The sequence below is a fragment of the Schistocerca piceifrons genome, chromosome 7 (genome assembly GCF_021461385.2).
Source record: "Schistocerca piceifrons isolate TAMUIC-IGC-003096 chromosome 7, iqSchPice1.1, whole genome shotgun sequence".
Classification (NCBI taxonomy): Eukaryota; Metazoa; Arthropoda; class Insecta; order Orthoptera; family Acrididae; genus Schistocerca; species Schistocerca piceifrons.
Window position 1 is genome coordinate 249,383,858 of NC_060144.1, and position 72,089 is coordinate 249,455,946.

Consider the following 72,089-nt stretch of genomic DNA (forward strand, 5'->3'; position numbering starts at 1 on the left):
CTGCAGTGTATTCACTACAGAGCTGGTGGCCAGATCTCGTGCACTTCAATGTATCTGTTCATGCCATAGGGAGTCGTTTCTTCTGTGTACTGACTCCTTGAGCAGCCTGCAAGGTATTGACCAGTGCTACCCTCATCATCCTTTGGTAGTGACCATCCTGGAGTCCATCTATGCCCTGGAACGGTCCAGTCGTTCAGTGGTGATTGTCTGGACCCTGGGACACGTCGGAATCCCAGGCAACAAACTTGCTGATAGGCTGGCCAAATAGGCTACACAGAAACCGCTTCTGGAGATAGGCATCTCTTAATCTGACCTGCATTCATAATTATGCTGCCAGGATTTTCGACTTTGGGAAACGGAATGGCATAACTACTGTACGCACAACAAACTGTGTGTCATTAGGGAGACTACGAATGTGTGGAAGTCCTCCATGCGGGCCTCTCGCAGGGATTGTGGGGTTCTCTGTCCGCTCCGCATTGGCTACGCTTGGTCGACCCACGGCTACCTCCTGCGCCGTGAAGACCCACCTCAGCGTCCGTGCGGCTCCCGGTTGACAGTGGCCCATATTCTGATGCACTCTCCCACTCTGACTGCCCTGCGACGAAATCTTCGGTTACTGGACTCGTTGCCGCTAATTTTGTCTTACAGCGCCTCATCGGCTGATTCAATTTTACGTTTTATTCGTGAAGGTGGGTTTTATCATTTGATCTAAGTTTTGGCGTATGTCCTTTGTCCTTCAGTGTCCTTCACCCTAGTGCTTTTAAGGTGCAGATTATAATGTGTTGCAGAGTGGCTGGCTAGTCCTTTTTATTCTCATGGTCAGCCAGCCATGGTAATCTGCTTTCTTGTTTTGATCACTTCTCCCTGTTTCTTGAGTCTGTGTTTTTTTGTCCTCTGTTGTTCTTTGTAGCGTTTGTTACCTTTCTGGCGTTCTTGTCATTTTACCTTCCTTTCGGTCTTGTGCTCTACGTCTCGTTTGTTTCATTCTTTCCCTTGTATGATTATTTGAATAGGAACAAGGGACCGAGGACCAAGCAGATTTGGCCCCTTCCCCCCCACCCCCCGTTTTATACCAACCAACTTATGCATAAGATTGCTTTAGCTGGAAATGTTGACTATAAATTACCGTTACATCTTGTGCGGCCATGTCACAAAGCTGCAAAGCTATCTTCAACGCTGTCAGTGTCTGGGCGCATCGCCTTTGAAAAGGCAGCTACAAAACAGTACTGCAACAAATTAAGACGGGTTTACAGCTAATTCCCAAGCATCAGGAAATGGTGGAAACTGCGTGACATTACACCTACTCGAGATACGGTGCATCTGTTAGCATGTCACATCGAGTTGCATCTAGTAACATACCAGTATGTGACTGTGGACAGGGAAGTTCGGCTGATAATGTCGTTTTCAGACAACCCCTTTTTCAGGTAGAGAGAGACTGCAGACAATTAGACTGCAGTCTGCAAACAACAGTAAGGGACCAAAACTTGTGGACCACAGATAATATGACTGCACACCGAACATGTAAAAGGCAACTGCTTAACATTCAGCCTATAAGATAAAGTGATCGCTCTGAATGTCAGAATAACGTCAACAGATAACAAGAAGGGTTTCATAGGCATATACAAATTTAAGGTATACGTAAAGTCCGGAAACACTTTAAATTATTTATTACACCAGAACAAAACATTGTACAGATATCATACAAATGCCATTTTGAAGAGAAACCCTGAAAGTTTTTTTTCCTTGTATACCGCCTCAGCGTGGTTTGGTAATTTGCCGATAGTCAGCGCTAGTTGCAAACATGGCGAGTTCCTGTCCAATATTCCAGGGGAAAATAGTATGCGTCAAAACAAGACGTTCAGCTCGTCCAGGACCTTGGGACACAAGACCATCCTGCCAGAACGCAGCTCTGCCAATGGTACTTGCAGCATCCACAATTTGCCTCCAAGATTGCCGCCAATGACGCAGGGATTACCCAAGATGGCACCGTCAATTTCCGTAATCAGCAGGTGTGGGCCTATGAGAATACTCATGCGGTTCAAGAAACGATTCATCAGGATTGATTGTATGTATAGGTGTTCGTCGGGCCGCGCGGGATTAGCCGAGCGGTGTCAGGCGCTGCGGTCATGGACTATGCGGCTGGTCCCGGCGGAGGTTCCAGTCCTCCCTCGGGCATGGGTGTGTGTGTTTGTCGTTAGAATAATTTAGGTTAAGTAGTGTGTAAGCTTAGGGACTGATGACCTTAGCAGTTAAGTCCCATAAGATTTCACACACATTTGAACATCTTTGTGTTCGTCGGGATAGATTACTAGGACCACAGAGATTAAATGGGGCTCATTATCACTGTTTTCTGATGAACGTACTGGCGGTGGACGATGTGACTTGTCAGGACAACTTACCGATGTGGCTCATGCATGATGGCGCACCAGCATATTTTCTCTGCACTGTGTGTTGGCACCTGGCGAGGACATTTGAAAACCTGTGGATTGAACGGGGAGGTCCCAATCTTGGCCTACTCGTTCCCCAGACCTAAATACACAAGACTTCTGGTTATGTGCACACATGAAGTAATTGGTCTGTGCCTCTGCAATAAATAATGTGCAGACACAACATCGTGTCTTCCGTGTATCTCAGCACATTCGGAAGCGACCAGAGCGCTTTCGAACAGTGTGTGAGTCTTTGAAACGAAGGGCAGAGGCGTACATTGAGATGAATGGGCATTATGTTGAGAACCTCTTCCGAACATGTGGTCATATGTCAAAATGTGTGCTTCGTAGAACCCATCGTTACAAGACACTTTTTCTTGTTTTGATGCGTTTGGTCGCGCTGGAATATTGGATAGTTTGGAAGTATTAAAAAAAAAAAAAAAAAGAGAGAAACTAAGAATGCTATGACCACCCACACGGGTGTGCGTGCACTCGAGGACTGCCGAGGCACTCAGATGTGCATATGCGCCATGTAGAGTAGGTTAGCAACAATAGGTTTAGAAACACGTGCAGTTAGTCGGCAAATCTAGTGTTAATACGAGGATACCAGTAAAATATCTACTAATATAAGGTGGAAGTTATTCACTGGGTACACGAATTAATCTATTTTATGTTTTTTTTATTTAACTGATTATTATTTACAGTATTCTCTTTACTTTCTACATTGATATACGAATGGCTGCTGCTAACACAACTTATTGCTGTGTACATAATATTAACGTTGTACACTGAGGTGGCAAAATTCATGGGATACTTGTAACAGAGGATCCTATTCATTCAACGCAAACACACTCCCACCATTATGGAGCCACCACTAGCTTCCACAGTGTCTTGTTGAAAACTGGGTCCATGGCTCTGCAGGGTCTGCGCCACACTCAAACCCGACCATCAGCCATCAGCAATCGAAATCGGGACTCTTCTGACCAGGGCAGGTTTTCCAGTCGTATATTGTCCAACCGACACGATCATGAGCCCAGACGATGCGCTGCAGGCCATGTCGTGCTGCTAGCAAAGGTAGTCGCGTCAGTCGTCTGCTGACATAGTCCAGAAACGCCAAATTTCGTCGAGTTTGTCCTAACGTTTAAGTTTGTCTTACGTCTCACATTGATTTCTGCGGTTAATTTCACGCAGTGTTTGAATGTCCCAAGAGTCTAGCTCCAACTACCATTCTGCGTTCAAAGACTGTAAATTCCCGTCAAACACCCATAATCACGGACATCTTTTCACATGAATGACCGCGTACAAATGACAGCTTCGTCAATGCAGTGTCCTTTTACACCTTGTGTACCCCATACTACCATGTGTATATCGCTATCTCAGTGTATGTCACCATTATTACTCTACAGGTACATCCGGTTTAGAGTTTCCAGACAACAGATCTAAAATTCGTGGCAATAATTTGAATTGAATTGAATTACGCAGGACACACTTGGATACTTCGTCAAAAATGACGCAAGCCCACTTGTTAGTAATTTGGAGGACTTTTACACTTGAAAGCGTAAATTTCGGAGTATTTTTACACTTGAAAGCGTAAATTTCGGAGTATAAGTGCGAATTAATGAATTCAGTGCTTCATTGTTGTTCTGCGAACGGGCTCCGAGGCATTTCTCCATCAGATTATCGTCATTCCTGTATTTCTTCACATCAGCAATAATTTCAGTTACTTCACTCTTCAGTGGTGGCCTATGATCAAAGGTATCCATTGTCCCGTTCATCTTAGTTTGATTCCAGAACAGTAGTAGTGCTGTGGATTGACATTCGTTGATGAATTGTTGCCATAACCACTGTTTTCGTCTAACTTTTGTCGAAAGCAAACGATTGAGACATCTGGTGGGCAACTATAACACTTATATCGATATTTTCTTTGACAGATGATTCAGATGGCTCTAAGTACTATGGGACTTAACATCTGAGGTCATCAGTCTCCTAGACTACTTAAACCTAACTAACCTAAGAACATCACACACATCCATGCCCGAGGCAGGATTCGAACCTGTGACCGTAGCAGCCACGTGGTTCCCGACTGAAGCACGTAGAACCGCTCGGCCACAGCGGCCGGCTCTTTGACAGAGGGAGAGATATCGACAGGAGTCGCAAACGATCCAAACGCCGAGAGCGGCTAGGGTGAACGTATGCGTGTTTTCAGGTGTAAAGAATAATTTCCCGACAGAATCTTTTTGATCAGATATTATTAAGACTATATGATGTGAAAAAACGCAAAAACCTGAACGCTTAAGCTGTATGGTAACTCGGCAATTTATATCCGATTCTCCGAAAAAAATGGTTCAAATGGTTCTGAGCACTATGGGACTTAACATCTGTGGTCATCAGTCCCCTAGAACTTAGAACTACTAAAACCTAACTAACCTAAGGACATCACACACATCCATGCCCGAGGCAGGATTCGAACCTGCGACCGTAGCAGTCGCGCGGTTCCCGACTGAGCGCCTGAACCGCTAGACCACCGCGGCCGGCCCCGATTCTCCGAATGCATGTTCGGAGCATTTGAAGTGGACACGTCTACGTACTAGCAGCCTGACAACGGCAGGAAAATTATTTTCTCTGACGAATGTGCGTTTCTGTTAGTGTTGCTTAGACCGGGAATTTCGCCTAGTGCGAGCGCTCTCAAGACACGGGCGTTAAGCTGGCAGAGTAGTTGCTAATAGTTGCGTGTTACCAGTCTCTGGTCCGTATTACCTTGTTTCTATGACAGCTGGTGTTACGAATATGGATTCAGCTGCGAAGAGACTACATTCTAGTGCAACTAGCGTGCAACAAGGATGCTAATGGTAAGGGTAGTGTCTTTTTGTGTAAATTAGAGAACGTGCTAAATGTTTGGTATGTGGACGTCCTGTTATCGCAAAAAAAGAAAAATCTAAGCGATACTAAAATTCAACCATTATGAAATGTGTAACAGTTTTCGAAGGAAAGTCCGACGTCTGCCACAATCGCTACTGAAGTAATGCGATGGTGAAATTTGAAAATTTGTGCAGGACCGGGGCTCGAAAGTGAATTCCCTGCTTAAAACGAGCGGTTTCCCTAAGCACTGTTTTGCCTTAACAGCTTTTTTTCTTTTCATTGTATTTTTTTAAATGTTACCTGAAGGACGTAGAGCGGTAAGATTCAGGCTGGTGGAGACATGGTGGGCAGGGGTCGATACCTCAGGCCTTTCCACGATGCATGCCCCTTCCCGTCTCCGAATTGTCCCCTCCGTTTCTTTTTCCTTTCTTCAGCTCTAAAATATTTGAAATGTAATTTTAATACAAATTGTTTCTGTTGTATAGAAGACATTGTAAACAGTGCAAATAACATAAAATGACATCATAATTAAATGAAATTGAAGCATACTTACTTCTTGCGTCCGTCTTCCAAGAGACGTTTGAACTTAAACCACCCAAGAACAAAAACGAAAATGGGAATTGCTATAATTATATTGCTTAGATAACGACGACACAACGGTCGAAGGAAATCAAAATAACCATCTAAATAAAAGCCTACATGCCATCTCAATTGCGCTCTCCACCTACGGACAGTGTTCATTCCTATCAAGTCGATAACGGTTTCGCCTCACCACCTCAGCCATCCAAACACGAATCTCTTCCGACCCAAATTCTTAACCTGTCACACTCTAGTAGAGTCCACTATGCGCTCTCCTACTGCGACAGCAATAAGAAGATTAATTTCTATTTTGCTGTCATTTCTTTCCTTCTGTTAGGTGTTACACTACCACTTCCACGTAACTAGTTTAAGTAGGATGATAAATAATTGTCGAGATAGTTGGCGTCTATTGTGACATCTTGGCGCATACACTGCACAGGAACGAACCGCAGTCTTCCTGTATTCTCTATGCATCATGAGTATGTCAGTTTTTCTGCGTTGGTAAATTCCATCGTCTACTCAGCATCTACTCCTTGGACTACGTCCTTCACGTCTGGAACAGACTGCTGCCCACGTGCTAGCATTTCAGCAAAGATTTCCGAGCGGGCTGCGGTTATACGCCACATATGGTGTAGTTGGTATGTCTGTCTAAACAGCGCCTTTCAGCTTTCCCCACAGAAAAAAAGTCTACAGGCCCCAAATCCGGAGAACGGGCCGGTCAAGGTACAGGTCCTCTCAGTCCAATTTAACGATTTGGCTACAATTCGTGAAGGCATACTGTAGAACTTCGTGCACTATACTTTGGACCACTTTCATGTTGGCATCACAGATACCTTCTAGCCTGCAGAGGAATGTCTTTTAGCAACCGTGGAAGATGGTCTGTTAGGGGGCTGCGATACCTGTGCACGTTCAGCGTTCCGTCTACGAAAAACGGATCTATGAGCTGATGTTTCACGATCACACACCACACTTTTACACTCCATGGACGCTGACGTTCCACTGGACGCGGCCAATGGAGATTGTCAACAGACGAACAGTGTGTGTTTGGGCGGTGTTCCTGGCCGTGATTGGTAAATGTGTCTTGGTAACTTAACAAGATACAGATACATCAGGAGTATCCAGCGTTCATCCCATGTACAGAAGTTAACCGATTCTCATAATCGTTTCCATGCAGCTCTTGATAGAGAGAGGTGTAATAGGGATGGAACCTATCTCCATGGAGAATGCATAAGGCACTTGCCTATCTCATGCCACTTCCTCGTGCTATTGCAAGGGATGATTGACGTCTATTGGAATATCTTACCGCCTACACCGTACATGAAGGAACTGTATTCTTTCTACACTCTACATACATCATGAGCATGTCGGCTTTTTCTACAGTGATAAATCCTGACGTTCACTCAGGATCTGCTTCTTGAACGGTCACAAACTGACTAGCATGCCGTAATGCACTGAAAGAACACACAAGCTCACTGTAAGCAAACATAAAAACTTCGTATCTAGCAACTAAGTAGGTTGAATGACACAGACAAGTGTTGTTTCTGGAATTTTTAAAAATACGATACCTCATAAATGTCTCACACTAGAATCCTGCAACAAACACCACTGAATTATAATTTACCCTACTTTTAGTTTTTTAATGTCAGTGGGAATTGTATCATTTCCGGAAATATACGTTTTTACAAAAAATACACTTTCCAAGTGTTATTGCAGCCTGTTTATTGGGTAACACTACGAGCCCCTGACTACCACTCCATTCTGTGAAAACCGCACATCAATAGCGCTTCACATCTCTGCAATATCTGCGGTGTTGTAGATGATTCGCCCTGTATATATCTCTGTTGTCTGTTCTCTCGGACATGTTGGTCAGAACAGACATCACACAAATATACAGCACTTGTATATCAGTGTTCAGGGAGACGATTGTTTGCAACTAACTGCAAAGTTAAAGAATGCTTTGGCAATTAGGTAAGCTCTTTTATTTATGATATCAACTATTAATGTTACTGAAATTATATTACAGTTTAAAACAGCCAATAATTCTATTCCAAGCAACTCGAAGTCACAAACGACGGTGCAGTGAGCGCGAGCTTTAAAATTACAGACTTAATTACCCGAGGACTTTGATCATTCTCCATTGGGCCATTGTTGAAAGAATGCCTCGACATTACCAGTGAATCCGAATGTTCTCTACGTGAACCACAGTTCAATGCAGTTTGTCTGTGTCGTTATGCATTTGCACCCTTGCAGCAGGCGAGCGGTCTATCCGACGGGGGGACCTCGTCACACGACACTACCCGTTAATAGAATGCCTTAGTGCAGATGCTGAACGACAGGTAACATTAAGAAGGCAACAATTCGTTGCATATTCTCTGAATATTTTCAGAATGCAACGAAATTCACAGCTAATATCGAAATTGACAGCTAATATTAATGACGAGGTACTTAGTCATTCTTTTAGTCTCTCAGTAATTTAGATTCAGCATTCGTGAAAAGATTCGAGGTTTGAGGTCAGCTGAGCGATTTTTATATCTTCATGTCATAAAGCTCGGTTGACTTCAGAACTGTGTCAACAGAAGTGCAGTCTGAATTAATAGATGTGCAATATGACCATTTTATTAAGGACAAACTTAGAATGGTGCATAACATTGTTCAGTTTTGTTTATACTATCCACGGTATATATTTCCTCAACTCCATGCGAAAGCGGCAGCTATAACGGGCATGCTTGGTTCTGCATTCTGTTGTGAACAAATTTTCTCAGCCTTAAAGTTTTGAAAATTCGAACATCAATCACAAATGACGGATAGTCATCCGAGGACCGTTCTTCGACTCCACACTACGAGTAGTACCTGTCCAGACATTCCCTCACTTACAGCAAAACCTGGGAAATATACATCATAATATACATAAATGAAAAATAACAGTGCCTGCATTCTTGTATGTAATGTAAATGTATATACACTCCTGGAAATTGAAATAAGAACACCGTGAATTCATTGTCCCAGGAAGGGCAAACTTTATTGACACATTCCTGGGGTCAGATACATCACATGATCACACTGACAGAACCACAGGCACATAGACACAGGCAACAGAGCATGCACAATGTCGGCACTAGTACAGTGTATATCCACCTTTCGCAGCAATGCAGGCTGCTATTCTCCCATGGAGACGATCGTAGAGATGCTGGATGTAGTCCTGTGGAACGGCTTGCCATGCCATTTCCACCTGGCGCCTCAGTTGGACCAGCGTTCGTGCTGGACGTGCAGACCGCGTGAGACGACGCTTCATCCAGTCCCAAACATGCTCAATGGGGGACAGATCCGGAGATCTTGCTGGCCAGGGTAGCTGACTTACACCTTCTAGAGCACGTTGGGTGGCACGGGATACATGCGGACGTGCATTGTCCTGTTGGAACAGCAAGTTCCCTTGCCGGTCTAGGAATGGTAGAACGATGGGTTCGATGACGGTTTGGATGTACCGTGCACTATTCAGTGTCCCCTCGACGATCACCAGTGGTGTACGGCCAATGTAGGAGATCGCTCCCCACACCATGATGCCGGGTGTTGGCCCTGTGTGCCTCGGTCGTATGCAGTCCTGATTGTGGCGCTCACCTGCACGGCGCCAAACACGCATACGACCATCATTGGCACCAAGGCAGAAGCGACTCTCATCGCTGAAGACGACACGTCTCCATTCGTCCCTCCATTCACGCCTGTCGCGACACCACTGGAGGCGGGCTGCACGATGTTGGGGCGTGAGCGGAAGACGGCCTAACGGTGTGCGGGACCGTAGCCCAGCTTCATGGAGACGGTTGCGAATGGTCCTCGCCGATACCCCAGGAGCAACAGTGTCCCTAATTTGCTGGGAAGTGGCGGTGCGGTCCCCTACGGCACTGCGTAGGATCCTACGGTCTTGGCGTGCATCCGTGCGTCGCTGCGGTCCGGTCCCAGGTCGACGGGCACGTGCACCTTCCGCCGACCACTGGCGACAACATCGATGTACTGTGGAGACCTCACGCCCCACGTGTTGAGCAATTCGGCGGTACGTCCACCCGGCCTCCCGCATGCCCACTATACGCCCTCGCTCAAAGTCCTTCAACTGCACATACGGTTCACGTCCACGCTGTCGCGGCATGCTACCAGTGTTAAAGACTGCGATGGAGCTCCGTATGCCACGGCAAACTGGCTGACACTGACGGCGGCGGTGCACAAATGCTGCGCAGCTAGCGCCATTCGACGGCCAACACCGCGGTTCCTGGTGTGTCCGCTGTGCCGTGCGTGTGATCATTGCTTGTACAGCCCTCTCGCAGTGTCCGGAGCAAGTATGGTGGGTCTGACACACCGGTGTCAATGTGTTCTGTTTTCCATTTCCAGGAGTGTAGTATAAATACACTGTAAGTAATGAAAGAGTAACTGCAGCCACGATTTCCAGTAACGTTCAAGTACGATTTACTACTCGAGGTGCCTGCCTGGTTAAGTTGGGTACGCTTTGTCTTTTCGTCTCCCCTACACTGTGACGTTTGCTTGCTGGTAAGCTGGCTAAAATGGCTCTGAGCACTATGGTCATCAGTCCCCTAGAACTTAGAACTACTTAAACCTAACTAACCTAAGGACAGCACACAACACCCAGTCATCACAAGGCAGAGAAAATCCCTGACCCCGCCGGGAATCGAACCCGGGACCCCGTGCTCGGGAAGCGAGAACGCTGGTAAGCTGCCCCCACTTATTTCACGCGTGCCCGGCGGCGCTGGGATAGGGTAAACGGGTCTCCACTTGACCACCTCTGGTTGATATTGTGTAGGGATAACCGAGTTTTGAAAACCGGAACCTGTAACCATCTATCAAACACCCATGAGAAGATATCCTACAGATGAGGTCGTGTCTCTGTGTGTGTTTGTGGGGGGCGGGGGGGTGGGGGTGCTGATACATTTTACATTTTAAGGTTGACCTAGAAACCGTCTAACGATTGGTTTGATTTTAGGGACACAGGCACCAGTAAGGAATTCTAATGTTACGTTTGATGATGGAGGCAAACTCAATAAAAATCAAGATACTTTCATAAGCGTTATTAGTCTCGAATAACCATACAAAATCGTAATAGAAGATGTTTGAAGTGCCCTATTGAAATACAATGTGCGATTTCTACAAGCACTCAATAGGGGAGACCAAGAGAGAAGTATTCCGATTAAAAATATAATCTAAACAGTGTTGATTTGATGTACGACTCGACTACCGTTAAATGGGTGAATAGAAATAATGGGGTGACGAGGAACGAATCTCCCAAAAATGTTCTGTGCTGACAAATGAAGTATCACTGAATGTTCTTTTATCTAGGTTGTTAGTGAACCAATGTAAGTGGAAAATCGTAAATTTCCAAGTCGGCCGTACTGTCAGTTCATGTTTTGCTCGCTCTATGTGATACTGAATTTGTTTGCCTCTTAACTTAACTGGTACGAACAAATCAATATTGTTTTATTTTCTTCTTCTTCTTCTTCTTCTTCGTTTCACCCAACTTTGGGATACGTTGAATCAATCACTTCTGTGTGTTCTGTGCCTTTCTTTTCGCCCAGTACTGTTTCATTCTTTCTGATCTTGCTTTTCTTTCCTCATCAGAGATGACAATCGTTCTTTTCTTTCTATTTTGGAGCTGGAATCCCTCTTTTCTGTCTTTGCTTATCATTTTTGCGGTCCTGTCTGTGAGCATTTTTTCTGTGATGTGTAGTTCTCTTAAGTCTTTCTCTGTTTGGATAAACCAATTTGGTTTGGATTTTTTATTCCTGAAGTAGTCAAACATTCTTTTTGTAAGTCTATTTGGGTTCATTCTGAGAATGTGCCCATAAAACTCAATTCTTCTTTTCCTCATTGTATCCGAAAGTTTTTCTGTGGTTTTGTAGAGTGTTTCATTTTTGGTATGAATTAGTTTGTCGTTATGAAATTTGGGGCCTAAAATTTTTCTCAATATTTTTCTTTCTTTGATCTCTAGCCTTTCAATTGGGCCATGGTTAGTGATAGATAATGTCTCAGCTGCATATAGTGCTTCTGGTTTAATGACAGTGTTGTAATGTTTTATTTTTGAATTCCATGAGAGGGACTTTTTATTATACACTCCTGGAAATTGAAATAAGAACACCATGAATTCATTGCCCCAGGAAGGGGAAACTTTATTGACACATTCCTGGGGTCAGATACATCACATGATCACACTGACAGAACCACAGGCACATAGACACAGGCAACAGAGCATGCACAATGTCGGCACTAGTACAGTGTATATCCACCTTTCGCAGCAATGCAGGCTGCTATTCTCCCATGGAGACGATCGTAGAGATGCTGGATGTAGTCCTGTGGAACGGCTTGCCATGCCATTTCCACCTGGCGCCTTAGTTGGACCAGCGTTCGTGCTGGACGTGCAGACCGCGTGAGACGACGCTTCATCCAGTCCCAAACATGCTCAATGGGGGACAGATCCGGAGATCTTGCTGGCCAGGGTAGTTGACTTACACCTTCTAGAGCACGTTGGGTGGCACGGGATACATGCGGACGTGCATTGTCCTGTTGGAACAGCAAGTTCCCTTGCCGGTCTAGGAATGGTAGAACGATGGGTTCGATGATGGTTTGGATGTACCGTGCACTATTCAGTGTCCCCTCGACGATCACCAGTGGTGTACGGCCAGTGTAGGAGATCGCTCCCCACACCATGATGCCGGGTGTTGGCCCTGTGTGCCTCGGTCGTATGCAGTCCTGATTGTGGCGCTCACCTGCACGGCGCCAAACACGCATACGACCATCATTGGCACCAAGGCAGAAGCGACTCTCATCGCTGAAGACGACACGTCTCCATTCGTCCCTCCATTCACGCCTGTCGCGACACCACTGGAGGCGGGCTGCACGATGTTGGGGCGTGAGCGGAAGACGGCCTAACGGTGTGCGGGACCGTAGCCCAGCTTCATGGAGACGGTTGCGAATGGTCCTCGCCGATACCCCAGGAGCAACAGTGTCCCTAATTTGCTGGGAAGTGGCGGTGCGGTCCCCTACGGCACTGCGTAGGATCCTACGGTCTTGGCGTGCATCCGTGCGTCGCTGCGGTCCGGTCCCAGGTCGACGGGCACGTGCACCTTCCGCCGACCACTGGCGACAACATCGATGTACTGTGGAGACCTCACGCCCCACGTGTTGAGCAATTCGGCGGTACGTCCACCCGGCCTCCCGCATGCCCACTATACGCCCTCGCTCAAAGTCCGTCAACTGCACATACGGTTCACGTCCACGCTGTCGCGGCATGCTACCAGTGTTCACGACTGCGATGGAGCTCCGTATGCCACGGCAAACTGGCTGACACTGACGGCGGCGGTGCACAAATGCTGCGCAGCTAGCGCCATTTGACGGCCAACACCGCGGTTCCTGGTGTGTCCGCTGTGCCGTGCGTGTGATCATTGCTTGTACAGCCCTCTCGCAGTGTCTGGAGCAAGTATGGTGGGTCTGACACACCGGTGTCAAAGTGTTCTTTTTTCCATTTCCAGGAGTGTAAGTATTTTTAGTAAGCTGAAAGGCTAGTTCAACTTTGTTTCTTCTTAATTCTATTGCTTTTTTCTCAAGGGCGTTCCAGCTAATCCATTCACCAAGATATTTAAATTCTTTAACAATTTCGATCTTTTGGTCTCTTACTTTAAGATATTTCATTGGCTTTTTTATATTTGTGATTATTTTGGTTTTTTCAAAAGAAATTTTAAGGCCTATTTTCTCTGCTTGTTTCTGTAATTCGAGGATCTGTTCTTTGGCTTCTTCCCATGTTTCAGCTAGTAGGGCCATATCATCTGCAAATGCTAGGCAATTAACCTTGATGCCTTTGTTTTTTGTTCCTAGTCGGATTCCACTATTGATTTTCTTGTTCCATTCTCTTACTATTTTTTCTAGGGCACAGTTAAATAACAATGGAGAGAGTCCATCACCTTGTCGTACTCCAGTTTTTATCTCAAATAGGTCTGAGAGTTCTCCCATAAATTTAATTTTGGAGTATGTGTTGGTGATGGTTTCTCTAATTAGGTTTGTAGTTTTATTGTCTAGGTTCAATTCTTTTAATATGGAGATTAGAGATTCCCTGTCTATGGAGTCGTACGCCTTTTGAAAGTCAATGAATGTGATGACATACGCTTTTGCTCTCGATTTTTGGTAGGCCATAAGATTTTTGAGGTTTAGAATTTGTTCTGGGCAGGATCTTCCCTTTCTGAAGCCTGCCTGGTATTCTCCAAGTTGACAATCTAGCTGGGGTTCTGCTCTGTTCAAAAGGACTTTAGACAGTATTTTGTATGTTATATCAAGGAGCGAAATCCCTCTGTAATTGTTGGGGTCTGTTCTGGATCCCCTCTTATGAATTGGGTGAATGAGGGCCATCTTCCATTCATCCGGAATTCTTTCTGTTTTCCATCTTTCTTCAAATATGTTTTGGAGAGATTCTATAGCATTTCTATTGACATTTTTCCACAGTTCAGCTGTAATTTGGTTCTCTCCCGAAGCCTTATAGTTTTTGAGATTCAAAATGATTGATTGTAGTTCCTCGGCGGTGGGTGGTTCTGAGTTAGGACTTGTTGAAGTTGAGTTGCTGAAATCCATTTTTTCAATTGGTTCTTTACAGTTGAGAAGGTTTCTGAAATATTCCCTCAAAATTTTGCAATTATCTCTGTTGTTGTGTGCAATATTACCATTTTTATCTTGTAATTGGAGTGTCGGTGGGCTGTACTTGGTTATTTTTTGTTTAAAAGTTCTGTAAAAGCTCCTAGTCTTGTTTTTGTTGACGTCTTCGTTGATCTGCAAAAGGAGTTGATCTTCTTGTGCTTTTTTAATTCTTTTGAGGTTTTTACTCACTAGTTTTCTTACACTCAGGAAATTTTGCCTATTATATTCATTTTTCTGAGATTGCATCTGTTGCCATGCTTTCTTTCTTTGCTCAATAAGTTTGTCACATTCCTCTGTCCACCATGCGTGTTTTTTGATTTTGGTTATAGGTGCTATTTGTTCAGCTTTGGTTAGTAGGCTTTCCTTCATTTGATCCCAATTTTGGTTCCTTATATCTTGAGTCGCGAGGGGAAACTCCTTTGAATTCATTATCTTTTCTGGATCGTATCTTCTCCTTTTGGGTTTACTGTTTCTATCTTTCCTTTTGGGCATAATTTTGAGTTTTATTTTAGAAAGATAGTGATCAGAATCCAAGTTTGCTCCTCTGAGTACTTTGACATTTTGTATTTCTGTATGGTGTTTCCATTTTATCGCCACATGATCAAGTTGAAATTCACCCAAGTGTGGATTTGGTGAGGTCCATGTCTTCTGTTTTCTGGGTAGTCTCTTAAAGGCTGTGGATTTCAGGATCAAGCCATGCGCTTGGCAGAGTTCTACTAATCTGACTCCATTTTGGTTAGTTCTATTGTGCGCTGGGTAGTTTCCAACAATATTTTTGTATTTCTTCTCTTTTCCTACTTGAGCATTGAAGTCCCCCGTAAGTATGATGTTGTGTTTGTCCGGGATCTTTTGCACCGCGTCATCTAGTTGTTCCCAAAAACGTTCCACCTTTTCCTTATTTTTCCTATTATCTTCATTTATGGGGGCATGTGCATTCACAATTGTGTATACTGTATTAGCAGATTTAAAAATGAGTGTGGAGAGTCTTTCCGATTGTGATTGAAAGCTGATAATGGAGTCTAAAATACTTTTATCTATTATAAAGCCCGTTACGAGGTGGGGTGTGTTTTTCATTATTCTTTTGCCTACCTTTCCTTTGTATATTCTGAAACCGCCGGAATCAAAATTGTTTTCATCTATGTATCGAGTTTCTTGTAGTGATGTTATGAGTATTCTATGATGTTTGAGGGTCATTGAAAGTAGCTATGTAACTTGTTTTTTTACATTTCAATTTGCTTGATGTCTTATCATGTCCCGATTCATCTCTGTGCAATGCTGCAGACTCCCCAGAATCCGATAGTCTGCTTGCGCACCTTGGTGCGGTGGATTGTCCACCTGGGGTAATTTGTTTCACATTACACTCTTCCATGATTGATAGTATTATGTAAGGGGTGACTCTTTGAGCCACAAATTTACAACCACGGTTGTTAGCCCTGGAGGTTTTTCCCAGCCGCCCCTAACCTGGGGAACAGACGCTGACCAAAGACCGCCCAATGTGAGACAGTCGCCTTTGGATTTCTGGTCCTGTGTTGGTCCACGGGTGGTATTTTATTTCCCACCTACCCTACATATCTGTAGAGCTTTCCCCTATCCGCCACCTGGGGACGCGCCCGGTAGGGGAACAGGTTCCCCCTCGGGTTGTTTTATTTTAACACAATCTTTTTTCATTAAATAAAAAACTTGGGAAGATTCTAACCTCCACTTAGACTGGACTGAACACAGCCTGCATTAAAGTGTGTAATGGAAGCAGGGAGCTGGATACTCATGGAGCCGATTGACTGCATACACAATACTTGGTCGAATTTATTGATCGCATTACAAAACAGCGACCCCAGCTATAAGCAGCATAACCAGTACAATGTAATGACTTGAAGTTAATATAAGAATGACTAACAGGATAAAGCTACTAAAACTTGAATTGCTGCAGCAAAATCTAATCAAAAATAACTTCAAACCATTAACTTCCATGAAACAGTTTCTGATAATGGAAGACTTGACGGGATGTTATTAAAAGAAGGATAGTTTAAAAAATAGAAAATCCAAAATTATTTGTTTTATAAAACCATAAAATAATCTGATTCACATTCTTCATTAGTCATTCAGCATTTGTACATGTAATAGACTTCATCAGTACATTTACTTGTTAATATGAGAAAATAAATACTTCAATTATTTACATTGTTGTGTTCGATATTTTTAAAAATGCTTCTGAAGAATAAACTGGGTTTGCTTCTGGTGCCGGTGTTGTTGCTGCTTTTAGTGTGTATCCTGCTGTCACAGATTTTGGTGGTGGTCCTGACACTGCTTTGCAGCATCTTGTTTTATCCCCCTTATCGAGCAAACCACAATCATGGAACCCACTTGTCCATCGATTCAGGTTAAAATCCAGTAGATGAACACCTTTTACAGCATTATTTACAGAATTGCAGAAATCTGTAATAAATACTACATAATGTTTCCCTTTGGCTGCAGCAAACCCATCCGCTGTCACTATCCTGTCCAGTAATTCAGCAGCACTGAGCGTGTATACGGCGTGTTTTCCTTTTACGCAAGCAACATTACATTAGTAGTTCATCGGCACACATAATGTTTCCCTTAGGCTGCAGCAAACCCATCCGCTGTCACTATCCATCCAGTAATTCAGCAGCATTGAGCGTGTATACGGCGTGTTTTCCTTTTACGCAAGCAACATTACATTAGTAGGTCATCGGCACAGGCCGTGTCTTCATATACGTACAACTTAGACACTGGTATCATTAACTTAAAACAGGCATATGTTACATACTGGAAACAGCAACATTTCATCAGCCTAGCAAGCAATATGGAAGCATCCGCAATGAGGTCGGTAGCGTCAAACTGCTAAAAAATCTATTAGAGAAGCACCAGTCTCTGGCGCCTTATAGCGATGGCATTATTATTCCTTTTAAATACTATTGCCAAATTGCAAAGGAATTACCACTATTAAACTCTACACCTTTCCCTTAACCGCAACTAGTACTCGGTATTTCACAAGAATCGCGCGGAGTTATGGTTCAAATGGCTCTGAGCACTATGGGACTTAACATCTATGGTCATCAGTCCCCTAGAACATAGAGCTAGTTAAACCTAACTAACCTAAGGACATCACACAACACCCAGTCATCACGAGGCAGAGAAAATCTCTGACCCCGCCGGGAATCGAACCCGGGAACCCGGGTGCGGGAAGCGAGAGCGCTACCGAACGACCACGAACTGCGGACACGCGGGGTTAGCCGAGCGGTCTAAGGCGCTGCAGTCATGGACTGTGCGGCGACTCCGGTGGAGGCTCGAGTCCTCCCTCGGGCATGGGTGTATGTGATGTCCTTAGGATAATTTAGGTTAAGTAGTGTGTAAGCTTAGGGACTGATGACCTTAGCAGTTAAATCCTGTAAGATTTCACCCACATACATTTTACAAGAGGTGTACCGTGACAACAGCGATGATCAGTTCCAAGAGCCTTCTTCAGTAAACTCTCAACAGAAGCACAGTACAATCATACCTTAATTCAAACGTCGGCTTCGTCGTTCTTACATCGCGACCTGTGCAATTATCACGTTTTTCGATCAAGCACTGATACTTCTGCAATAACAATGCTTAAGCAGGGCACCAAGCACACTACTTGCTGCCGGTCAATTCTTTCGGCCCACCAACCACGCCTCAGCCGCCACGTTCACGACTTGCCCACTCCAGTCAACAACCTCTTCACTAGCGGCTGACCACCTCGTCAGAGACTCTCTGGCGTTTCTCGTCCCGAAGAGAGGCCATTGCCCTTTGATGGGACTATCTACAAGTTCCCACATGGCACAGGTGTCAGCGACACTTCAATCACTACAGAAATATAAAAAAGGTACTTCCTATCGAACTTAAAAATAAGGTCATAGAGACACTAATATGCCCCATATTTGACGACGCTGAGGCCATTCTCGAATGATCTCATACGAAAGCTTAAAAGGGCTGTAACTGGCGATGAATGGTTGTCTGCGAAACATCTGTGACGTACACTTTTTCGTCGATATCACGCCATCTACACATGCCTCTAATCTACATGGTTACTTTGCAATTTACACTTAAGTGCCTGGCAGAGGGTTCATCGAACCATTTTTATACTGCTTCTCTACCATTCCACTTTCGAATGGCGCGTGGGAAAAAGGAACACCTATATCTTTCCGTTCGAGCTCTGATTTCTCTTATTTTATTATGATGAACATTTATCCCTACGTAGTGGGTGTCAACAAAATATTTTCGCATTCGGAAGAGAAAGTTGGTGATTGAAATTTTGTAAATAGATCTCGCCGCAAAGAAAACCGCCTTTGTTTCAGTGACTGCCACCCCAACTCGCTTATCTCACCCCTGTTGCGTGATAACACGAAACGAGCTTCCCTTCTTTGTACTTTTTCGATGTCCTCCGTCAATCCTACCTGGTAAGAATCCCAAAGCGCGCAGCAATATTCCAGCAGAGGACGGGCAAGTGTAATGTAGGCTGTCTGTTTAGTGGGTTTGTCGCATCTTCTAAGGGTTCTGCCAACAAAGTGCAGTCTTTGTTTCGCCTCCCCCATAATATTATATATGTAGTCTTTCCAATTTAAGTTGCTCGTAGTTGTAATTGCTAGGTATTTAGTCGAATTGACAGCCCTTAGATTTGTGCGATTTATCGTATACCCAAAATTTATCGCATAGTAGACTAGCCTCCACGTGGTGCACCCCGGACAACGTGATTATATCGCGGCTAAATAGTCTACAAACTTGGCTACCAGACTATCCTTTGGGATAGTGACCAAACGAACGATTCCTTTGGGAACCATCCGACTAGAAGATTGGGACCATCAGTCCGGATCTGCCAGCTAAATACTGAGGGAATTAGTCCATCCAAATCTGAATATCTTTCAAAGTTTCTATTGGACAACAGCATCGATGTGGTACTCCTTCAGAAAACACATACCGACTCGCAGGAAGACTTACAAAGAAGAGGACGTATTCAAGGCTTCCAACAAATAGGCGCAACATATCATCACGCCTATGGCACCGCCACGTATGCCCGATCCGATATTGAACATGCACACCTGCTGTCCACAAGCACAGAAAACAACATCCATGTTGTTGATATAAAAGTAGACAACATAAGACTTATAAATGTCTACAAACCACCAAACCAAATCTGGCCAAGTATTGTACTGCCCGTACATGAACACCCAACGATATATGCCGGTGATTTTAATAGCCATCATGAAATGTGGCGATACACCCAAAATAATGAACATGGAGAAGCGCTGGTGGAATGGGCCGACGAGAACAATCTACATCTTATATTCGATGCCAAGGAGAGGGGCACATTCCGCTCGGCCGCCTGGCGCAGGGACCACAATCCGGACCTCTGCTTTGTAGCTACCGACAACGAGGGAAAACCAGTGCCTATACATAGAAGGGTTGCCACAGATTTCCCAGACAGCCAGCATAGGCCTGTTATTTTAGACATCGGTGTCACTATACCCCTGATTCGGTCCTTCCCTCGACCTAGATGGAATTTCCAAAAAGCTGACTGGGAGAAGTATTCAGCGGACCTTGATAAATGCATCCGGTTTATACCGTCACTACCTAAATGCTACGATCGTTTCCCCGGAAAGCTATAATTACCACAGCTAAAAAACACATCGCTAGGGGATTTCGAAAAGAATACATCCCAGGATGGGATGCAAAATGCCATCAGCTATATGAGGATTTTATTAGTAGTGGTGACCAAGAAATAGCTGATGACCTCCTCCACAATCTAGATTCCCCAAGAAGACAACGATGGACTGAAGCAACTGAAAGAATGAATTTCACTCAATCAAATAGGAAGGCACGGAGTTTGTTACGTTATCTCGGAGGTACGACAAGACCAGCCCAGAAAAATCCAACCATAACACCAGAGAAAATTGCAAATAACATTGTCGAAATGTCAAGAGCTCCGAGAGACAAACCACATACCAGGATGATTAAGCGCGAACTCAGAACACTAAAAAAGAATACTCCAAATATATCAGAGCTTTCCAGACCATTCACTGAGGATGATGTCATTACTGCCCTCAAGGATATGAAACAGGGCAAAGCCCCAGGTTTTGACAATATACATCCAGAATTTCTAGCCTACGCTGGAAAGAACGTAGTCAAATGGCTGGCAAATTTCTTTTCGAACATTTTGACTACAAACCATCTCCCTAGAGAATTCAAAAAGGCAAGAATAATAGCTTTGCTGAAACCAGGGAAACCAGCAGACCAACCGCTAAGCTACAGACCAATAGCACTTCTTAGCTGTACATACAAACTTCTCGAACGACTTGTCCATAATCGAATTAGCGGCATTATTATGGAGAACTTACCTATAGAACAGGCAGGCTTCAGACCTGGCCGTAGTTGCTGTGACCAAGTTCTGGCATTAACATCCTACATAGAGGCTGGCTTCAACAGAAATTGAAAACAAGTGCTGTATTTCTAGACTTAACATCTGCATATGATACTGTTTGGAGAGATGGAATAATTTACAAACTCTTAAGAGTGATTCCTTGCCAGATTCTAACATCCTTAATACATAATATGCTGAGTAACAGAACCTTCCAGGTCACTCTAAACGGAAAAACAAGCAAAACAAAACTTATTAACAACGGGCTTCCGCAAGACTCCGTATTGGCCCCTCTTCTGTTTAACCTCTATATAGCAGATCTCCCAAACACAAAGTCAAGAAAATTTTGCTATGCGGATGACATAGCACTGGCTACCAGAGACAAGTATCTCTTCAATACAGAGGAAGTCCTTAATAATGACGTTGAAATACTATACAATTATTTCAAGAAATGGAGACTCATGCCAAACCCTAACAAAACTGAAGTATCTACATTCCATCTTAATAACAAAATGGCAAATGAAATTATTAACATAAAACTCGGAAACACCAACCTCAAACATAATAAGTTTCCAAAGTACTTAGTTATAACATTGGATCGCACTCTTTCTTACCGAAAACATCTGGAGAACACCACTGCAAAAATTGGAACACGGAATAACATCATCCAAAAACTTAGCGGCACTACTTGGGGAGCTAACGCAAAAACATTATGCACCTCATCTATCGCCTTAGTGTTCTCTGTGGCTGAGTACTGCGCTCCAGTCTGGATTAATAGCTGTCACACCAAACTTATTGACAGGCAATTAAATAACACAATGAGGTTGATTTCAGGAACTGTTAAATCAACGCCCACATACTGGTTACCGGTGCTATGTAATATCCTGCCCCCGGACCTGCGTAGAAAAGCGGCCCTACTGCACGAATTCAGAAAGATTGACACAAAACCAGAAATACCAATTAAAGAAGAATTCTCACAACTGCGACACACTCGATTGAAATCAAGAAAGCCACCCATACGCACAGCTGAGCAGCTTCAAAATAATAACTATGACCACATGAAACAATGGAGACTAGATTGGAACCAAAAGACAAATGACCAACTACAGACCTGGTTTGAGATCTATAACTGTAACATCTCTGGAATGGAACTAACACGGAAAACATGGTCCGCATTAAATCGAATACGTACTGGACATGGCAGGTGTGCGGATTCGCTACACAAATCGGGAAGAGCGATGTCACCAGAATGCGACTGCGGTGCCCCTAGACAGACGATCCAACACATCCATGGTGAATGCTCCTTGCGAGTATATGCAGGGAACTGGTCCGACTTCCTGGAGGCATCCCCATCGGCGCTAGAATGGATCTCAAGCCTCGATATAACCTTTTAACTGACCAATATAAACATAAATTATATTTATGATTGTTATAAGATTTTAATGTCTAACACTTGATGTATTAATGTTGCATGAGTAGCCATACGCTAAATAAATAAATAACTAAATCGCATTTCTTTCAGTACCTATGTGGATGACCTCGCACTTTTCTTTGTTTAGTGCCAATTGCCACTTTTCGCACCATAAAGAAATTTGCTCTAGATAATTTTGTAATTGGAATTGATCGTCTGATAATTTTACTAGACGCTAAATTGCAGCGTCATCTGCAGACAATCTAAGGGGGCTGCTCAGATTATCAGCTAGATCATTTATGTAAGTCAGGAAAACAGAGGGCCTATGGCACTACCTTTCGGAACGCCAGATATCACTTCTGTTCTACTCGATGATTTACCGTCTATCACTACGAACTGTGACCTCTCTGAGAGGAAATCACGAATCCAGACACACAACTGAGACGATACTCCATATGCACGCAATTTGATTAATAGTCGCCTGTGAGGAACCGTATCAAAAGCCTTCTGGAAATCTAGGAATATGGAATCGATCTGAGATCCCTCGGCGACAGCACTCATTACTTCATGGGAATAGACAGCTAGCTGCGTTGAACAATATTTTCTGAATCCTTGTTGGTTATGTATCATTAAGTCATTTTCTTCAAGGTGATTCATAATGTTCGAGTGCAGTATATGCTCCAAAATCCTACTGCAAATTGAGGTCAGTGATATGGGTCTGTAATTCAATGGGATACTCCTATTTCCTTTCTTGAATATTGGTGTGACCTGTGCTACTTTTCAATCTTTAGAACCAAACCTTTCATCAAGTGAGCGGTTGTATATGATTGCTAAGAAAGGCGCTATTGTGTCTGCATACTCTGAAAGGAACCTGATTGGTATACCATCTGGAATGATTACAATGTCCTCGTGCCGATAAGCGCAGAATTATAAAACTCAGTCTGCTCTACCGTCTCCTCAATCACCACACTCCCTCTTATTTGTCTTCAGCTCTTGCACTACTATCTGAAAAGCTCATCAGAAACACTCGCTCTCATCATAGCCAAATTCTCTTTGTACCATCACGTACTGCTGTGTCATCCAAATCATTTTCAGTATCAGGAAAATGAATGTGGAACAATCTTTCTTAAAATATCAGAGAAATTAATATCCTTCCAAACTCCAAAAGACGGTCAATGTTCCATGTTCTGCTGTAATGTAATCTTGCCCCACGTTGGGCACCAATGTAATGTAATTTATTTTAATTTCTATATGCTTTGATAGCTTTTAATAAAGTGACATCAGAACAAAAGAAAAATAACTCTAATAATACTATGAACAGTGTAATGTAATTTAATTTAGCCCGACGCGGATCAACAATCAGCTTATGGTGGTTACATGATTGTAGGTAATTAATTGTCTCTCTCTTGAATCATCCAGATATTCCTCAACATATGGCAAAAGTATAGTTAAAACTCGTGTGCATATAGCACCAGATAATATTTCGTATGACAGTTCGGTGCGAAGTAATGAAACCCATAACTCCAAATGGTGGTTTCGCATCGAATACCAATATAAGATAACAAGCATAATCCTTGGCAGATGAAATCTTGTGCTAGAACTAGAACCCTGTGACAATGCCTTTCTGCCTGGGATTAAATCTCGCTACCTTGGGAGAATCTGGAATCAAATATATTAAATTATTCGTAGCTGCTTGAATGGGAAGTGGTGAGTCCCAAACCTGGAAACCCGATAACGACCTTGACAGTGGTGCGCTAAGCACATGTCCGTCCCTCTGGGGCCCAAGAGAAACACGTGCTTCACAATGAATGTGTAAAGGCTCACTGACTTGCCCAACATACATCGCGAACGTTCGACTACTTCCGGGGCCAGGTGGGAAGTCAGTATATGAATGACAAGATATCCACTAAAGCCCTTAACGCTGTCATATGTCATCGAGTGCGCAGCTACAAAGTGGTGTAAACTGGTGTGTAATTGTAACTTACCACCCACTGGAGACGGTCACTGCAACTCATAAGACCTGTAGTGAAACGTGTATGTCGTTGTTCCGCTCCATTCAAACGACTTCATAGGCAGAGGATGACAAGGCAGTCCTCTGGGGCTGGTTAGTTAGTTAGTTAGTTGGTTGCGTGTTCCATTGATCAATGATCAATCGCACGGTACCGTAGCCGTTATGATGTGGAACGTGTCAAGTGCACAAGCAATGCACATGTGAAACAAGATTTTTAACAATACAGAGTTAAATGGGATGAAATGCATATACTATATTTATAGATTTATTTATTCCTATTCAAGAATTCATCTATGGTATAGAATGAGTTGTCAAGGACATATGATTTCAATTTATTTGAACCTATTACTGCTGTCTGTCAGACATTTTATTTCATCTGGTAATTCGTCGAAAATTTTTATAGCAGCATATTTTACCCCTTTGTGTGCCAAAGATAGGTTGAGTAAAGGATAGTGTAAGTCTTTGTTTTTTCTGGTATTATAATCATGAATGTCACTGTTGTTTTTAAACTGGTCCATGTTGTTGAGAACAAATTTCATTAGTGAGTAAATGTACTGTGAGGCTTTTGCAAGAATTCCCAATGTTTCAAAAAGCTGCCTACAAGACGTGCGACTATGAACCTCAATTTCTTTTGAGCAGTGAATACTTTTCGTCTAACTGTTGAGTTACCCCAAAGTATTATTCCGTCTTGCTGAACTTAGTCGATTTAGAGGATCAAAAATATGAATTTTCCAATTAAGATTCTCATCTAAATGTACACCCAAAAACTTAGTATGATCTACCCTGTCAACTGACTTTTGCTGGTGTGTCATTTTTAATGAAGGAACTGTACTTTTTGCAGCAGAAAATTGGAAGTATTGAGTTTTTTTTCAAAGTTTAGAGGAAGCCCATTTGCAAAAAACCAATTAATGACTTTTCCAAAAACCTTATTTGCATCATTTTCAATTGGAGTTTCTTTAACTGGTTTAATAATGATGCTTTTATCATCAGCAAACAGTGTCAGTTCAGCTTCCTGTTTCAGATAGGAAGAGAGGTCGTTCACATATATCAAGAACAGAAGGGGACCAATTATTGAAGCCTGCAGAACACCTAATGTAATTTCACCCCAGTTAGATGAAGTGGCAAACTTATTTAAATCACTTGACCCACATAAGGAAACTTTTTGCTTCCTGTTCTGTAGGTATGACTTAAACCACTCATATGCTACTCCATTTATATCACAGAATTGTAATTTCTGTAACATAATGTCATGATTCAGACAATGAAGTGCTTTGGACAAGTCACAGAAAATTCCTATTGGTGACATTTTACTATTTAAAGACTCTATTATGTCGACAGTGAAATTGTATATTGCTGTCTCAGTGGAACAGCATTTTTGAAATCCGAACTGTGATTTACAATGTAGCCCATTACTGTTGAGATAGCTAACCACTCTTGAGTACATTACTTTCTTGAAGCTTTTCGAAAATGCTGTAAGCAAGGATAATGGCCGATAATTATTGAAATCTGTGGTGTCCCCCTTTTCTGTAGAGAGGCCTAACAATGGCATATTTTAACTTGTCTGGGAAAATACCTTGAGTTAGTGATGCATTAAATATGTGACACAGAGCATCAGCTGTAATTGCTCAACATTGTTTTAATATCTTATTAGAGATGTCATCTACTCCAACAGAACATTTATTTTTCAAAGATTTAATAATTTTACTTATTTCACAAAACGTTGTTAGGTGAAAGATAATCTCACTAAATTTTTTCAAAACAATCTATTCCACGTACCCGCCTTGCATTTTCTTTTGAACTGGTCTCACCATTTTTTTCTCCTACACTTAAGAAATGGTTGTTAAATACATTAGCTACTTGTATACTGTTGGTTAGGATGGTCTCGTTCTCTTTAATAGTAATGTTACCTACCACAGTGGTTACTTTTCCTGTCTCCCTTCTAACAACATTCCACATTAATTTTATTTTATTGCCAGAGTTGTTAATTTCTTCTCTAACATACATATTTCATAATTTCCTTATAACTTTTCTCAGTATATTACAATAATTTTTGTAGTGTAAAACTACTTCTGGATCTTTACTAGTTCTTGCTGTCTCATACAGTTTTGTTTTCCTTTCTGAAGACACTTTAATACGTGTAGTAATCCAAGGTTTCTTTGAAAAGTGTGTGGTGTTACATTTAGTAATTTTCTTTGGGAAACAATGTTCAAAAAGGGATACAAATTTATCAAGAAATATGTTGCATTTACCATTAGCATTTGGCTCATTTTATACATCTCCCCAGTCAACATTTCTTAAGCTTTCTCTGAAGTGCTCTATAGATACTGGGTTGAATGACCTCAAACTTTGACTTAATGGTTTCCGAACTGTACACCTTGTTAGGTTTTGTAAGTTAATCAGTTGTGCATCATGATCTGACAAGTCATTTACCACAGGGAAAGCATGTTTTTGTTTTGCATCCTCTTTATATACAAATACGTTATTTATAGGCATGCTACTGCAATGAACTATACATGTAGGGAAATTTATCACTGATTCTAAGTTATATGTTGTTAATAACACTTCTAGTTCAGTTTTCCTAACAGAATTCCTTAGAAAGTTTATACTGAAATCACCACAGATTAATAACTTCTTCTTTCTGACTGACAGCATAATAGGGAATCAGACTTTTTTATGGACAGCTCACAGTCTCCTAATGGGGACCTGTACACTGTTGCTAATGGCAATACTACATTAGCTAGCTGAAGTTCACAAGCGCAAACCTCAAAGTCCTGATCAACAAAAAATTTGCTTTCTTCTACAGTTTTGCATTTATACCCTTGTTTTATGAAAATGGCAACACCTCCTTTATAAATTCTAGATCTACAAGTGTAAGATGCTAAATTATACCAACTTATACTGACACTATCCATGCCCACAGTTATATGGTGTTCAGACAGAGAGAGTATATCAATCTCATTCTTATTTTTGATCATGTAAACACACTAATAGCTCATCTACTTTACTTTTTATTTCCCTGATATTTTGATGAAATAAGTTGATACTGCCTTTCGCTTTACCCCTATTTGCTGTACATGAAGTTTCTATTGTTCTATTTATCTTGATGGTCATCTTTCTGGACTTTGGCTTTAACCTAAAAAAATTTGGTCTTCGTGTTCACTTCAGTTTAGTAAATAAAGGATATTGTTGTGAACTGAAAAAATATGTAGCCTCTTAGGTGTTGTATGTGGTTGTTGTGGTCTTCAGTCCAGCTACATGTTTGATGCAGCTCTGCATGCTACTCTATCCTGTGCAAGCTTCTTCATCTCCCAGTATCTACTGTTGTGTCTAGACAAGACAGCCTAGACACAATGAGAGGAAGCCGAAAGGCACGCGCTAAGTTAAAGCTGGATGGCGTGAGGTCTGAAACAGGATACGTAATGAATGCTATAAAGAAAAGTACGTAGCTTCTGGAATACTTAACTTTAATCCATCCTTTTGGTACATCTGGAGATTGTGGCGATACAAGTGAGACTCTTTAGATACATGCAATGTTACTAATGGCGCCTTGCTAGGTCGTAGCCATTGACTTAGCTGAAGCTATTCTAACTATCTGCTTCTGCAAATGAGCGAGGCTTTGTCAGTGTGCATCGCTAGCTACGTCGTCCGTACAACTGGGGCGAGTGCTAGTCCGTATCTCGAGACCTGCCTTGTGGTGGAGCTCGGTCTGCGATCACACAGTGGCGACACGCGGTTCCGACATGTACTAATGGACCGCCGCCGATTTAAAGCTACCACCTAGCAAGTGTGGTGTCTGGCGGTGACACCACATCTACTGCAACCTACATCGTTCTGACTCTGCTTAGTGAATTCATCTTGACACCACATCTACTGCAACCTACATCGTTCTGACTCTGCTTAGTGAATTCATCTCTTGGTCTCCCTCTACGATTTTTACCCTCCACACTGCCCCCGCCCCCCCCCCCTCCCCCACTACTAAATTGGTGATCCCTTGATGCCTCAGAACATGTCCTACCAACCGATCCCTTCTTCTAGTCGTTCCACAAATTTCTCTTTTCCCCAATTCTATTCAATACCTCCTCATTAGTTATGTGATCTACCCACCTAATCTTCAGCATTCTCCTGTAGCACCACATTTCGAAAACTTCTATTCTCTTCTTGTCTAAACTACTTATCGTCCATGTTTCACTTCCATATATGGCTACCCTCCATACAAATACTTTCAGAAACGACTTCCTCACACTTAAATCTATACTCGATTTTAACAAATTTCTCTTCTTCAGAAACGCTTTCCCTGCCATCGCCAGTCTACATTTTATATCCTCTCTGCTTCAGCCATCATCAGTTATTTTGCTCCCCAAATAGCAAAACTCATCTATTACTTTAAGTGTCTCATTTCGTAATCTAATTCCCTCAGCATCACCCAACTTAATTCGACTACATTCCATTATCCTCGTTTTGATTTTGTTGATGTTAATGTTATATCCTCCTTTCAAGACACAGTCCATTCCGTTCAACTGCTCTTCCAAGTCCTTTGCCGCCTCTGACAGAATTATAACGCCATCGGCGAACCTCAAAGTTTTTATTTCTTCTCCGTAGATTTTAATACCTACTACGAATTTTTCTTTTGTTTTCTTTACTGCTTGCTCAATATACAGATTGAATAACATCGGAGATAGGCTACAACCATGTATCACTTTCTTCCCAATCACGGTTTCCCTTTCATGCCCCTCGACTCTTTATAACTGCCATCTGGTTTCTGTACAAATTGTAAATAGCCTTTCGCTCCCTGTATTTTACCCCTGACACCTTCAGAATTTGAAAGAGGGTATTCTAGTCAACATTGTCAAAAGATTTCTCTAAGTCTACAAATGCTACGAACGTAGTTTTGCCTTTCCTTAATCTATCTTCTAAGATAAGACGTAGGGTCAGTATTGCTTCAAGTGTTCCAATATTTCTACGGAACCCAAATTGATTTTCCCCATGGTGGGCTTCTACCAGTTCTTTCATTCGTCTGTAAAGAATTCGCGTTAGTATTACGCAGCCGTGACTTATTAAATTGATAGTTCGGTAATTTTCACCCTTGTCAACACCTGCTTTCTTTGGGATTGGAATTGTTATATTCTTCTTGAAGTCTGAGGGTATTTCGCCTGTCGCATACAATTTGCTCACCAGATGGTAGAGTTTTGTGAGGGTTGGCTCTCACAAGGCTGTCAGTAGTTCTAATGGAATGTTGTCTACTCCCAGGGTTTTGTTTTGACTTAGGTCTTTCAGTGCTCTGTCAAACTCTTCACGCAGTATCGTATCTCCCATTTCATCTTCATCTACATCCTCTTCCATTTCCTTAATATTTTTCTCAAGTAAATCGCCCTTGTGCAGGCCCTCTATATACTCCTTCCATCTTTCTGCTTTCCCTTCTTTGCTTAGAACTGGGTTTCCATCTGAGCTCTTGATAATCATTCAAGTGGTTCTCTTGTCTCCAAACGCCTCTTTAATTTTCCTGTAGGCAGTATCTATCCTACCCATAGTGAGATATGCCTCTACATCCTTACATTTGTCCTCTAGTCATCCCTGCTTAGCCATTTTGCACTTCCTGTCGATCTCATTTTTGAGACGTTTGTATTCCTTTTTGCCTGCTTCATTTACTGAAACTTATATTTTCTCCTTTCATCAGTTAATTTCAATATTTCTTCTACTACTCAAGGATTTCTACCAGCCCTCGTCTTTTTACCTACTTGATCCTCTGCTGCCTTCACTATTTCATCCCTCAAAGCTATCCATTCTTCATCTACTGTATGTCATTCACCTATTCCTGTCAATCGTTCTCTGATGCTCTCCGTGAAACTCTTTACTGCCTCTGGTTGTGTCAGTTTTTCCAGGTACCATTTCCTCAAATTCCCACGTTTTGTAGTTTCTTCATTTATAATCTACAGTTCATAATCAATAGATTGTGGTCAGAGTCAACATCTGCTACTGGAAGTATCTTACAATTTAAAACCTGGTTCGTAAATCTCTGTTTTATCATTATATAATATATCTGAAACCTTCTAGTGTGTCCAGGCCTCTTTCATGTATACAGCCTTCTTTCATGATTCTTGAACCAAGATTTAACTATGGTTAAGTTATGCTCTGTGTAAAATTCTACCAGTCGGCTTCCTCTTTCATTTCTTACCCCCATTCCATATTCACCTACTACATTTCCTTCTCTTCCTTTTCCTACTATCGAATTCCCGTCACCCATGACAATTAAGTTTTCGTTCGTGAGCATTATGCATATGCATAAAATTTAAACACTCATTACGCCGTAACATGAATGACTACTTAATGCAGATCTTATTTCCGTTCCTTCTTTTACTTTACTTTTCCTTATTTTACCAAGGGAAAGATAAAGTAAAATAAGGAAAGGAAACATCATTTACCAAAACACATCCAACATATGTAGACATAAAATTAGTAACACTTTATTTAACCACATAGTGCATGCAGAATTTCAGGCAAGCGAGTCACTCGGGATGTGCTGACTGTTGCAGTCCCTACGCAATGAAAAAGTTGATCCCGAAGCGCTGACGCATGGGGTGCGCAACATCGCAGAACAACCGTCCTTAGCTCCTATAATAGAACAGTTCCCTCACCAAAAATACTGTCATAGACGCATCGGAATCGCGAACTCTTGCGTTGTTTCGAGTGAAATAAGCGTAGGTATTTCCTATAAATCCTAATCCTCGAAAGAGATTGCAGTGTATCATTCACAGGCCTATTAAATCTGTGTTTCGTGGAAAAAGTACGGGTCCTATATTCTGTTTGCATTGATTACACATCACACTCCTGTTTTCACATTATGGAGAGCTCTTGGTATAACTGATGTAGGACGCTCGCTCATTGAGTGATGGACAAAAACAAAAAAAATGGCTCTGAGCACTATGGGACTTAATATCTATGGTCATCAGTCCCCTAGAACTTAGAACTACTTAAACCTAACTAACCTAAAGACATCACACAACACCCAGTCGTCACGAGGCAGAGAAAATCCCTACCCGGCGGGAATCGAACCCAGGAACCCGGGCGTGGGAAGCGAGAACGCTACCGTACGACCAAGAGCTGCGGACGGACAAAAATAACCTATGAGGAATTTTCTCACATAGAACCGCAATCTCGCTATGGCATACAGAGCTACTGTCCATTCGCGTATAGCTGTTCACCGAATCACGGTGCACAGAGGGTAGCGTGGCCGCAGGAACACCACAATTGGACGAGCGGAACTTGGAAAAGAACTGTAGGAAGCACGATAAATTTTGGCCAACGGCAGTTTAGTAGTATGTTGAACTTCGTATCATGTTATGATATAATTCTATTCAACTCGCCGCTCTTTCGAGACCGACTGCAAACAATCGATCTATTCCGTATCTATTACTTCATATGACAATAAATTTCTTTTTCATTATAGCCTAAATTCTACGTAATAAAAATTGATTTTAATGCAATATAACAGTTTTCGTTTCTATATAAAATTGTTTGAAATTATCCGTCCCTTTCCATATGGATCTCTGTCTTCCTCTTCGTCTCTTCTTATTCTTATCTACTTGCTGCTTTAGGTCGCCTTCTTTCACTCAAACGCTCTAAATGGTCTTTCCATTTTTATGTAATTTTATTTTATCGATTATCAGTTGTTTTACTTGTAATTACTTTTTATAGGCTTTTCACATTTAGTTCATCGTATCAAGTTTCTCTTTTATAAATTAGTCCCAGATTTAGAAGAATGTACTGGTAATCAGAACTGCGCCTCATTCGTAGTGACATAGGTGTTCTTGGGACACAGATTACATAAACAAGTCCTGCAAAGCCTGATAAGAGAACACTGCTCGTCTGGATTTTGTCAGTTTTTTAGAAAAGACCTTTGAAGTAGCAGCCTATGTACTCCATCGATGCAGGGGGTCAGATTATCTCGAGTGTAATAGCTAGTTTCACTTATAAGCAGACGTTTTATTTACAATTAAATAATTAAATCGTTGGCAGATATACAACGATGTACTTCTTAATAATCTTTGTACACAAATATCAATTTCAGTTTTGCAGTCCTCTGATGAAATGTAGTCTTTTGATATGTAGCATGCTAACATTGTGTTGTGTGGGTAGATCACATAACTAATGAGGAGGTATTGAATAGAATTGGGGAGAAGAGGAGCTTGTGGCACAATTTGACTAGAAGAAGAGATCGTTTGGTAGGACATGTTCTGAGACATCGACGGATCACCAATGTAGTATTGGAGGGCAGTGTCGAGGGTAAAAATCGTAGAGGGAGACCAAGAGATGAATACACTAAGCAGATTCAGAAGGATCTCAGGACTGAAGACCACAACAACAACAAACATTGTGTTAGATATTTTTTTTCTGACTTTTTCAAGCAGAGTAGAGGGAGACCAAGAGATGAATACACTAAGCAGATTCAAAAGGATGTAGGCTGCAATAGGTACTGGGAGATGGAGAAGCTTGCACAGGACAGAGTAGCATGGAGAGCTGCATCAAACCAGTCTCAGGACTGAAGACCACAACAACAACAAACATTGTGTTAGATATTTGTTCTGACTTTTTCAAGCAATTTTTGTTTTTCTATTTTTTTATTCCTTCCACCACCTTCCAACTCGGCTCAGTCAATATACACACATCAAAATTAGTTTTCCATCACCTCGGTCCCGAGAGTTTTGGAACCTGTACAGAAAATTGGAATAGAGATCAACGTAAACTTAACTTCGGTCCTTTTTATTGCTCGTGAAAACCACACTTTGCATGTTGTACCACCATACAGCGAGTCCGTCAGAGGTGGTGGTCCATATTTCTGTACACACCGATACTTGTAATACCTAGTAGCACGTCCTCTTGCACTGACGCATGCCTGTATTCGTCGTAGTATACTATCCACACGTTCTTCAAGGCGTTGTTGGTCCAGATTGCCCCACTGCTCAACTGCGATTCGTCGTAGATTCCTCAGAGTCGCTGGTGGGTCACATCGTCCATAAACAGCCCTTTTCAATCTATCCCAGGCATGTTCGATAGGGTTCACGTTGAACATGCTGGCCACTCTAGTCGAGCGATGTCGTCATCCTGATGGAAATCATTCACATGATGTGTACGATGAGGGCAGCAATTGTCGTCCATGAAGACGAATGTCTCACCAATATGCTGCGAATATGGTTGCACTATCGGTTCGAAGAAGGCATTCACGTATCGCACAGCTGTTACGGCCCCTTCCATGATCACCAGCGACGTACGTCGGGCCCACATAATTCCACCGCAAAACAGCCGGGAATCTCCACCTTGTCGCACTGACTGGACAGTGTGTCTAAGGCGTTCAGCCTGACTGGGTTGCCTCGAAACACGTCTCCGACGATTGTCTGGTTTAAGGCATATGCGTCACTCATCGGTGAAGAGAACGTGATGCCAATCCTTCGGCATGTTGTTGGGCCCGTCTGTTGCATTATTCAACATGGTGGCGCTGCTGTCAGGGTTCCTCCGAGCCATAATCCGTAGGTAGCGGTCATCCACTGCAGTAGTAGCCCTTGGGTGGCCTAAGTGAGGCATGTCAACGACAGTTCCTGTCTCGCTGTATCTCCCGCATGGCCGAACAGCATCGCTTTGGTTCACTGCTAGACGCCTGGACACTTTCCTTGTTGAGAGCAAATCCTGGTACAAAGTAACAATGCGAACGCGATCGAACCGCTTTTTAGAGCGTCTAGATGTGGTTGAGCTACAGACAACATGAGCCGTATACTTCCTTCCTGGTGGAATGACAGGAACTGATCGGCTGTCGTACCGCCTCCGTCTCATAGGCGCTGGTCATGCATAGTTGTTTACATCTTTGGGCGGGTTTAGTGACATCTATGAACAGTCAAAGGGACTGTGTCTCTGATACAGCATCCACAGTCAACGTCTATCCTCAGGAGTTCTGCGAACCGGGGTGATGCAAAACTTTATTTGATGTATGTATAATGGTGACTTAATGACGAAAGTATCTTTTGCGTGACGTGATACTGCACAGTAACATAGCTGGTAGAAGGACTGTACACAGAACCGTTAGAGCATAGTACAAAAGGTAACTGAAAGAAATATGCAATGAGACGAACAGGAATGACACTTTTATTTAAAGGCAATATTTGCACTGAATTCACCACGATTTATGTTGGTCTCCTGAAAATTACAAAAGATGAGTTCGTAACAAGTTGTGTGATCAGCACGGACGGTAAGGCATCCTCTGCAACGTGCTTCCATGCTGGTCACAAGATTGGTAAGTAGCATTTGATATGGAACGTTCCGTTCCTCCAGCAGCGCGACTCATAACTCGTGGATGGTCGTTGGTGCATGTGCACGTGCTGCAATATATCTCCCCAACGCATCCTAAGCTGCCTCGTTGGGCATTAAGTCGGGGGAACAGGCAGGCCCGTCCATTCGCCGAATATCCTCTCGTTCCAAGAGTTCATCCACCTGCTGTGTTCGATGCCGTCGCGCACTGTCGGCCATTGGAAAGAAGTCAGCGTCAAATGTACCCTTAGAAGACGCATTACTTGTTCCCACCTCTCGCCATACGAGGGTACATCTGGAGTTACTGCTCAGACTGAATCTGCTCTCGCACAAGTTACGCACATGATCCGACTTCTTGTAGGTGCGGTCCGTATGCTTTTGGAACCAACGCAAACCGTGAGTGCGATGTATGTGTGTGTGTGTGTGTGTGTGTGTGTGTGTGTGTGAAAGACCACCCGTATGCAGTCGGCATACCACTGTAGAGCGAGACATAGCGTGCATTGCTGCCATGTTAAATGCGGTTGCAATTGCACTCGCTGTATGACGTGGTCCCTTCTTTCCTGTTGGACAATGTAGCTGCTGTAGATGACTGTGGTCGACCATTTTCTCTCCTTCGGACAGCAGTGCCTGTTGTCTGGAATGCTTCCCATGCACGCGAAACAACGGCGCGAGCAATACCAAGTTCCTGGGCTAGACTTGTCACTTTGAACTCCTTACAGTTTGTCAATGATTCCTCCCTGTGTGAAGTCATCCAGAAGTCTTCGGGCCATGTTTTAGTGAAGAACACCACCACACTGCTCGCTGATTGACACCCACTGTTTTTTCCCTGTTCTTTCAGCTTCCTCTTGTTGCGTGTCCAGCCCCATCTGGCTCTATAACCACGCTAACCTCACGCCAGCTTCTGTCCACGACTGGGAGGACTCAGGCAACATGCTATCGCACTTTCATTCATTACTACCGATTTGTTAATGTTCAAGTTACCTTATCTATCTTGTCCTTTAGTTCTGCAGAGCAGTGAATTGTAAACACGGCCAGAATTGGGGGTAATATTTATAAAATTACATCTCAATTAACATATCGATCGAAAGAGAAGTAGTATATCCATGGGAGTTGCGGGTTTCGATGCTGCGTTATTGATAGGAGCTCGAATTAACACAAGAGGAAATAAATTTTAGGTTAAGGTGATGCATCCAGTTGGTAATAGATCGCCGTTTGCGCAGGTGGGGGATGTTTACGTGGAACGAAATTAGGCTGTTGACAAATTTTCTACCCTACTGGACTTTAAAATTGCTACACCAATAAGAAATGCAGATGATAAACGGATATTCATTGGACAAATATATTATACTAGAACTCACATGTGATTACAATTTCACGCAATTTGGGTGTATAGATCCTGAGAAATCAGTACCCAGGACAACCACTTCTGGCCGTAATAACGGCCTTGATACGCCGGGGCATTGAGTCAGCTAGGATGGCGTGTACATGTACAGCTGCCCATGCAGCTTCAACACGATACCACAGTTCATCAAGAGTGGCGTATTGTGACGAGCCAGTTGCTCGGCCACCATTGACCACACGTTTTCAATTGGTGAGAGATCTGGAGAATATGCTGGACAGGGCAGCAGTCTAACATTTTCAGTATCCAGAAAGGCCCGTACAGGACCTGCAACATGCGGTCGTGCATTATCCTGCTGGGATCGAATGAAGGGTAGAGCCACGGGTCGTAACACATTGAAATGTAACGTCCACTGCTCAAAGTGCCGTCAATGCGACCAAGAGGTGACCGAGACGTGTAACCAATGGCACCCCATACCATCACGCCGGGTGATACGCCAGTATGGCGATGACGAATACACGCTCCCAATGTGCGTTCACCGCGATGTCGCCAAACACAGATGCAACCATCATGATGCTGTTAACAGAACCTGGATTCATCCCAAAAAATAGTGTTTTGCCGTTCGTGCATCCAGGTTCGTCATTGAATACACCATCGCAGGCGTTCCTGTCTGTGATGCAGCGTCAAGGGTAACCGCAGCCATGGTCTCCGAGCTGATAGTCCATGCTGCTGTAAACGTCGTCGAACTGTTCGTGCAGGTGGTTGTTGTCTTGCAAACGTCCCCATGTGTTGACTCAGGGATCGAGACGTGGCTGCACAATCCGCTACAGCCATGTGGATAAGAGCCTGTCATCTCGACTGCTAGTGAAACGAGACCGTTGGGATCCAGCACGGTTTTCCGTATTACTCTCCTGAACCCACCGGTTCCATATTCTGCTAACAGTCACTGGATCTCGACCAACGCGAGCAGCAATGTCGCGATACGGTAAACCTCAATCGCGATAGGCTACAATCCGACCTTTATCAAAGTCGGAAACGTGATGGTACGCATTTCTCCTCCTTACACGAGACATCACAACCACGTTTCACTAGGCAACGCCGGCCATCTGCTGTTTGTGTATGAGAAATAGGTTGGAAACTTTCCTCATTTCAGCACGTTGTAAGTGTCGCCACCGGCGCCAACCTTGTGTGAATTCTCTGAAAAGGTAATCATTTGCATATCACAGTATCTTCTACCTGACGGTTAAATTTCACGTCTGTAGCACGTCATCTTCGTGGTGTAGCAATTTTAATGGCTAGTAGTGTATTTTCTCTCTTTTCTGAAATATAAATGAACCTACCCTTGGCCGATATGGTTTAATTTCTTAGCACTCAGATGATTACCTGCACCTTCGGAAACAAACCAACTCATCGCTGCTAAATAGTTTCAAAGTGGTTTTGAGTAACACTCCACTAAGATGAGGGTGTCTGTTTACCACCCAAGCATCCCTAGCCACCTACCCTCCCTCCCAGTGAGAGCGTCACGATCGCCGCCGGAATACGGGTGCCTCAGACCCACCTTCGACGAATCTCCGTGACCTGTTGGCGGCGGCTGGTCGTTCGCAGGTCAGGATGGCTCTTCAACGCTTTCCATGTCATTTGGAATCCACGCTACTTGAGAGATGGCTAATTCAGCTACTCCTGAATGTAAAGGCGTTTGCGTTCTTATCCCTTCGTGGTTCCAGCCCTTTCGTCTACCAGTCTGTAAAATCCAGTATCCATTACACAGTAATTGACTCACCACGCTGCGTGCTGTCTAAGGGGAATACAGGGACAGTCGTGTAACCAAATTATATTACTGTATCTGTCAGGCACGCATCACGATAGTATCAAGGCAATTTCCAGGCTTCAGTAAGTCTTCATTGCATATTGCATCTGTGTTCAAGTAGAGAAACGAAGACTCGCCATGTACATCTGTCTTTCCCCTGATCTTCCACATTTCCCAGTGATCTTAGTCGATGCGGGGTCTTTAAATTTGCTTTACCCAAAACTCGCTATATGAGAAAACATTTATTTTGTACACCTATAAATTCTTCTTATATCTGCCACCATTATTATTATTATTATTATTATTATTGCTATTATAATCGTTATTAGTGTCAGCAACTGCAGTAGTACAAGTATTGCCACCATTAACTTTATTAGTTCATAGTCAGCATAATTTACTCACACTATCATTTTAGACATTCAAGTCGTTTTAATAATATTCATATTATTCAAATTTTTATTAGACACTCATATCATTTTAATGCTATTTGTCATACTGAAATCGTTATTTTTTAGTTGGCTATGATGTACAAAAGGTACTGAATGTTGGGAACCCTGGTGCGACGTAAGAGAGGGTCTGATACAACTAATTAGATCATGTTAAATAAATAAAAGTGGACAGCCTCCATTGTCCTGCTCAGCTGACAAGTTACTGCTACGGACTCAACACATGCGGTGACGACTTAACTACGTAACGGAAACCGATAATTAACCATTTGTGGATTCGTGGCTGAGAAATACAATGAAAGAAATCCCATAAAAACTCCACTAAGTTGCTGGTATACTTATTATCTCATTTCTCTCTTACAGGGAAACACTTTGAGTGCGAGGTCGCAAGTTCAGTCTTTAGTAAGTCTCATTTGAAAGTGTTGTTTTAACAATTACGGCAGAAAAATATTAGCTGCTAATGACTCACGATGTGCGTCAGGAGCTCGACATAGAATGAGTGTCCGGGAGGTGCTTAGTCCAACCTTCTGTGGGATGTATGCATTACACTTCACAAAATGGACATTGTTGACATTCAAGAAATGTTCAAATCAAAGCATTAACTTGTACCATGAACACCGAATAAAGAACGGCGCGCAGGCCGCGGTGGCCGTGCGGTTCTAGGCACTTCAGTCCGGAACCGCGTGACTGCTACGGTCGCAGGTTCATATCCTGCCTCGGGGATGGATGTGTGTAATGTCCTTAGGTTAGTTAGGTTTAAGTAGTTCTAAGTTCTAGGGGACTGATGACCACAGCAGTTAAGTCCCATAGTGCTCAGAGCCATTTGAGCCATTTGGAGAACGGTGCGCTACAGTGATCACGAAGGTTCACACCATCAAGCCCGATGGCGAACTCTTTGGGCGTTACAAACCGTGCTTAATGTTCAGTAGGTACCCATCTTTAAGAAATGCGTGTAGTATCATATTGGTGTAAGGGGGCAATGAGAACTGATGAACTGTGATGGCATCAAATGATGCGAAACAGTCCGTCGTGGAGTTTATTGTGAAACTGGCTATCGTTTAAGGGGTAGCTGAAGATAGTGAGATAATATGTTTTACAGGCACAAAAAAATGCCTTTGTTGTAATTCTCTTACTCCCGTTTTCCCACTTTTGCTTGATGTGACGTAAATATTCCTTACTGCCGTTGCAAGATCTCGCACACGAGAAAGAATCGTTGGGGGTAAAGCACTTCAAATGGTTCAAATGGCTCTGAGCACTATGGGACTTAACTTCTGAGGTCATCAGTCCCCTAGAACTTAGACCTACTTAAACCTAACTAACCTAAGGAGATCACACACATCCATGCCCGAGGTAGGATTCGAACCTGCGACTGTAGGGGTCGCGCGGTTCCACACTGTAGCGCCTAGAACCGCTCGGCCACAAACGGCCGGCGGTAAAGCACATCCAACTTCTCACAGCACAATAAATAACTTTCTAACCAATTTACCATCCAGATTAACAGTTGACGTAATTGTGTACAAATTTGTTGAGGCATTGATGTTAGTTTATCTTGATAAGATTCTCTTGTTACATCTAAGTTCCAGGGTTTCTTTAATATGTATTTCCTCTTCAAATCTGGATTGGTCAGAGTTGAAAACAAATCCCTTACTGAACGATGGGATAAGTTTATTTCATCTACAATTTTTCAGGCCGATTTCGCAGTTTGCTGTGCATTGTCAAGTTGACGCTTTGTTTTGAAATTTGGTTGTCGTACGTCTTCTAATTCTGTAGCACTGTTTGACGTTATGCCACCATCCACTGCTTCTCTTGAAACCGCTGTAATCTATACCGTGCGCAACTTGATGTGTATAACGTAGTAGGTTACTATCAAGCGCATCCTGTACATTGTAAGAAGTGCGTCTTTGTCCTCCCTTGAATACCCGTAGTTTTTCTTAAGCACAACACAGTCATACTGCTGCTGACTTAACCGAAACCTGCCATGTACGCGTTATCTTTAGTTTCTGCTTCTTGGAAAACGAACGTCCTTCACTACGTTTCACCGAAGGAGGGATTTATGGCTTCCTGTCCGACAAGGATGATGAACTATATGGCTTGACACCTGTTTTAATATCTCTTTCACTTGTTCAGCAAGCATCGTCATCATTGTAATCCCTATGTAAATTGTCCTCACAGTCGAACGTATATGACAAACACATTTCACTGTCTCATCTTGCAGAAACTCTAAACTTCCTCACAGTCGAACTTATACAACACCATAAATTCCACTGCCTGATCATGCAACAACGCTAATCTGTCACTTCTTTCTCGATCTGCGAAATTCCTTGGGCTCCTTTCTGACGAAATGTTAACTTCGGCAACTGCTGTTTTAGACACACTGATCAGCTAGAACGTTATGACCAACGATCTACTATCAATATAAATCCGTCCAGGCGATAGCCAGACACAGGTACGGTGCATGTATTATGTGTGAGCATGCTGTTCGTGTGTAGAACTGGGATGGTGCGCGATCTATCTGAGTGTGACCAAGGGTGCACCAAGGGTACATCGTGATGGCCCAAAGGCTCGGCACGAGCATTCTGGAAACTGTACGACTGTGGCGAGCTGTGGTGAATGTCTTCAACAAGTGGCGTAATCGAGCTTAAACCACACCCAAACGTCGTGGGGTTGGGCACCCGTCCCTCGCCACAGATGACGGACGTCGTAGGCTGGCCAGACTGGTAAAACAGGTCAGGCTGTGAACTGTGGCGGAACTAACATCAGATTTCAATGCTAAGCAGAGTACGGGTATGCATGAACACACAGTTCACCGAGCACTCCTAACGGTTGGCCTCCGCAGCCGACGACCTAAGCATGTTCCAATGTTAACGCCACGACGTCGGGAACTACGACTGAAATGGACACGTGACCGTCGGCACTGGATGTTGGCGCAGTAGGAGAGAGCATTGGGTGGTCTGATGAGTCCCATGGCCATTGGAGAGCGTGAATCGGTCGTCTTTCAGGGAAGCAGCTCTTTGATACCTTTACTGCGGGACGGATACAAGCTGGTGGCAGCTCCACTATGCTCTGGGGAACATTCAAATGGGCTCGTGCAAGATACTATGACGGGCATGGTGTAGCGCACACTGTTGCAGATCACGTACACTTTTTCATGACGATTATGTTTTCAGACGGCAGTGGCATTTTCCAGTAAGGCAAATGCGCCATGTCGCAAGATCAGGAGTGTGATGGAGTGGTTCGAGGATCACAATGGCGAGTTCTAGTTGATGTGCTGCCCCCCCCCCCCCCCCCCAACTCGCCAGATCTGAAAACGATCGAACACATTTGGGATGTGACTTTACGTGGTGAAACAACTAATCACCCCCTCCCCGAATTTACGGTAATTAGGTGATTTGTGTGTGCAGATTTTGTGTCAACTCCCTCAAGCTGCATACCAAGGCTTTATGGCATCCAAACAACGACACGTCGCCGCCAGAGGTGGATACACCGGCTATTAAGTAGGTGTTCATAATGTTCTGTTTGATCAGTGTGTAATGCAATGTTTTCTTTGCTTATTGTTGCTATTGCTCTGCTTGTATCAAAACCACTAGCACTGCTGTGAGCACTCGTCGACTAAGCAGTTCAGCTATCTTCCGTAACCTCATGCTGTGCTCACCACTGCATACATCCAGCCCCGCCCTTTGTTGTCATTAGCAGACAATATTGTGGTTGCATGGTAGACAACATGTGGGACGTCGAATACCGTAAACATCATTGGCATTTTATGAGCTCGCACTCAAGGGGTTTCTTGTTAGCTTTTACTTCGATCATCTAATTTTTTCTGCTCATTCAAACGTTCAAATGTGTGTGAATTCCTAGGGGACCAAACTGCTGAGGTCATCGGTCCCTAGACTTACACACTACTTAAACTAACTTATGCTAAGAACAACACACACGCACCCGTGCCCGAGGAAGGACTCGAACGTCCGGCGGGAGGGGCCGCGTAGACCGTGACATGGCGCCTCAAACCGCGCGGCCTCTCCGCGCGGCTCTGCTCATTAAAACGCATCGTACGGCCATATCATCATGGTTGTAAGTGTATATTTTCTTAGCGTTTACGGAAATCTCTTTTACTACTGCACGTATTCCTGTAATTTTTAAAATATGAGATAGTCTTAATGAGAGCTTTCAGACCGTTGTCCTTGTTTTGGAAAGAACAATTGGTCTAGAAGAAAAAATACGGACTGTCCTTTTACTTGTTGCCACCAGCAGTGGTGAACGTTCAGACTGTTCCCTTCGTTTACCATTACTAGAAATCTCTAACAGATAATTCGTTGAATGGTCTACGAATGGTAGTTGACCGAAGTCTTGGACCTGGACTCTCTCTAAGGGCTAAATTTACTCTCGACCCTTCTGTACGCCTAATAAGGAACTGCCGATAATACGCTACATAAAATAATTGCGCAGTCAAAGAAGAAAATATGTAACTCGAAGGCATGGACCTAGAGCTGTAATCGGTTGTTCAGAAAATCTTTATCAGCAGCTAAAAATTGAGTTAACTATTACACTTATTCAGTTTAAAATTCAAAAACATTCCGAAAGTCTGGCTCTTCATAAGAGATACTTATTCACACTGACTCACTGTCGGAAGGAGGCAACACGGATGCAGCAAATGAGATATTAGCAACACCCATAAGAAAGCGAGTATGGCTTTACTTGGAGGCATGTAACTCACTTGTTCCTCTTCTTGATAAGTTCTGTTAACATTCAACGTCTGTCATTTCTTGCGTAGTGACCAAAGTTTCCCTTTGAAGACTGGTACTTTATTTTTTGTCCCACTTTTGCATTGCAATTCCACATAATTTCTTAGTTAAATTGACTGTAATTTATCAGTTCTTGGTCCTATTCAGTGCCCTGTAAGAGCGTTAGTGCGTTGTGCTGAATCTCCCATAAAGTGAATATGGAAAATGTAAAGCACATAACAGTAGTACTAAACTTGTTCAAATACTAATCAGCCGTTTCGAGCGTTGTACAGGGCTAGCGAACGTTATTGATGGGCCAGGGCGGCTTTGGCAGCGTATAGTTCGCTGGGTGCCCTAGGTTGGTCCTGATAAAATTTGGCCAAGAAGTCTGGATTCATGGAATTTCTGTTGGAACGCTTCAGGGTGAAAGTGGAATGCAGGTGGCACCTGGATCACGTGCACTGCATTAGCAGCCACTGCTGATCATAGGGCGCCCTGACGAAAAGCTAGGACCAATGTAGCAACCATTGCCAGATAGGATAACCAGAAACGTTTTCCGGAACCAAAGGTGCGCTCGCCAGGATTACTCTCACACTGTACAGATCGCTTTCGATGGTCAAGCGAAAGACTCAGGTTGAGGTGAACTGAAACTTTGTGTCTGGTCTTGAGCCATGTTACGGTGCTCGACAGGTGAAGCGGTGTTAACGTAGTGCACTGATTCAGATTTAAGCCGCCTTCGGTCTCACAGTGTAGCAGCTGCGACAGCACACCACTGTAAAGTGTATATTTTGTTCTAGATACCTTCGACAGCTGTCACGCTACGCGTGGCACTTGACGACTAACCGTTGTATTCCAGTCCTGGGTAATCCCACAAATCTTGTAGATTTACTACACACAGCACAGGGGCCTGATAGCCACATGTTACATCTGTTGCGCGCTACTTCCTTGTGAGGAGATAACGCTTTGTGCTTTCATCATAAATTAGATGAAGTTGTCTAAGGACTGCTATCAAAGACGTCTGTGAGATATTTATTTGATTACGGAATTGCTTTCACATGAAATGTTTGCAGCTTGCAGAGTTACAGTGGGAGTCAGTTCTTTAAGTCTGGTGTTGAGAACCATCGCGTTGCTGTGATGCTATGACGGCAGTCGTCGTCTACAGAGTATTAAACAGATTTCTGTTGAGCGAGATGGCGCAGACATTACAACACTGTGCCCGCACCCCTATGTCGTGGAATTCATATCAGTTCTAATTTTATGTAGCTTCACCAGCAGAACATAGCCCATGACAGTGTTAACACTGACCTCTGAGATTTTGCAGATAATACAGTTATCGGGAAAAAACTCCACATTCAGTCAGCGCTTGATAATACATAAAGGTACTGGAAAGGCTGGCAGCTTGCTTTACATAATACATAAATGTAAAACATTTGACTTTACAGGATGCAAAAACGACGTGTCCTATGACTACAATATATAAATTGTCAGTGACTCAACACTGGACTCAGTGAACTCTTCAACATACCGTAATGGTTAGTTCGGATGTAAAATCGAATGATCACATAGGTGGTATGGAGCAAGGATTGAGGTTGAACGGTAAGCGTATAGAACACGAAAATAACAGCAGCCTCTTTATTGATCCTTAACACACCCAGCGCAAGTGAGAGAATGAACAAGAAGGCAACATTTCTTTACCAAATTTAGCATTTCATAACAGGAAGAACACTTCAAATTTAATTTTTCAATGATGTAGTTTCGACCCTCAGGCAAGGGATTCTATGATTGGCCCTTTCAACATTTAAGGAACACCTAAAACGGAGAGAATATATACTACAAACGAAACAAAACATAAAATCTTAAGCCCAGACAGAATCGGTCACAAGTAACCTAGATATTGAAATACTAAGGATTCCTTTTAACAACTGAGCGACAAAACCGTAAATAATGAAATCTTTCAGTTTAGCTCTAGATAATAAACAAAAAATCTTTAAGACAAGGAATCTTTAAAAAGCTTAAGAGCAAGTAATTCTTTTCAATTAGGTCTACGTAATGAAAAAAATCTTTAAAACAAGGAACCTTAGAAAGCTCAGCAACAAGTAAAACTTAAGACTTATTTTCTTAACTGTAGGTAATGAACTCTTTAATAACATTTAAGAAACACTGACTTACTGGAAAACTTCATGAATTTAACTAAGGTTAACTCTGTTGCTGCACCGCAGCAGACAATGATTTACAGCGCACAACAGTTCACGAGGAGGTAAACAAGAAATCTGAGTGCCTCTACTTACATTTCGTGGTAAGACTAGTGTTCAGCTTAGAAGCTAATCAGAGAGCAAATGACCGTGAGAAACTGTTAATTAAAACCACAATATCAAGGCGAATCCTTAGGACAATAACGTGCAGAGAAAGTGGTCTAGGCAAACTGGTAGTTTCCAAGCGAACTGCTCATACATCGAAAACATGTGGTGCTCACTTTTTCCAAATAGCACCCTGTCAAACGATGCTTCCAGCGATTTGGGTCAACATTTCGCAAACGACTCCTTCGTCTGCGGCCACCATACTGTAGAGTGTACCAGGTTACACCTCATCCCAAAATAAAAAAATACTTTCGACGTCCAACGAATGACTCAGCTCCACCAAGGCACCATAACGACCCGTGATTTACAAGTGAATGCCGGGCACAAGGGTATGCAGGCTGTCCATAGTTGAGTGAGAATGTTTTTTGGCTTTTGCAATAAGCAGACTCAGACACCAGCATAACGACGGTAGCGCCTTCACTCCTTACGGACTCTGCACGCAACTCCACCGATAAACATCAACTGCTACTGACAACAAGTCATAGCCGTGGGGCAGAAGTTGTTTCGCTTTCTGGGCCGACTCGTTGCGAGCACCCTAGCTCCTCTCTAGAAGAACCCTCATCAAAACCCACGGCGGTACCATCAGAGAAGCCTCTGCCAACTTAGGCGAATGATATAGCACTGGCCAGCCGGAATGGCCGAGCTGTTCTAGGCGCTTCAGTCTGGAACCGTGCGACCGCTACGGTCGCAGGTTCGAATCCTGCCTCGGACATGGATGTGTGTGATGTCCTTAGGTTAGTTTGGCTTAAGTAGTTCTAGGGGACTGATGACCTCAGAAGTTAAGTCCCATAGTGCTCAGAGCAGTTTTTTGATATAGCGCACATAAAATCAAGTCGAGCTATCGTACTCGAGATCGAGCCAGCACCATCCTGGCTCAATAGGCCCAATCGTATTTAAAGCAGGCGGCAGACTTCGGTTTGTAATAGAACAGTGTTACTTCATATTTCTCGTGGCGTGTTATACTCGTAAATATATGGTGTCACTAATTTATGAATATTTAATGATGGTTATAGACAGAGAGAAGTAGCCAACATCTTTTGAAACTATTACGTGATATTGTGTATTTGTCCTCTGTTCTAGCCTTAGGTACGTAAATGAACATGTAGCGCGTGGGATTTAATCAGGGAGATGTGCCAGAGCAAGTAGATGCGGATAGAGAAGGCGTTGAGAAAGCCTAGGGTGATATCGAAAGGAGAGGAACAGGTGTGAAGGTGCCACCTCATGTAGTTCCGAAACGAAACAAAATTTGAAAAATGCAATTGGCCAGGGATACACCTGCGTCAGGGGCTCACACAATGGGCAGGAATTCACAATCTTTAAATGTAAATAAACATCACTTTCAACACAAAGTTACGTTTTTTTTAAATGTCACATGTTATGTTTTTCTTACGGAAATGAAAAATAGATGCACAATTATTGACGGAAGACTTGTTTTCACTGTTGCAAACCTCGAATCTTCTGAAATACGTAGACTTTAAAGAATGAAAATGGTGCCTCAGTTTCCACAGTTGCCTACAGCAGGCTCTAGGACTGTGCAGGTAACCCACATTATGGCATTAAAGCGTTATGGCACAAAGTGTGACATCGTTTCGGTTATTTAAAGGCCAAGTATTACAGAATGTGTGCGGATTATAGCAGTGAAACCAAGTCTGCCAGCATTGTACCTATAGTTATCATTTCGGTAGGAAAAACGTACAGGTGCCATAAAAAATGATCTTGTAACTTTGTGTTGAAGGTGATGTTTGTTTACTTGTAGGGTTACGCATTCCTGTCCAATGCGTGAGTCTCTGACATAGGTGCATTCCTGGCGAATGGCATTTTTCATATTTTGTTGCAGTTCGGAAAGTTAAGAGGGACACCCTATATTAAATAATGACAACAAAATGATGTGTCCATAGTAACTTCAAAAAGGGTCTGGGGGCAATGAGTCACTACTTCCCTATGTGACATACGTTGTCTTATTGAACTGAGGTGTGAGCATCATTTTGCAGTACTACGTATTTCTCATTTTTGTGTACAAATATGAGCCACCAATGCCATTTTCTGAGGGAAGTGAATCACCTTATTCAGATGTAAACGATGCTCAGTGCATGACAGATGAGAGTGATTTTACTGTTACTTGCAGTCACGGCAATGAAAGACTTGAGATGGTCAACCAACAAGCTGATGAGCTAACAGATCATGATACGAACAAGAGTGGTGATGGAGATGAGACAGTAACGGAGAAATTGAATTTCTGACTCCGAAATCGGAATTCACAGGGGAGGACGAGTATGTTGAAAACACAGTAACTGTGAGTGCGCAAGTGAGATAGCGAATCACAATAGCCAGACAGTAATAATGCAAGAAAAGGAGTCTTATGAAATTAAGGAACGAATGTTACTACTTATTAGCCAAAGTAAGGAAAGGGATCAGAAAGATGATGAAAGGAACAGGAGGCTAGATGAAAGATTCGTGAAACAAGACAAGGAATTAAAGGAAAGTGATAAGAAATTTGAGGGAAGACTAGAGAAAATTAACAAGGAGATAAAAGTGATGTTAGGGAACTATGAAGCAAGGATAAAGGAGAACATTCATCGATTTTAGCAACTTCCGAATATGGAAAACAAAGTAAATGGTACAGAACAACATCAAGGGCAGCAGGGAAATCAGGCAGATTAGGTAATGAAATGAGTGAAAAAGGAAGAGATAATTCTGAGCCAATTTCCGGATGATGTGTAAAAGCAGCGAATGGAGTTTGTGGCACAATTGAGAAATGATAATCAGAGAGATATACAAGAACGAGCAACACCTGAAGCACCATTGTTAGAGACACCATCGATACAGGAAGTAACAGGACTTAAGGAGAACCAGGAACATGTCAGTATGTTGGGAAAGCAAAGGGAAGACAATACTGATAGTTAGTGGGGTCGCTTTAAAGTGAGAAGAGTGGAGGTGCAACTAGCGTTGTAGGAGTTGAATATGGGGTGCCGTCAATACTGCATGCAACAGTAACATAAGTGCAGGCTCTTTCTGTGAGCAGCCAGAGGACAGTAAACTCCCAGTGGCCGGTTGGATCTTGCGTCAATCCCCTGCCGGTATTCAGTAACATGTGCCTGGCATCGGATGACGGAATCTTTCACCATAAGCTTTTCTTGAAAGTGCGTAAGTTCCAAGCATTTAGGGAAGGTAAAAGGCTTGAGTGGAACAGTCTGTCTATTGTTTAACTCCATCAGGGGATGCAGTCAGAAGACTGAGTACGTTTGTAAACACCTCGAAGGAGAGGCTGTAACGTTGATGATGACTGTAGCAACGGGTTACAACTCTTACAGGGAATTTCAGACTGCATTCCTCTCAATCTACTGGTCAGTGGAGGCACAAGCGTGCACGAAATATAAGATTATGTTAGGTCACAAACTCGTCAGCTCTGGCATGTACAGTCTGGTGAAATTCTTAAAGCGTACATCTCATAAGAATCAGTTCGTAGACTCGACATTTAGTGCCACAGAGTTGACAAGATTCAGCTTCATGGAGTTACTATCAGATTACTAGCTGACAAGTGGCTGGTGTTCTGACAATGATGAACCTGTCAAATCTATGCTACAAGGCCTGGGGTATATCAGCAGGAATAATAGTGTAGGCAACTGGGGAAGGGAGAACAAACAAACAGTAGATGTTCCTCAGAGATCATATCATGAGAGGAAAAATAGGATTCGATTCCCGTGAGCGAAATAACCATAATAATGATCAACCATGTACAAGGAATGAGAGTAGTAGAAGAAGCAATGAGTATGATAATAACGGAGGAGGAGTAAGACAGAGAAATCACATGTATCGACGTGGTACTAGAACTTGGGAAAATAAGCAGTTTGTTGTTAAAAGCAACGAATGGAGTGAGCATCAGTGGAGATGTCATAAAGAGCAGGGCTGGAGAAGCACAAGTAGTTGGAATGCATGTGCTCTGTTTCAGACACCGAGAGTCGACTGGGACACTCGGTTGTTAGATTAAGAGGATCAGGGTTAATTCTTTAATGGGGTTTGATATTCATAGTTTGTAAAAGACAACGGTTTTTATTCTTACTTAAAATTATTGTGATCAATCCCTTTAGTTTCATATTTTCATCAGTTGTAAATGATGATCCACACTAAAATTATACACTCCTGGAAATGGAAAAAAGAACACATTGACACCGGTGTGTCAGACCCACCATACTTGCTCCGGACACTGCGAGAGGGCTGTACAAGCAATGATCACGCACACGGCACAGCGGACACACCAGGAACCGCGGTGTTGGCCGTCGAATGGCGCTAGCTGCGCAGCATTTGTGCACCGCCGCCGTCAGTGTCAGCCAGTTTGCCGTGGCATACGGAGCTCCATCGCAGTCTTTAACACTGTTAACATGCCGCGACAGCGTGGACGTGAACCGTATGTGCAGTTGACGGACTTTGAGCGAGGGCGTATAGTGGGCATGCGGGAGGTCGGGTGGACGTACCGCCGAATTGCTCAACACGTGGGGCGTGAGGTCTCCACAGTACATCGATGTTGTCGCCAGTGGTCGGCGGAAGGTGCACGTGCCCGTCGACCTGGGACCGGACCGCAGCGACGCACGGATGCACGCCAAGACCGTAGGATCCTACACAGTGCCGTAGGGGACCGCACCGCCACTTCCCAGCAAATTAGGGACACTGTTGCTCCTGGGGTATCGGCGAGGACCATTCGCAACCGTCTCCATGAAGCTGGGCTACGGTCCCGCACACCGTTAGGCCGTCTTCCGCTCACGCCCCAACATCGTGCAGCCCGCCTCCAGTGGTGTCGCGACAGGCGTGAATGGAGGGACGAATGGAGACGTGTCGTCTTCAGCGATGAGAGTCGCTTCTGCCTTGGTGACAATGATGGTCGTATGCGTGTTTGGCGCCGTGCAGGTGAGCGCCACAATCAGGACTGCATACGACCGAGGCACACAGGGCCAACACCCGGCATCATGGTGTGGGGAGCGATCTCCTACACTGGCCGTACACCACTGGTGATCGTCGAGGGGACACTGAATAGTGCACTGTACATCCAAACCGTCATTGAACCCATCGTTCTACCATTCCTAGACCGGCAAGGGAACTTGCTGTTCCAACAGGACAATGCACGTCCGCATGTATCCCGTGCCACCCAACGTGCTCTAGAAGGTGTAAGTCAACTACCCTGGCCAGCAAGATCTCCGGATCTGTCCCCCATTGAGCATGTTTGGGACTGGATGAAGCGTCGTCTCACGTGGTCTGCACGTCCAGCACGAACGCTGGTCCAACTGAGGCGCCAGGTGGAAATGGCATGGCAAGCCGTTCCACAGGACTACATCCAGCATCTCTACAATCGTCTCCATGGGAGAATAGCAGCCTGCATTGCTGCGAAAGGTGGATATACACTGTACTAGTGCCGACATTGTGCATGCTCTGTTGCCTGTGTCTATGTGCCTGTGATTCTGTCAGTGTGATCATGTGATGTATCTGACCCCAGGAATGTGTCAATAAAGTTTCCCCTTCCTGGGACAATGAATTCACGGTGTTCGTATTTCAATTTCCAGGAGTGTAGTTTGCTTTCACGGAATCCTTGTACATAAGTTTTAATTCACTTGTCGTTTGGGATATAAGTATAAACTGGACATATTTAGATTTTGTTTTGCCTTGTTTCTTGCGGTATAAGAAAGTTTCAGATGAGAGATTGTTCTTTATGTATTTGTAACGTTTTTATTAGAATAGTGTGTGACGATAGTTGTTTCAAGAGTACCGATGAGTGGTATGGAGGGGCTCAAGAAAACAGTGAACCTCTTACGGTGTGGTGTAGTATCGCAACTCCAGGATGGCTGGAAGGTTGTCACCAGTAGCTCTGCGGTGACTAACCAGTTCTCCGAGGGCTTCAGACACGGGGGACCTACCTCCCCATGAGCCTGGCACTGAAGGTGTTTGCGGTGGCTATAGTACAGAAGTAATTGGGCAACAGGAATATCCGGCGGCTCTATCACATATGAGCATCATAAACAACTTTTTTCCGGAATGAATTTTCACTCTGTTACAGAGAGTGCGCTGATATAAAACTTCTTGGCAAGTTAAAACTATGCACCAGACCGAGACTCAAACTCGGGAGTTTTGTCTTTTGCAAGCAATTGCTCTACCAACCCTTTTTTTGTTCTTTGAAGTTTGTCTGGGTGGACGCCATATGACACCTGTTCTGGTTGATCGTTGAAGATATCACTCAGTTTTTTTTCTTTTTCTATTACAGAGGCTAGCAAGCTCTCTGACCCAACACGTTGAGTTACTGAGCCTGCACTGAGCTGCTCCAGCATGACTCACGACTTCTCCTTACAGCTTTTCATATCCAACATACCAAAATTCACAGAAGTTCTCCTGCAAAACTCCAGAGAGCACTTACCCGTGAAATCCAAACGTTCCAAATTCGAACCTCAGTCCGTCAGACAGTTTTAATCTGCCAGGTAGTTTCAACCTTTGTTTTCATTCTTCCTGTGAGACAGAGAACAATGTGCCACTAGTCACGTAGATCGAGCATGCACTAGTCACACAGCCTTTTCCTCGTAAGAGATACTGCACTTTTCCCAGGTTGATATCTTCAGTGTGCTATCCTTCTTGTCTCTTCATGATACGAACCCAACTATCGTGAGTGATTTCGTCCAAGCACACTCGTCGATACATAGCTCACGCAGTCTTGCAAAAAGAAGCTCAGTGTTCTGTGTACTGGCGCTCTTAAACGTCAGCTATATCGCCACAACAACACGTCCTGCCATGACTGATACAGCAGACACAGTGTTGGAGATAGCATCATCTCTGCCAACTACACCCATGAACAATGTCCGATGTGATAACGTCACACCCACCCCACGAAAGAACATTGTCGTGAAGACTGTTACGTGCAGTGAGTTCATTGTGAAGCTATACATGTAAGACCTTTGTGCCACTACGTACATGTTTTTTGGGCAGGATACCGCAAAATGATTGCAAGGACCTCGCATCGAGGCAATATTTTGTAATCAACTTTTTCTTGTCACTTTCCATCATCATTACAATTGGATTGAAATAACGAAAAACTTGATGTGGAATCTGTAAAGTTTCTATAAGACCACATGCAAGAGACCACAGATTATGTTTCCCTTATGTAATGCTCTATGTTGTATTTTCTATTAGTGTATGTTTCTCTGTATGATTTGTGTCGTTTCGTATACCAAGTGCTGCACGAATGTTTTAATGCATTATGATGACCAGTCTCCACCTTCATTACTTTGGTCACTTGCCGGTAATTTATCTGCACGGATTATTTAGCCTAATGTCCATGTGTGTTCATGTACCTTGTTTCGGGGAAATACTTAAACTGTCAAAAGTGAAGTTAAATATGAATCTTATGTTTCATGATGATATCAGGATACTGATATTTGTAAATCAATATTCTTTAACAATGAATAACTGTACACTAGTTTGTTCTTTGTCCAGCTAACTGGTTCTGTCACAGGTGGAATTTGTTCATTAATGAAACCTTGTATACACTTTAACATTGTCCTTTCAAATTTTTAAGAATATCAAAATTTTACACTTATTTCATGTCAAGTACTGTGAATGTACTGATTGTTATATCATAACTTAATTATTTTCTTTCGATTTTAATTTTTGCAGACATGCTTAAATTTTATTCAGTATATTTCAATTGTTTTCATGAACTTAGTATTGATGTTCGACTATACCGTAGACAGACCAGTTCCATCCTTCTTCTACGTGCCCAACTTTATCTTTTCTTTAATTGTGGAAATTGATCAGAAAAGCTCACGCTGTGTTTTTCCCAGCACAATCTCTGTTGGAAAAACTTTTGTTTATGAGTGGGAGGTGGTGAGAGGTGGCAGGCTATTCTCGCCACCCGTGTCTCATTTAATTTTTATTCACGAGATTGTTGGACAGATTAACTTCCGTTAAATTATCTATTTCGATCGATATATGAACTTAACTTTTTTAAGTATTAAGGTCTGAAAGTCCTCGAAGTCAGGATCACAAAATGGTTCAAATGGCTCTGAGCACTATGGGGCTTAACATCTGTGGTCATCAGTCCCCTAGAACTTAGAACTACTTAAACCTAACTAACCTAAGGGCATCACACATTCATGCCCGAGGCAGGATTCGAACCTGCGACCTTAGCGGTCACGCGGTTCCAGACTGTAGCGCCTAGAACCGCACGGCCACACCGGCCGGCTCAGGATCACAAATAAATTTTTTATTTGATAATTCGTTTCAGATACACACGAACCATCTTCTGATCATAAAAATATTCTTGATCAGTGTACACGTTGTTAAAGTCTTTTTAAAAACTGACAACATCCATAGAGAATGTATAGCTAAAATAACTTGACATCGTTTATAAACTGTCAAGTAGAGTAAAAGTCATAAAACTAAAACGTTATGACGTTAAAACGTAGCGACTGACACAATTTAATCAGTATTCGTATTATCTCATAGCAGATATCATCACGAGATAATATAAATACTGATTAAATTGTGTCAGTTACCACGTTTTAACGGCATTACGCGTTATTTTTATGACCTACTTGACTGGTATAGTTATTTTACCTTACGTTCTCTATGGAGGTTGTCAGCTTTTAAAATGGGTTTGATAATGTGCTGAGCCGTCACGGCACTTAACCTAATGAAGAATGTTTTTATAATCTGAGAATGACTCGTATGTAGCTGAAACTAATAATCAAATAAAATTTTTATTTGGTATATAGACTTCGAGGATTTTCAATTCTTAATACAAAAGTTACGGAAGATCGCCTGTCTTCAACGTTGACAGTGCCAACAAACATAATATCAACTTCCATGTGCACGCGATGAATGTAATGGGAATACAGACTTCTCATTTTTCTTTCTCCTTGTGCGATTAAACTGTGCTATAGTTATTACCTTAACATCACTCAGGCCTCAACCCCGCTCTGGGGAGACATATGCTTGGCGGTGTTTTATAGGCAATCCTTGAGTACCTGCCTCTAAACTGACAGGGGGAGTTATTCTTTGTAGTGGTCATCATCAATCCTTTAATAATGGTTTGCCAAATTGGAGGACCGCCTGTAAAAGTACAGATCAACAGAGGGACGCCCCGTTAGGCAGGTGACGCTTCTCTTGATCTGGGAGGCGGGCCTCCGGAAGACACAGTAACAGCTTTCAAATCTTTCTTGGGAATAGCACAAATTTTCCATTTACTACTTGCTCACGTGTTTCGGCTTTCTCGGGACATTCAGTAGCTCGTGTTTCAGGGTCTTTTCCACTCGCGCAAGCCTGCAGGTCTTACAAACTTGGAGGGAACGTAGTTAGTATTAAAATGCTGTCAATAGAGGCAAGTTTGCACTGTGTCCTACGATTGGCCGTAATGGCACGGAGGGAACGAAGTTAGTATTAAAATGCTGTCAATAGAGGCAAGTTTGCACTGTGTCCTACGATTGGCCGTAATGGCACGGACAGAACACCTCAACAAAGTTGGGGAAGGAAGTTAAGGGAGATTCGATAGGGCACTCTCGGTTCAGACTTTGTCCAGTTAGTACACACTTACTCCACGCCTGGTCTGGTGCCGGCGAAGCGCTTGCGTTGCGTTAAGATTTCTGCGACTTACCCAAATTTCGCCGATGATTCGTGGTGTTCATCAACCGTGCTGCCACGACCATAACGCGAGCGTCGGGCAAAGCTGCAGCGCTATGGTATGAATAGCGGGGAAGATTTTAATACCATGGTTGTTAGGTCAAGCAGGGAAATTTCTCGATGTTGATCACCTTAGATATGTGAGAGGCAGGGAAATGACTCACACTACCACACTCACACTACTCTTTCTCTCACTGTGTAGTTATTCAACTTCCACACTCATCTGTACGTAATCTAAATTCAGATCGCAAATTCTCAACCGCATTTCATAACAACCTTTCGATCTGTTGTTTGTGTCTGTTTTTACCCCTATTTTAATTTTGTTTTTACTCTGTTATACATTTTGTTCTTATGCAATTCTCATTGTCCATATTTAGTACTTTCATGAGGAATGTTATGTTACGTCAATCACCTTCAGTGAAATGAAGAAGTTTTTGCAACGATATATCGCTGGTGGCGACCCCAGCGTTATGCTTTCCATTTTTAAAACAATCCAATTTCAATTCTGTTTTCAGAGATCATTTCTCTTGGATGAACGTTAATAAATTAAATTTTCGCCGGATCAACTTATGTTATTTAGGAGTTAAAGATTTCACCTTCATAAATTTTATTAACGAGTTATCTCAGCCACTAGCTGTGCTATGGCCAGTAAATGTGGTAAGGGTGTTATCCAACGAGCAGACAGTGTGCATTCGCAAAGTAATGATCAGCTTCGTGGGTTCGTCCTGTTTAAATAGATTTAGGACGTCAGGGATTAGTACAAGTTACCTCGTCGGTTCGCGAGACCATGAAGGAATTATCCGAATGGCACGAGAGTCGGTAGATGTGATGTACTCGTATATGTATAGACAAACAAATGATTACAATTTCAGAAAAATAGGATAGTTTATTCAAGAGAGAGGGTTGCAGAAATTGAGCGAGTCAGTAACACTTTGGACCAGCTTTGGTCTTCTTGCAAGCACATATTCGGGTTGACGCTGATTGACAGAGTTGTTGGATGTTGTCCTGAGGGATGTCTTGCCTAATTCTGTCCAATTGGAACCTTAGATCGTCAAAATCACGACATGGTTGGGGGGGGGGGGGGGTGGGGGCGAGCCAATAACGCTCCAAACATTCGCAATTGGGGAGAGATACAGCAACCTTGTTCGCCAGGGTAGGGTTTGGCAAGCATGTAGACAAATAGTAGAAACTATTGCCGTGTATGGCCGGGGATTATCTTGCTGAAATCTAAGCCCAAAGTAGCTTTTCATGAAGGGCAAAAAACCAGAGCGTATAATAACGTCGACGTACCACTGTGCTGTGAATGTGCTTTGGGTAGCAACCAAAGGCGTCCTGCGATAAAAAGAAATGGTACCAGAGACAGTCAGTCCTTGTTGCCGTGCCATAAGGCGGGCGAAACTGCTTGTCGTCCCTACCTTCGCCAGTAAAGTCGCCCTAGTTGAGAACGTGTTTATTCGTATGGGCAGGGCCCTCCAATCAGCTAGGGTTTTTGACGATCTAACGGTCCTATTGGACAGAATTTGGCACAATATGTCTCAGGAGGACATCCAGCAATTCTATCAGTCAATGCTAAGCCGAATAACCGCTCTCATAAGGGCCATAGGTGACCCATTCTTTCATTGACTTGCTTAAATTATGAAACTTTTTTTCTTCAATAAACCATCCTATTATCTGTAATTTGACACCCAGGACACGGACTGGGATTAATTTAAGGAAAAGACGTGGAAGGATAGCCAAAAAATACTTTAATTTAATAACAATAACAGTTCTATCATAATCCAACTAACAGTTACCAAGATTCTTACAATATATATACATATAGTTAAGGTTTTAATTTAAAATCACAATGCATAAGGACATTTGCATTATACAAAAATTGCAAATTCCCCGAAGGACATGTTGACTGTTCAATACAGTGGTTGCCCAGTTGCGAACAGTTAACTGACTAAATAAACCTGCGCGGCACCCCGTCCGCGCCACTAGCATCACAGCCGTGGGCTCATCCCGTAACAGGACTTAAATATATTTTCAACAAACGTTAAATAAAAAACATTTACATGCATAAATCTCCACTGGTTGTTCTGCTCTCTTATAGACAAGATAAGGCCAAGCTGGCCGAACGCTACCCACGCGAAGAAACCGAAGCAAACGGTAGTACTTCACTGACTGGTCACAAAAGCAAGTAAACCAAGCAAAGGACTTACATAAACTACCGGATCCTTAAAACACTACTACAATTATTTTGATTTGTAAATAATAGATTTCAGCTATCAGTCGTCCTCTGGAATTTTTATTAGCAGACCTAGATTTCAGCTAGAAACTAGCCATTCTCAGTGCACTATCCTTCAATGAACTGTGTACAAAGCCAGACCAACAGGCATTACATGCATTGACCAAAAAAGGATAGTGCATTGAGAATGGCTAGTTTCTAGCTGAAATCTAGATCTGCCAATAAAAATTCCAAAGAACGATTGATAGCTGAAATCTGTTATTTACAAATCAAAATAACGGTCGCTGCATGCAACAGCCTCTGAATGGAGGGTAACCTGATACTAAAATTATAATGACAATTAAACCCCCTTTTTTTTTTAGAAATCAAAGAACTCAGTGCTCAGTTTGCCCAAAGGCTTTCATCACACCCCGACAAGCACGTTACAATAATAGAAACACAGAGAAAATTATTTCCTAATCAGTGCGACACTCCCGCCGCGGCACGATGCCAAAAGAATGACGATAAACTACTCAACTAGAGGCTGGAACAATAGATTCGCAGAAGCGCGTGTGACTCGCCAATACCTAGGCCTCGTGCGCTGACGGAAAAGCTGCCGAGGCAGAAGGAAAACGCGTCACTGCGCCGAATCAGCAGAGCAGCAACGCATCAACCGTTGCCGATACAAAGCTGTGAACATATACCAAACAACAAGCGGAAAACAGGTTTGATAGAAGTTAACATACACAGCAATACTTAAAGGCCAATTAAAGGTTATTTTCAAGGAAACCAACTATTGGAACTTCAGTATAGGAGCAATAGAAAGAAACAATGTACAAAGTCTTTGAAAAATTAATTACATAGTAATTCAAACAAGATCAAATAAGTCAAGGTATACCTCTAATGGGGCCTCTTAGGGACTAACAGACACAGTAATTTGGATACACAACAAGTGGCAGATGGCCGGTTAAAATGTACACCTGTAAGCCGAAGGGCTCCTCAACACGGAGTAAGTGTGCAAGTACAAAACACGCACATACACGCACGTGACCCACACGTGAGTGCCTTTAAGCTGAGAGCATACAACTTTAGTTACACCCCAAATCCTATAACTCGCCCCAGGAAGGGCCATAAGGTCGGCAGAAAATAAAAATTATAATCACTAGTATCAAATATTTAATAACAACAGCGATTTCAGATACCACTTTAAAATTGGAAAATACTTGCTTGGCGCTTACAGAAACCTCGGGATTGACACACACAACCCCAAAAGGAGTCACTGAAAGTCATAGAGGAACCGCATTGTGCCCATCCCACACCGGGCGGGATTAACAATCCTTAGGTACAGTACTTACGGAACAGTCTTCACAGGTAATTTCAAATAAATGCCAAAGAGGCCAATAGCTCCAGGACTCCATGTAGGCAACGAATAGCACTGCCCTCCTGCTCGTAGTTGGTAACCAGATATTCAATACATCTCGGCGTATTGACTTACGCACTTCGTAACCAGGTTGCACGCGACGAGAGCCGCTCCTTTCCCGCTAAGCGCGACGGTAGCAACGGTCCAACGCTGCAGGAAAACGCAGGTCCCCAGATCCCGCCGGTCAACAGTTTCAACTCGCTGCAATCGACAGGACGCCGAGTACTCTGGCACACCCGTCCAGCTCCGTGTCCCACACACCACTCCCTACCACACAGCCCCAAAAGGAACACAAAACGAGGCAAAGATGATACTATGAAGGCCAGAAACGATGGAACGTGCGCACAAGTGGCTCCAATAGGATCGCCCGCACGCCCTCACAAAAACTGCTCGTAATTGTATTCATTTGTTTGTCTGTAGATGTACATCACATCTAGCCCGCCCGCTTAGCCTTGCGGTCTAACGCACTGCTTTCCGGGCGGGAAGGCGTGCCGTTCCCCCGGCACGAATCCGCACGGTGGATTAGTGTCGAGGTCCGGTGTGCCGGCCAGTCTGTGGATGGTTTTTAAGGCGGTTTTCCTTCTGCCTCGGCGAATGCGGGCTGGCTCCTCCTTATTCCGTCTCAATTGCGCTACTCATTTGTGGGTTGCTACGCAAACACTGTCTCCACGTACATGTACACACACAACAATGGTTCAAATGGCTCTGAGCACTATGGGACTCAACTGCTGTGGTCATTAGTCGCCTAGAACTTAGAACTACTTAAACCTAACTAACCTAAGGACATCACACTCACCCATGCCCGAGGCAGGATTCGAACCTGCGACCGTAGCAGCAGCGCGGCTCCGGACTGGAGCGCCTAGAACCGCATGGCCACCACGGCCGGCTACACACACAACACCGTTACTCTACCACGCAAATATTGGGTTGACACTCGTCTGGTGTGAGACGATGTTCCCGGGCGTGGGGCGGGAGGGGGGGGGGGGGAAGGGGGGAGAGTGGGGGAGGCAGTGTGTAGGGCGGCGGTGGGGTGAGTGGACTGTTGTAGCTTGTTGTGGGTTGTGAACCACTGAGGGCTACGGCGGGGACGAACCCTCTCCGCCGGTTCTAGGTCCTCGGTTCAATACAAAGCAACACATCACATCAACCGATTTCTGTTTCATTCGGACAATTTCTCAGTGGTGCATCGTTTTCTTTGCCTTAGAGTGTACCTCGCAGGGAAGCTGGAGTGTGTTTTCTTCGGGAGCACTCGATACAGTCACAGCATTCTTTTACCCACCCACACACACCCACACACCCACCCACATATACACACACAAACACACACACATACACACACACACACACACACACACACACACACACACACACACACACGCCAGCTCCACGGATAGATTGGACTATGTAAAAATTTGGACTTTGTACTAGCGCTGATGACGGCGCAGTTGAGCGCCACACAAACCAATCATCATCATCATCATCATCATCAACGTAACAGCAGACTGGCTGGGCCATGGAGAGGAGCCTGCTACCAGTGGTCGTGGGAGGCCATGTTGTGGTGCAGTCTGCGAGACAATGAGTATTTGTGCTAACTTTGGTGCAATTGATAGTAAGAAGTTATAACTAGCGCTTTTGCAAATGAGTCATCTCTCTTAAATCATTGCTATGGATGGAAGAGTTTTCCTCGATATTAGCACGTGTTTCAAACATTACACCACATTATTTCAAGTATGCTGCTCAAGGGTAGACTGACGGTACTTCTGTCTGCCCAGTTTATTAGCAGTGTGAAGAATATACAGAAGTACCTTTGTATCACGTCCTCATACGTGCTGCATAAGCCAAGACATGCGATCGGAGGCTTTCACGGTGTATGTGTTGTTTACAGAGCTCTCGGGTGTCCAGATGGATGCGATCGTTGAAGTCCTACGATATTTCGGAGAATAACCTTTCCGCCATCATCAAGTGGTTCTGATGTAATGGTCTGTCTACTCTCTCTTCGCACCTGAATTCCTCTTCTTGAGGAAAGAAAGGAGCAGTCTGTTGTCATTAGACATTTACTCCACTTCGGATGGATTGAAAGCATGCTCGGACGTTTAGGAATAACTGGAATGATTGTGCGTGGTTAGGTAGACATGATTGCCGGTCAGAGACAGGCGGTAGGTTGACTGGATAATAGCGATGCGTCAGCTAAGGGTTTACCTGACTGGCCCTGTTGATGCCTAGGACTGCCAGTCAACGACTCACAGGGCGAGTGGTTGATGATGATGATGATGATGATGATGGCTGTCTGGCGCGATAAGGAGGAAAGCCTTCTAGGCCCTCCTGGCGTCTGGGTGCTCCTTCTTGTCTCCTTCTTCTTCCTGGATGTGTCTGCTTGTGCCCCTTCGGGAACTGACATGTCCTCGCAGCTGGCTGCTTCGGTAAGAAGGAGAGTCTTGTAGGTCCTCCTGGCATCTGGGTGCTTCTTCTTGTCCTTCTTCTTCCTGGATGTGTCTGCTTGTGCCCCTTCGGGATCTGGCATATCCTCCCAGCTGGCTGCTTCGGTAAGGAGGGGAGTCTTGTAGGTCCTCCTGGCATCTGGGTGCTTCTTCTTGTCCTTCTTCTTCTTGGATGTATCTGCTTAAGCCACTCCGGGACCTGGCATGTCCCCCCAGTTGGCTGCTTCGGTAAGGAGGAGAGTCTTGTAGGTCCTCCTGGCATCTGGGTGCTTCTTCTTGTCCTTCTTCTTCTTGGATGTATCTGCTTAAGCCACTTCGGGATCTGGCATGTCCTCCCAGCTGGCTGCTTCGGTAAGGAGGAGAGTCTTCTAGGTCCTCCTGGCATCTAGGTGCTTCTTCTTGTCCTTCTTCTTCTCGGATGTGTCTGCTTAAGCCACTTCAGGATCTGGCATGTCCTCCCAGCTGGCGGTTTCGGCGTCTTCAGAAGTCCTCGACCCTTGCTCTTTCCTCGCGTTCTCGGCTTGTTCTATCGAGGCAATGAGATCTTCCCAGTTAGCGGGAATGAAAAGGGCGGGCGTTGTAAGACCTGAGAGTGTCCAAATGGACGCACACTATCTAGTGCAGCTGCGCCTTGGGGCAAGGAGCCTCCTTCGTGAGGACCTGGCTTGCCTTGGTCTTTGCCGCGACGGCTGTCGGTACAGCGGCGTATTGTGTTACCACCCCCGTGGCTTCCTGTATTGCTACAGGCCCCACTGAAGCGTCAGTCTTTGTGTCAGTGTCCTTCTGTACTGCGCGGGGCTGGCTGGCCAGCGCATCACGAAGACTGTGCACCAGCTGCCGAGCTGCAAGGAACACCGGCGCCACACGCGCCTAGGCCAGCCCAACAATTCAGCACTGGCAGAACACTGCTTGGAAACTGGAAGAGACCAAGATTCTGACCCCTACCATCTTCTACTGGGACAGCATCTTCAAGGAGGCCATTGAAATTCGCGTAACGGACAATCTCATAAACCGAGACACAGGTTTTAAACTGAGCAAGGCATCGAAACCCTTACTTAGCTCCATCAAGGAGTCGCGCCTCAAGCGAACACAAGATCTTTCCACGACGGCCGCCGGGGACACTCCACGGGACTTTGCATCTTCCACCACCCGACCCGACGCCGGGGACGGCGCGGACCTGTGTCGGGGCCCGCAAACGGATTGTCATCGGCCGCAATCGGAGCGTCGGCACTCGCAATCGGAATGACGGCGGCCGCAGTCGGACCGTCGGCACAGGGAATCGAAGTCCGACTGACGGACAGAAATAACACCAACAATGAGCAGACAGACCATTCCATCAGAACCATCTGATGATGGCGGAAAGGTTATTCACCACAATATCGTGGGACTTGAACGATCGCATCCGGCTGGACACCCGAGGGCCCTGGAAACAAAGTACAGACATTTTATTGCTTAGTATTCTCTTGGAGAGCTAGCCTCACGTTAATTGAATTTCATTTAATATGGAGTATGTGAACTGTAATGAATGCTAGCATTTCATTTCAAGCACCTATTTCATTTGGATTACATAATTTTTTTCGGCTTATTTCATTCGGCATATATTTGGCTTATATCATCTGGTTGGAGTGATGCACCTTTTAAAGCAAGGGTTTTGTTGCGTAATAAATATATGAACCGGAATCTCACAGATTTGATGGATCGCACTGTTCTAATCTTTGATAGACCTTTACTGGATTAAATTCATTCATTCATAATTCAAGATTAGGACCCCTACTAACTTCGGTTCCGTATTCAAGTATCTTAAAATTATCTTCCAGTTTTTCAGTCCTGTCCTTCTAAGTTGCTATAATATTACGGATTCTTGATGAACATTACTTTGCGACTGCCTAACCACAGCTGAATGAAACACAATTTGTATGTAATACGCTTTTCGCCTATATTCTTTGCGAGGCATCTACAGCGACGGATTTCGTAAATGTTCATCTACATGTAGTGTTCTTGCACCTTTGTTACAGCGGTTATTTGTCTGATAACTGAAATTTAATTTTCATTCTTTACAGCGCTAGGGACTGAACGCTTTCCTTGCTGGAATAACTTTTTATTTTTTATATATTTTTTTTTTAGCTCTGCCTCGATGGTATTATACATCTACTTCTATAGAGCAGAAGCCATCTTGCAATGTGTGGCCGACAGTACTTCTTGTACTACTTTGGTCAGCTCCCTTTCGTGAGTGTTGTCCTGGAAGAACGACTGTCAATAATCTTCCTTATGATTTAAGAATTCTGTAACTTTTTCCTGTGTGCGCATTTTGCGATGCGTATTTTGGAGGTTGATATATGTTGACTGACTCGTCAAGAAACCTACGTTCTCACCGTTTCTACAGTAAACCTCTTCATGATGTACAACGCCCCTCTTGTAGCGTGAGCCTGTGAAATTTGCTAAACTTCACCGTATCGCTCTCGAGTTTTCTAAACGGTTCCGTGGCGTAACGCACTACTTGTTTATGGATCTTCTTTGACTCTTTCATAATAAATACTGCGTCGTAAAGATGCCAGATAGACGAACAGTAGCCAACAAACCTTCGATGGAGGATTTTCTAGGTTACCTCTTTGGCAGATTAACTGCATTTGCTTGCGTTTCTTGTTAGAATGTCCATATGACATCTTCTATTCCTATAACTAGTTCCACGTGGTCATTCCAGTTATTTCTCAACAGATGGTTACTCCCATATATTCCACGGATATTACTGTCTCCTGTGGCTTATCACCTGTAGTGCATTGTGAAATAGAAGAGCTTTCCGCCTATTTAAGCAAAATTCTGTGCGTTTATTTGTATTGAGGGTCTCGTTTCTATCCCTGCATGAGGAATGGATACTCTGCACGCCGTGTTGCATTTCACTATACTTTCTTGGCATTGTAACTTCCGTATGTACAAGAGAATCAACCTCTAAGCTGTATATGTTTGTTATGTTCTCGTACTCTCGAAGTGACCGTTGTGTTCTTATCCTGTGTATACATATGTAAGCGAATTGCTACATACCAGTGCACATGTGATAGTATTTTGCAAGACACTTACTTCAACACTACCTTGAAATTTGCTTTATGCTTTTCTCATTGTTAGTGCTGCTGAGATTATTCGCCATTTTATGAGAACAATCTGACGAGTTTGCAGTGGAGGAACTAAGGCATTACGCGTTGTTCTACAAAACTCAAAGTGTGTAAGCCCAAACAGTTATGGTGCCAAATATCTCGCGAGTCGCTGCCTTTCATGGCTACTGTAGGTATATTACTTAAATGAAATGAGACAGCATCGTCTCGGAGAAAATGTTACCCGAGGTGCATGATTATACAGCGAATAAAGGTATTCGAAGTGATTTGGTAACTAACAGTCTTGAACTGCTACTATAGGGAAAAAGTAACAATCACAGAAGAGCTAGTTGGCAGTAGCGGAGATGAACGTGGTACATGGTTGAAATATTATTACTGAGGGAGAATCTGGAGGTCCATATCAAACTTGAAAATTTTCAGGTACAGTGAAATCGCATTGATTCGGTGTACTTCACATAAATGAAATGGAAGTATGACGAGCACCTTGTGGAATTCTGCAGGTTATCTGCTTAATACTTTGTGTACTATGTGATTACGAGGAAACGGATTAATAAGGCACAGTATGTCAAAATTGATGGCACAATTCATTTTGTACAATTTTCTGTTCAATTAATTATTCATTTTTACAACATACTTTATCGCACTGTTTACAATACGACATATTTAGATTTAATCTTCATACAACATACTTAAATGTGATGAAAAAAGTAAATACGATGAATTACTATTATGCAGGTGAAAGCGTTCACTGTTGTACTGCAGTATTTTCAATTTAAGTGTAATTATTGTCTCTAGATAAAAGTGTAATTTCTGTTCGTCTCATGGTGTATTGCTTTTAGGTACCTTCTACTGGAGCCCTGCATTACCGAGTAAGCGAGCACAAAATACGAGATGGGGCGAGCACACCTTAACTCGGTAGGCTGCCCGCACTAGTTCTAGTGACCGAGCATAGAAGCCGTGACCGAATACGTAGCACGTTACTTCAATCACATTACACGTGTCAAAAATGTTCAAATCTGTGTGAAATCTTATGGGACTTAACTGCTAAGGTCATCAGTCCCTAATCTTACACACAACTTAACCTAAATTATCCTACGGACAAACCCACACACCCATCCCCGAGGGAGGACTCGAACCTCCGCCGGGAGCAGCCGTACAGTCCATGACTGCAGCGCCCCAGGCCGCTCGGCTAATCCCGTGCGGCACACGTGTCATAATCCGTGTGAGACCACAGCCAGTCTCATTTGTGGTGTGTCTCTCGCTGTAATCATGCTGTGCGAGGAAGCCAGTGCAGTAAGACGTAGGATTGAAAGCAATGTTTACACAATGAAGAAACGGGAAGGTCTAAAAAGCCAATTATGAAGCACATTTCTGTTGGTTGTAGACGAAAACAGTGCGTCTACTGGGTACGTATCGTGCATAAACTGCTCCACATTATTGTGTTTCCAGTCAGGAACCACTCATTTAAAAAACACAGTTGCAAGAAACCTCACAAAGATACAGCTCCTTCAGGGATACCGGCAGTAATAGAAAATAGTATTACAGAAGTTAACGTGACAGATGATGTGCCACATCCCTCTACTGCAATACGAAACAGCATAATGCCTTCTGTTATTAGCCGGCCGGGGTGGCCGAGAGGTTCTAGGCGCTACAGCCTGGAACCGCGCGACCGCTACGGTCGCGGGTTCGAATCCTGCCTCGGGCATGGATGTGTGTGATGTCCTTAGTACTTAGATTAAAGTAGTTCTAAGTTCTAGGAGACTGATGACCTTAGAAGTTAAGTCCCATAGTGCCCAGAGTCATTTGAACCATTTGAACCTTCTGTTATTGCGGAAGTTACTAATAAAACATATGCAGCGACAGTTGACATGTGGACTGATTAGCATATTCAGGTGCACTATTTGTCGCTTACAGCACATTACATTAACACAGATTGGTCTCTTGTGAACAATGTTTTATTTACAACAAAATTCCCGGACGTTAAGAAGACAGGAGTAAATATTATGAAAGAAATTGAAGAGGGGATGGCTAATTGGGACATTTCGCCGGACATGTTGCACCGTTTTGTTTTTGTCTCCCACCAGGGTGTCAATGTAATAAAGGCTTTGGAAAATCACGAAAGGATTCCTTGCGCTGTTCATTGTATAGACAAAGCACTCAGCCATATTTTCGATGAAGATCTTGTTAAATCATGCCCCGATCATCGCATCAACAATAAATACTGCAAAATGCATTGTAAGGTACATTAAGAAAAGTGGCCTCTGCTCGTCTTTGTAATCATCGTTGAAACAAGAGGTCTGCACACGCTGGAACAGCTTGTAGACTATGCTGGAATCCTTACACACTCAGTATATCTAAGTTGCTGCTTTGCTGACGGAAAAGGACTCCGCTTACAGAGTGCAAGGATATGATAATGAGCTGGCAGGAAAAATTGTCCATTTTCTGAGACCATTTAAAGAGGCCACAGATGAGTTAGAAGGCGAAAAAGAACCGATAATCCAGTTAGTTCTTCTTTGGTTTCACAAACTGCAACAAATTTGCGATGTCAATGATACTGACTGTCAGATGAGTAATTACTGCAGTTAAAAGCACTGTTTCATTATGATACGCGATAGATTTAGAATTAAGTAGCGTAATTGATGTGTAATAACAGACATGTATTTTTAACAGGAGGTATGAAGGATTGAAACTCGAGCCTTGACTTTCATTTGTCAGAAGATTGTGATCACTTCCAGACATAAAATTGCTACGTTTCTTTGGCCGTCTTTCTGTGATCTTAATAAGCTTGAAATAAATGGAAAACAGGAAATTCTTAGCAATGTGCGACAGATGTTTTCTACTTACTTAGGTACAACATGCAATCGTTAACATAATCGTTTTTACATAGTTAGTGGATAGTGTATTACAGAAAAACTGGAATGCTGTAGTTCGCGTAATATTTCATTAATGTAAAACACTTCATTTTTACAGGAACGTTCGATGATTTTCACATCAGTTCTGTATTACTTGTCTCTTTCGTTTATTATCATAGATCCTTCAAGTACTGTGTCATCACCGCCCAGAAAGAGAGATCGTTTCAAGGAATGGAGGAACAATAGATTATCGGCAGCAGATGAAGTGGATCTCTACATTTTAATGCACCCCGGAGATGATGATGACATCTTAAAGTGGTGGAACAGACATGAAACAGATCTGCCAGGTCTGGCTGCAGTTGCAAGACGTATTTTATGTATCCCAGCAACTAGCGCACCTAGTGAAAGATGCTTTAGTAAAGTCGGCATGTTACTAAAAAATCGCCGCAGCCAATTATATCCGGAACGCGTTAGTGATTCACTGCTGATCAGCAATAACTATAATTTTGTTTCTGTTGCAAGCAAGTGAAAAGTATGACAAGTTACGTCTGTAAACGTTTAATGTTCTTTGTGTGCTTTCTTTATGAAGATGGTTGTCTTCTAGATTACAGGGACAGCACTTATTTAATGTTTCCCATTAATGACAGGAAAAATACCTCTTCTGTTTGAAAATGAGACTCGTCTTCTGTCCGCGATTGTATTGAAATATCATTTTACTTTCGAAGTGCTTTATGAATTTAGCTGTGTCACGCACCCGTTATTGGAAACATTACTTCTGTATTAAAAGAGAGAGATAAAAACAATGTGTGTGTGTGTGTGTGTGTGTGTGTGTGTGTGTGTGTGTGAGAGAGAGAGAGAGAGAGAGAGAGAGAGAGAGAGAGAGAGAGACAGACAGACAGAGAGGTGTTGGATTTGTGCAGTACAGTGCAGTTAGCCGGGGCGAGGCGAGGTGAGGTGAGACGTCAGCGGTGACCGGTCATGCTCGGTTATCCGCGTGTCCGGAGTCCGGACAACAGACATGGGGCGAGTACGTGACCGAGCCGAGTCGTGTGGGGCCGGACACGAGCGGCTCGGTCCCCCCATCAACAGGCGATCCGTGGCCGGTCAAACATTGAGCGTTGCAGCACTCTACTTCAAATGGTTCAAATGGCTCTGAGCACCATGGGACTTAACTTGTGAGGTCATCAGTCCTCTAGAACTTAGAACTACTTAAACCTAACTAACCTAAGGACATCAGACACATCCATGCCCGAGGCAGGATTCGAACCTGCGACCGTAGCGGTCGCCCGGTTCCAGACTGAAGCGCCTAGAACCGCTCGGCCACTCCGGCCGGCGCAACACTCTACTTCTACACGGTACTGTAGCAGTTCTTTCCATGTATGATCCAAGTTTCATCAAGCAGTGACACATCAGGCGAAAGTTACTTTCGTTCTTAGGTTCACACTACCTACTCTGCTAGGTTACTGGTGGGCCTATTCTTTAAGCTGTAAGAGATATCCACTAATGAATGTTGCCAACCCTGAATCTGTTTTGTCGTCCGAATAATCCTCACCCCTATCAACGTTTCTCTGCTCCGCGAAGGTCAAACTAACGAGTGTCTGTGGCTTGGATGGGATTTAGAAACCATAAAAAGAACACTCTTATAGATATACCCATGTTTAGCAAAACTTCTCGATGATTATCTACTGATAGAAAGAGCGTCAGCCTCGAGGGAGACAAGACGTGGAGGTACACGTAAGAGATGTGCAAACAGAGATACAGCAGAACCATTTATCTGTTGAACAGTGAGATTAATGCCTTGGAGCGCTTCTTCTGCAATCGACTTAAACTGAGAAAATGTACATGAAGTAAAGACAAATTAATTGACATTACCATCTCTCTAGTTAAAGCACGATATCGATATTATGGTAAATATAGGAGTGGCTATTTTGAAATCTGTTGTCTGTCAGGATTATGTAGCGTCCGAGTTCTGTCTTTCCTGTAGTAAACTTTCGTTGCTTACTGTAGTGGACGCGTCGACGAATGCCAGCATTAAGGTCAAATGCTCAGTGTGCTGACGTGACATGCTGTTACATACTCTATGCCGACAGATTCTAGATGTACCCTTGTCCGGTTCTCAGCTACGCTACAGATCACTTTATTTGTGAAAATACAAAGTACAGTCACCAACAAATTTTACATATTCACATACACCTTTTCCTTTAATCCAAACAAATACAGATTCATTTACAAATATTTTCCTTCTGTTACGAGTATACAATGTTAGTGCAGAAGTTGACATATATGCTGATTTTCCAAAGTCTTTATTAGCCAATTCAGCCATTTGATACGTACGGTAAATATAGGAGTGGCTATTTTGAAATCTGTTGTCTGTCAGGATTATGTAGCGTCCGAGTTCTGTCTTTCCTGTAGTAAACTTTCGTTGCTTACTGTAGTGGACGCGTCGACGAATGCCAGCATTAAGCTCACAAGAAAAATTACAGGAGCCATCAACAAAATTTTGGATGTGATGCCATTTTTGAGAAAAATATTTGGCAGATCCGAAAGTACAGTATCTACATGAAAAATTATTTAGCTCGATATTTTCATTTTGTATATAGATAAAAACAATGTTATATGACATTTTCTAAATTTTATTTTTATTTTTACAAAATACAAGATGGTGCTTATAAAAAGCATTGCCAGTTTGATGCTAGTGTTCTACCCGCCCAGTCAAATTGGCACGTCTTCTTTCTCATCGCACTACACAAATATTGCCGTTCCTCTGAATTTTTCTTTCCCTGGCTCTCAGTTTTGTCATTAGACGTGCTATGCGATTAGTTTCTTCAAGCTCAACAGTGTCACTGTTTAATTCTATATCCGATTCAATTATGACGAAACCAAATATCCAAGAAGGAATGCTCTCTCTGTCATCTCCAAGTCTATGAGAGTCAGTTCCCTTCACCACCAGAGAGATGTGAATCTTCATATCGCTGTTTCCTTGTGCAATAGAAGGCTTCTGCATCGATTTCCTGCTGTATATACTGTTGATTGACAGTGTTGCCTACAAGCAAAATTTTTGTGGCCAGTTTCATATAATCCAGACCGTACAGCCATAACTCGCATTTATTTACAAGTAAAACCACTAAAGGTAAGGATAATAATGGATCAGGAGAAATACAGAGTAAAAATACACAGTGTCGGGAAAAAATCGCAAGACCAAGAAGAATGTAGACAAAAGTTGATAGGCGTGTACCTGCATCAGAGAGATGGTATCTATTCCACTTTCGCTCCAGTCGCATGAGTGTGGCGGTAGTAGCGCCACTATGAGGATGAAAATCAAGCTTACTTTAAATAATTTTATGTAACGGTCGTGACCGTTAGTTGCCTTTGAGACTGGATGTAGCGAGTGGATGTTAGTCAAGAATGCCTTTAAAGCGACAAAGAGGTCATTATCAGCACCACATTGAGTTTGAACGATGTCATACAATAGGACTACGAGAAACTGGATGTTCCTTTTGCGATGATGCAGAAAGACTTGGCAGGTATGTAGCCACAGTAAACGACAGCGGTGATCACGATAATGTACGGTCGCAAGAAGACCAGGCTCCGAATGGTCACGTGGCATTACCGAGAGAGAAGACCATTATGTTCGGTGAGTGCCTCTGTCGCATCGTACTGCATCTGCAGCAGCGATTTGAGCAGCAGTTTGTCACCACAGTGACACGACGAAATGTTACAAATCGGTTGTTTCAAGGACAGTTTCCAGCCAGACGCGCTGTAGTGTGTATTCCACTGACCCCAAACCACCGCCCTTTTCCGACTTCAGTGGTGTCACACGAGAGGGACGGGTGGAGGACTTTGGAGTTTCCTGATGAAGGCCGGTTCTGCCTCGGTGTCAATGATGGTCGTGTGTTGGCTAGAAGGAGTCCCGTTGAGGGCCTGGAACCATCTTGTCTGTGCACTAGACACTCTGGACCTACACCTGGAGTTATGGTCAGAGTGTCTTTTAACACACTCGCCCACATACCGCTGTGTTAGCCCAACATGCTCTGCAGAGTGTTGACACGTTACGTTGGCCTGCTGATAGCCATAGCGTCCTCCACAAACAACATTGAAGGTCCCTGTATTGACCGACAAAGTGCAACAGGCAAGGAACTCCGTCTCTCAAATGGGCATGCGGCATCTGTACAGCACAATGCATGCACTTTTGCACGCTTTCATTCAACATTCTGGCGGTTATACTGGTTATTAGTGTACCAGGATTTCACATCTGCAATCGCTCATTTCTGTGATCTTGCAATGTTAACCACTTACAGATGATAGCCAGCAAATGTACTCCCGAAATTTCTTTACGTTAATTCTTTTTTGATGCTCTGATTCTTTTCCATTTGCGTATGTTCAAAACACGCGGTAGTACTTCTACAGACAGTCACGCGAAGAATACAACTCCAAAGTTTGTTCCTGTTAATCACTACAATCGCTACTACTACTCTGGGTCACAAAGAGCAAATATTGGTTGTAAACATCAGTGTCTTAGAAAGACTCAAGACTGTTCAACAAATAAAATTTTATGTAAATGAATTGAGCTAAATTTCGTCAACTTGCTGTCACTGCATTTGAAACTGACGTTAAAATTTGCATATTAGCTCTAGTTTTCGAATTGCCTTCACTACTTGCAATTATGGCTTTTTAAACTCGCTGTAGCACTCTAAGTATCAGCAGTTTCCAGCACTAAGTGAAGTTGTCCTAATTCTCACATCATGGTATCATCAGTGGCAATATGACTAAATACGGTTATTATTGAAAATTATTATAATGAAGAGGTCTTTATTTGATGCTTCCCCAAGCACTTTCGGGCATAAAGTGTTGTGATATATTCCCATTTGATAATCTGCATCTTCAGCTTGCTTACAGTTTATGGCGGGAAATACCTACGGTAGCACTATCATTTTGCCTCTTCTTTTCCGTTTGCGGTGTAGCAACATTTACTTAGGAGAAGCGTTCGATTGTACCATATATTAAATATGCATATTTGCTGTTTCTTTCTGTAGGATAGGGGACCAGGATGAAAATTTGGGCAGCATACATTGATGTGCTCATCTAACAACCGTATG